Source organism: Cupressus sempervirens, chromosome 10 (assembly GCF_028749045.1).
Source record: "Cupressus sempervirens isolate cs-2001-9-10 chromosome 10, ASM2874904v1, whole genome shotgun sequence".
In the NCBI taxonomy this organism is placed as follows: domain Eukaryota; kingdom Viridiplantae; phylum Streptophyta; class Pinopsida; order Cupressales; family Cupressaceae; genus Cupressus; species Cupressus sempervirens.
Genome location: NC_143127.1, coordinates 173,214,842 through 173,286,930, shown reverse-complemented (window position 1 = coordinate 173,286,930; position 72,089 = coordinate 173,214,842). Strand labels below are relative to the sequence as shown.

The 72,089-nt window shown below is 33.7% G+C and overlaps 1 protein-coding gene across 1 annotated transcript; it reads left to right on the top strand.

The window, feature by feature from the left end:
- Nucleotides 1–56,543: 56,543 nt before the first annotated feature.
- On the top strand, nt 56,544–61,889 carry LOC149533183 (B-box zinc finger protein 18-like). Its single transcript, XM_089807254.1, has 5 exons — nt 56,544–57,179; nt 57,376–57,612; nt 60,735–60,831; nt 61,071–61,186; nt 61,449–61,889. Exons 2-5 carry the CDS (start codon nt 57,520–57,522, stop codon nt 61,650–61,652), a joined length of 510 nt encoding a protein of 169 aa, XP_089663380.1. The 5' UTR covers nt 56,544–57,179; nt 57,376–57,519; the 3' UTR covers nt 61,653–61,889.
- The last annotated feature ends 10,200 nt before the right edge of the window (nt 61,890–72,089 follow it).

Sequence of the window (72,089 nt, the reverse complement as noted above, 5' to 3'; positions counted from 1 at the left end):
ATTTCTACAATATTAGTTTGAATGCAATTATAAAGTTGTCATAAATGTCTTGTAATGTGTTGTGAACAAATGGATCATTGAGATCTTGTGCAAGGTTAAACAATACCAACCAAAACCCTAACAAAAACACAAGCATATTATAACTAAATTCTACATATAGAAAAAATATCCACAATTTAAATTGCCTCTTTGTGTCTTGGACTCTGCAGTGCAATAAATTTTATTTTATTTTTAGCATGTTTGCAATGTAAGAAATCAGAAATCAATTGCTTGTCCTAAAAGAAAGATTTATATGATTAAAAAACTAGAGAAATTGAAAATTACCAAACAAAAATAATTTTCTTACAAATATTTAACATCAAATAATTCTTTATTTAAAAAAAACTACAATCAATTGTCATCTTTATACACTATTAAATATTTAATAAACAACTTGACACCCAAAAATGTTATAAGACATTTTAAAAAAAAAAAAAATCGATAAACGACTGAAGCCTAGATTAATTATTATTATATGTTAAGTGAAGGTAGATTCAAACCCAATACCTCCCACATGAGAGGCTTGCAAGTTACCGTTGCATTGTAGGCTTTTGCCTAAGACATTTTAAATTTTAAATACACAAACAATAAACATAATTGACGTACAATAACTACCATTTTAAAATTATTTGTAATATTATTTAGTTTTTAGTTTTTAAAATTATTTGTTACATTATTTAGTTTTTAGGCAAACAAATTTGTAGGGGATTGAGTTATGCATAAAGATGTATCTCAACTTAGAAACTGATTGCATGTAAACTATTTGACAAAATGCGCAAGCTGAAAGAAATAATCAACATGGAAATATAATTTCTTTAAAGTGTGGTACCATTTAAGATTTAGTTAATTCCTCACCTTTGTTTCTTAAGGCAGGCATTGCATTATACGCTTGGTTGAAGTTCAATGTAAAGAAAAAGGATTGTGCACAATTTGTCATTTGTTTCTCCATTTTTCACCATGATGTTCTATATTAAAGCCTTGCAGAAGAATTTGGAAAATTCTCAACTAATAGAGATCACCCTGCCCAATTTACATGTGGAGTATGTGATGCAGGGAGTTCAGAGAGTTGTAACGTTTGACTCAGATCTGTGTTTTCTTAGATTTTTTTGGGTTTTTTTCAAAATCTATAGTTGAGGTGGATTTTAACTCAATCAGCTCTATTGGGGCCATTTTGATTTTTTTTCAAGAGCCAAAAATTCCATCTTGACCTCTAAATTTCAATTTTAAAATATCCTGGGTGTTTTTTTGTTTTTTCTGCTTTGTAATAACTTCAAAATTTCTTTCTAAATTTCAGAGATTAGTTGGCAGATTTTGACAACTGGAAAAATATGCCATTTTTGGTAACTTCTAAAAAACCTCCGAAAGCAAATTTGAAGTTTCCTATATCTACCCTTTAAACCACAATTCACCTTTATGGTTTAAAGGGTAGATATAGGAAACTTCGAATTTGCTTTTGAAGGTTTTTTAGAAGTTACCAAAAATGGCATTTTTTTGAGCTGTCGAAATCTGCCAACTAATCTCCAAAATTTAGAAATAAATTTCAAAGTTCTTAGATTACGATAAAAGCAGGTTTTGAAGGGGCCCCAAAACCCTTTTAACAAAAACAAGAAAGATAGGCAATTAAGACCACCAGGAACAATCTTGAAACCTACTGAAAAGCAGAATGAAAATCAAGTTTTATAGGGACCTGAAACCGCTAGCAAAGTTCAATAAAAGTATCCAGGTTTTACAAGGACCTAAAACCTGAAATAAAATTTTACTAAAAAATAGAACTAGAACTAAAAACCAGAACCAAAAACATAGACCAGAAAAAGGACCTATACATAAACGGAAACTACACAGAAGACCCAAAGCTTCTATTGCAGATTCGTAATCATCTTGATAGCCTCCTTCCCGATCGTAACAGTGTTCTGAATGGAGTTGGCAGCCGATAGAAATTTCAAAGTTATTACAAAGCAGAAAAACAAAAAACACCTAAGATATTTTAAAACTGAAATTCGAAGGTCAAGATGGAAATTTTGGCTCTCAAACAATAAATCGAAGTGGCCCCAACAAAGTTGGCTTAGTTGGAATCCACCTCAACTATAGATTTTGAAAAAAAAACCCAAAAAAATTTAAGAAAACCCAGATCTGAGTCAAAAGTTATGACTCTCTAAACTCCCTGCGTCAATATGAAAGGTTAGAACTTAGAACCTAACTTTTTATTATGGCAACTACTCTATCTCAAGACAATATCACACCCTGCAAGACAATATCACAGCCTACAAGAATTACCACCAAATCTATCTAATAAGCTTGAGAAGTTTGATAATTAGCTCAACTAATTGAGCTTCATGTTTACTCTTCTATTATATTGTTTCATTCTGTAATGCTTCGATATTGGCTTTGGCATTTGATGTTTAATTTTTAACTTTAAAAATTAAATACTTTCTTTCCTTCCTATGAAAATTTTTGATGGTCATTTTTGGGCTTTGCAATTATTTTCTCTCTCATCAATTTTCCTTTTTCTGGTAGTTTGCATAAAATTAGAACTCTTCTCTTAAATAAAGTGGTCAAACAGTGCCAAGGATGGCACTTATCACATGTGTTTGATTCCATGTTGGGTTTCTCTCTTCTATATAGACAGATTCATCGTTACTTTATAAGATATCTTATATATTAATGTCTTTTTGGACAACCATATTCTATCAATCATATTTGTTTATAGTTTCAAATGTTGAAACGTAAAAATTTTAAGTTCAATGTGATTAAAATTGTTTATTGCACTATTTATTGTGCTATTTAAATATCTCTATCCACTGTGTTGTTTTAATATTTGTAGCCTTTTCAAGAACTACATTTCAAAGAAGATTGTGTAGTTTACAAGCCCATGCCTAAACTTGCTGATAAATGAAAAGAAACATGTCCAACTTTGCAGACTCTGCAATAATATAGACAGATAGAGATATTGTAATCTTTGTTTGCTAGAAAACATATGAAGAATTCATAGATGCATTCATTAGGAAGCATGCTAATACGATCTTTGAAATCTTGCTTAAAGAGTGCTAGAGGATAGGTTTTGTAAGAAAAGAGTCTCAGCTTGCCATCGTCTTGCTTCAAGAGTGTTAGGAATGGTCTTTGTAAGAAAAGAAAGCAAATCTGACATTCACTAGATATAATGCTCTTGTTGTACAAATCCTTTCACATAGTTATGGAATGGCTTTCGATTGCTCCTTTTCCAAATCTCTTAAGAAAACGCTGAACTTTTTAGTTGAGAAAAAATATTAGTTATGGCTCTAAAGAAAGTTCAGAACAAATAATGGTTATGGCTCAAAAGAACTATTGTGTAAGCTCAAATAACGTTGTCATTTATTGAAGATTGTATTTTTCTCTCTATTAATTATCCTATTATTTTCTTAACCTCCCTGACTTCCTCAACAATGTATTTCAAATTTCAAAGTGTAGTTATAATGGTTTTAAATCAAAACTTGTTTCTAAGTTGCATTTCTTTTCCATTCTAGTTGGTATTTGATCAATTTTTCTTAAAAACATTTCCTCCCTAAGACCCATAGGATTCTCATCTTAAGCTCTTTATTGTCATCCTCCTAGTCAATCAAATCCACTAAAGTTTCAAAATTGAAAGCAATGACTTTCTTGCCAAGAGGCTCTCTATGAATTTGGGTACGATGGTATTTTTCAACTAGAGTTAGATCTTAGCCTCGATTTTGTAATCTACCCTTCATTTTAGAACTTTAATTACGAGACAATTTTTCAAAAAGTCTTTTGGCAATTTTCAAGATGTTTAAGCTAGATGCATTAGCAATTCATCTTTTAACTCAATCTCCATGAAAATAAATGAAGAATACTGGAGCTTTAAAACATCAGTAATCTCAACTACATATGGATGGCCCAGTTGTGGATTCCATTATATTCTAAGTCTATCAAAGAGTATAGCTTAGCTGGCAGCCCCTATCAAAATATCATGATGTCTACTATTATAAGGGGTAGGAGCATTTACAGAATAAATCTAGGGGTTTCTGCTTGGTATGCTACATTTGAAATTGTTCTTTATAAAACTGAAGACATGATCATTTGAGCAACGTTTTGTTTCATTTTTGGCTTCTATAATATTATATTTCAAAAAGTTAAAATGTCATATTTGAAAACCATCAAGTTCCAGAGTTTTTGTTTCTCATCTGCAATTTTGAGGCTTTATATTAACCAACATGTTTTGTATGGCGCAGGTGAAAAGGCCATAGACAATACTAATAACAAAGCAAAGGGAATGTTGCACAGTAAAAAAGAATTTGAAGCTTTTGGAGCCACTCAAACTATACGGTTGAACTTGACTTTCAATTGAAGGTATTTCATTTTTCCATGTCTATAATTCATCCATTCGTACAGTATATTTTAGAATGAAGATATCATATTTCATTCCGGAGTTTTGTGCATTCATTGTCTAGAGTCTTTTTGTAGCTGCATGTATATAATGTGGCGATTGATCATAGAAAACATTTTCCATATTTTTGCATCCATATTTTGCAATTATATCATTACATTATTGCTAATTATAATGTTTATATACGACCTTTTAAGTTGACTCTATGAATATTGGTATTATATTATTTTAGAACTATTGACTTGACTTTAATGAGCTCAGATTAGAGGAGGGCTTGAGGCACATGCAGTGCTCCTAAGCACTATTGTTGGCTTTTGGCCAATAAATCAAATAAATAATCTAATAATTAAATCACACTCTGAGTGTCAGTCTTAGCCAACTTAGTTTAAATTTCTTTTATTTTTGCTAGGCCTTATGTTCTTGGGGCAACATGACTATTTTTTTTATTGGATATTGGGGAAAATAAGTAATCTGCTTAGCAACATGATTGAGAACTTCACACTAGGACAATCATCTCAATCCATAAATGAGGTGGGGCGCCAACCTCTTCCTTGACATTCTTTTGCCAAGTTTTGCAAATAGTTATTTGTGCATTCATAGTTTCATGAATTTTGATGCACTTTTTGCATTGATTATAAAATATATTGTTCAGGATAACAGTTCCAAATTCTTCATGACACTTATATTCTTTGGTTGAAGCTTTCATAGGCCTCCATCATTTAAATAATAAATTTTATTTAAAAATTGATCAAAGTGAGAGTTCTAATCAAATTCCACTCAACGCAATTTACTTCATTTACAACTATTGTTCTTGTTGCGAGCAACTATGTACAAGGGTTTACTCAGTTAGTGTCTACATTTGCTTTTCTTTTGAATTCTAAAAAATATTAAATATTGTTCTATCTATTCTATTAATATACCTTTAAGCACAAATAAATAGCTCTCAAAATCTATTCAAGTCATGATTCTTCTTTGATACTTGACATGAAATTTCATAGTTTTGTAGACTGAAAATATACTTGTGCCTTAATATACTAATGAACTTATTCTGCATAGGTTTCTTCCTTTCCAATGCAGCAACTGTTGGTTTTTTGCTCTCCCTGATTAAAATTTCTTTGTCATTTTGTGAACATGTCAAGTTCTTATGGTTTTCTTCATTTTCCATAACATTGCTTGTTTAAACTTGTCAATTTGAAGATCAGTTGTACAAATTAAAAGGAGGGATCTGTATTGGTACATGTCATACATGTAGGCTTCCAAAACAAACAAGTCATTTACAGGTAACAATATTTTTCATTAAAAAAACATTGAATTTGCAGTTTACCTTTGCACTATTTTGTTGTTTTCTTTATTAGTAATAATTGTTTCATTTATACATGCACAGCTTAAGCAACACTGTTGCAGTCTACAATCTTCCTTCAAAAAATACTAAGACCAATATTGTGTAATAGGTATGCAAAATTATTTACCATTTCCTTGCAACACTATTATATGCTACATTTTATAGAAAAGGTCTCAATTGCTCATTTTCACAACAACTCTTCGAAGCATAGCTCCTGCTCAAAGCAATTCATTTTACAGTGTGTGTACAAAATGACAAATTTCAAATGTCTTACAAATTATGACCAAAGAAGCCAATCAATACAAAACATTTCAGAAATTGTCAATGTAGAAAACTATGAAACCAAAATAGAACTTCTAGAATTCAACATTGACACTATTCTAGAGAAAGAAGGATAGTATAGATTAAATTCATTTAGATACACAATTTGAGATTGTTTATTTGACTCCTTACATCAATTCAATTATGCAAAGGAACCATTGAATACTTTATAGGTTGTCTGCAAAAGAGGTGAAAGGGACACTATTGACTCATACAACCTTGAATTGAACTCCCAAACATTATATGAACTGCATAAAGTTACAAATGTTGCATCGTACTTGCATAGAATGCAATTGTCTACGAAGCCAACCATGGGCAATACTGAAATTGGACTACGGGGCGATGTCTTCTGCATTCACTGGTTATCAAAGTGGTTGAACATACAAGTGTGTGTTTGGTCACTAACAAGATGTAAGAAGTACTTGCACTTCAATAGCATATTAGATACAAAATCATACTCACTACTTTTCAACGACACTAATTTGCTCTATAGACACTTCGAGCCTCTTGTGCGTTGCAAATTCAATTATAGCAATGACCAAGCAAAAGAGCAACTAAGAAAAATACCAATGAAAGAATATCACTTTGTACTATCAAAAAAAATTAATTAGAGACAATAATCAAACTCACCAAAACAAATTCTTCAGCTCATTTGAAAATCATACGAAAATTGCCAGAAACTGCCAAAAAAATGCATTTAATCATGTCTACATCTTTTTAATGTTCATCGCCTCATTGAAAGGCAGGAATGATGGCACTTGTGTTATAGATACCAATTTTCATAACTATGGCATATGTGCATGGTTATAGTATTGTAGAGTGTGATAATAAAGGGTTGAGATGGAGGAATAAACTTTTTAAGTTGAAGGAATGCAAAATGTATTAGAAAAACATTCTTTATATCTTTTAATCTTTTAGAGGTTGAACCATCTTTAAACCGTATTAAAATTAATTGTAACTGTACATACAATTTAAGAACTAAAGACAATGAAGAAACATAGACAATTACATATTGCATTAATGTTTGTAGTTGAATGCACGTAGATAAGTTATAGCTCTTACCAAGTGCAAAATTACTTCTTTGTGTCATTAGAATTTTAACATCAATGCCTTTACAAAAAAAAGTTACAACAAGCTCTAAATTGGAGAAAATCAAAAGTGTAAAAGAAATTTTAGAACAAAATGAAATTCTTTAACTTCAAGAGTTTTGAGACTGGAAAGCATCTTCATAAGCCCTCAAGAAATGTTGTTCAATTTCACTAAAAAAATCACGCATACATTACAAGGCAACACCATGAGAAGTCTTGAGATAATAAATAAAATTTCTACTATATTAGTTTGAATGTAATTATAAAGTTGTCATAAATGTCTTGTAATGTGTTGTGAACAAATTGATCATTGAGATCTTGTGCAAGGTTAAACAATACCAACCAAAACCCTAACAAAAACATAAGCATGTTATAACTAAATTCTACATATAGAAAAGATATCCACAATTTAAATTGCTTATTCTTTGTGTCTTGGAGTCTTCAATACAATAAATTTTATTTTATTTTTAGTATGCTTGCAACGTAAGAAATTAGAAACCAATTGTTTATCCTAAAAGAAAGATTTATATGATTAAAAAACTAGAGAAATTTAAAACTACCAAGCGAAAATATTTTTTTTACAAATATTTAACATCAAATAATTCTTTATTTAAAAAAAAAAACTACAATCAATTGTCATCTTTATACACTATTAAATATATATTCAACAACTTGACACCCAAAAATGATATAAGACATTTTAAATTTTAAATACATAAACAACAAGGGACACGATGCGTTATAGTTCCTGCCATATGGTACAAAGGAGGTTGGAGTAGATTGGATAGGGTGAAGCTATTTATAAAACATAAAAAATAATTTTCTTTATAGGTTTCCACAAAGAAGTAAAGATATGTTAATTCTTTGTTCTATGTGTGCTTAGCACTGCTATCACACATAGAACAACAATAACATAAAAATGGGTTTAGAACTGTTGCAACGCATCTTTGAAGAGATTTATATTCGGATCTGATTTTAGGAGTGAGTATGGATGCCTCTCCTCTTCCAACATTCATGAAAAATAGAGTATATATTCATGATGGATTAACACGATAGGCAAAAATCATAATCATAAACTAAGAAAGTCATACCCATAGTATCAATACAATTACTTTGATTATACAATATCCTATAATCATAGCATGAAATATAATCCATAACATGACACTCATTAGAGATCGAAATACTCAAACACAAATATCTAATCATATAATAGTGTGACTAGGGTAGGCATCACATGGTTAGTTTTAGTGTGGTGTCCCTTTTCACTAAGGTTCCTATTCATGATGGCATCAATAATTGTTGCTTCCTGTGCATTTACCATTTCAAGGCGGTTGTATTATCAGAGCACGTTTTAGGATTTCCACACAAAGGCATTGATATGTTTTCTCTTTGCTGATATGCCCATGCAGTATGAAGCCCGAGAGGTTTAAAGATTGAAGCGTAGCCCTTTTACTAAGATTTTATGGTCTGCTCATCATTGTGGGCTGTCATGATCATGATCTACATTGCTTCTTCTTCTAAGACCTAGACAAATCATGTGATCTTGTGTATATGTACTATTGTAGAGAGCTAAAAAAAGAAACTGGTAAATTCTTAAGTACTGATAGAAAAATGTTTTTACAACAAATGGAGCTTATATATCTTTTCAACAGATAGTCCTATTCAGCTCTCAAAATGTTTTGTGAGAAATTTATTTTTTTCACATTTTATAATGTTAACATATGATTCTAAATATTTCAAAAAATAATTAACAGTTAAATTTTAAAAATTTAAACTAATATGATGAATTGTAAAAAAAAATATGTCTTTGATTAGTAAATATTGATCTATATTTTATTAATACTATTTCATTATACTTTTTTAAATCAAATTTAGTAATATATATTATATAAATCTAAATACTTTCTATTTATATTAGTCAGGAATACAATTTGAAGTCAAATTTATTTATTTTTTAAAAATTCTTATGGCACTAAAAAAAAATTATAATTAAAAATTACACAATTTATTCATTGAAATAAATTATAGTTAAGGCTACTTTAAATTATAATTATAATACTGTATAAATAAATTATATTTAAAATTTATTTTTAAAACATTAAAGAAAAGCCTTCTCTTTTCATTCCTACTTAAATCAATGTAGTCACTTTATACAAAGAATTTTATTTATCAAACAATTACTTAACAGGCGAGAGCCCTATTATAGCTCTGAGAAGAGGGAAATTTGATTTGTGTTTCATGCGAAAAATTTGAAGGTGCAGAAGACTAATTTTACGGCACATCAGTTTGATAAAAGCTCACAGGCAAAGATAGGACACATGGACACAACTTAAAGTAAATTTAAACATGGTCCTCGCAAGGAAGGATGGGCAGAGAGTTGGATGTTCATGACAGTTGCATCACAACATTTTGAAAAGCTCATGGGAGACAATCATTATAAGCAAGAACTAGAAAGCCAAACATCAATACCCTTGAGAAGGAAGTTTTATTCTACTTTCTAATGATTAATTAAACCCAAAGCAATTAGGTGTTGGCTTAAAGACTCTGTGACATACAGAATTAGATGCTTATCCCATAGTTACAACACAACAGTTGATGCATAGGACGATTCAGGACCATATTGGTTATTGTAGGAACCTTGTATAAAATCAATTAGAATGTGGTTGCTGCAAATTCCAATAACAAAAAATGTTATGGTCACACAAGATATCAGCTTAAGGAAAATACAAGATTGAACAGCATGTATCTCAGCCCACTCATGCCTTTGATGCCTTAAATGTGCTCGGGGTAGGAAAGAGAAAGAGTTTGGATGGAATGTACAGAGTTCTTAAAAGAGATTTCTGAATTCGGCAGCATGTACTTAACCTTCTTCAGAGGGTAAAATGTCTGAAAGAAATGGCTTAAATATATTTTTTGGATTAAAGTTGCATAGTTAAGATTATATCTCGGATTTAATGGCTAAAATAACTTAGCATGGGAGGATAAGATGAGATTGATGTAAGTTGAAGGATAAGATAAAATTAAGTGATCAATGCATAGATTATCTTAATTTGCATGGAGATATGAGATGCAAGCAACTAGAAGATTGGAGTGAGTGCAAGTGGATGAGGAAGATTGTATCATGTAATGAATGATCAAGCCTACCTTAATTCAAATGAATGGTCAAGATGCAAAAGATTGCATTTTGACTTTTTGTGGTGAGGTAGTCTATCTTTATTAATTTTTAAATGAGATGAGAAAAGGAGAATGTGCATTCGTCTAATTAATTAAATAGACTTGTTTATGAATAGATTATGTGATATTGGGGATCTCAGATACCAAAATCTTACATTAAAATGCAATTATTTACAAAACTATATGAAAGCATGTGTCGATAAAAAATTTGAGGCCTGGAATTCCTCTCTGCCTACACCAATATATGGAATTTCCAATCCTGATTAGGATGAAGAGGAAGAAACAGGGCCTCTAGAAGTGGAAATTCTAAATTATTTGTTTGATTATATGCTTTGATAAATTATGGCATTACTGACAATATCTGCTCTATCTCTGCTACAAAGTTTTTGTCTACTTTTAGATCTATTAACGGTTGATTCACCACACAAGTAGCCCCAAGCTCTTATATTTCCTTGTTTTTAAATGGAAACTTGCTATATTAGATAGTAATATAAGCAATACAATATGTCTAGCCATCCATGATAGAAGTTATTTTTGCAATCTAAATACAGATAGTTGAGTATTTGGTTTGTATTCAGATTGCAAAAGAATACAGATTCTTTTGCAATCAGAATATAGCTGCTACAGATTGACTTTAAAGTTTATAATAGGCTTTTATAGTTAAGATTTCTAATGGGATTTTTATGTGTCAGATCTGTTTCATTACTCAAATTTTGGAAGTCTAGAGAGCTTGACCTAAGGTATTTATGGCAAAACAAATAAGTGACCAAGATAGATTAGTTGAACTTGAATGCTACATCTATACACAAAGTAATACAAACACCTTTCAGTTAAAAATAATTTCAAACAAAATCAAATGCCAGCACTCTTGCCTATTCAAGATGACACACTTTCCTATAATTGGTCATGTCTATGCACATTCAGAACCCCTTCTAAATGGGAAAGGATTACCAAAGCATATGTCTAAAATGCAAAATACAAACTCTAGAACATCACCCTACCCAAATTGTCGGCCTCTATGCAACACACTTACTGAATCCTCATTACACTACAATGTGGAAGTAAAATATTTTTGAATGTTGTGTCCCTGGTCTTCTTGTTTGCATGCTTGTGAAGAATGCTTATATACACATATCATTTAGGACTAACATGACAAATAATCTTATGACCTTCAAGAGATCATTTTGTAGGAAAGCCCAAGTGACACTGAGAATTCTAGGGAAGCTCACCATGCTTTCTGCCCTTTAGATGGGTCATAATCTTGTTAGGTTAGATGATTTTTCATTACAAAATTGCTAATCTAAAATCATCTGCCAATCAATCACAAGTCAAAAGAATTCTGCGAGAATTACTGAAAAAAATGATATAATCCCCAAAAAATAGCATATACGATTATGTTTATTAAATCAGAAAAAATTGGGAGGAATTTTCTCAAATCTAAATTCCTCAATTAGCTACACCATTCCCAGTCCCCTTAAGCAATCTAAGACTGGACAGATCGAACCGAACAAAAAATATCAAATCGAACAGAACAGACGATATTGAATCCAACCAAACACAAAATATTTCTAGATAAACATTCAGTGCACAAAGAAAATATGGAAAAATAAATATTGAACACATAGATTAAAAGTGACCTGAGCTGTCTGAAAGCTGAAAATTGAGGAGAGCAGAAGTATCCGCAAATCTTGCTCATTAAATTTTAGGTGTTCTAGACAAACAGCACTAGAAACGGTTAAAAAATTCTAAAAAATGTTTAGTGGAAGAAGAAGTCATTTTTAGAGGTCATGGCAGGAAATCTCACCACTGCCCACAGAAATAGAAAAACCAACACAGTCATTTATTAGATTTCTGTATACTGCTGCAACAGATGAGTGTAGACAAGCACGTAATCCTAGATCCCAGTTGAATCCTGTGAAGATTTTCAACTACCAAAAGACAAATTTCCTTGCTTTGTCTGAGTGCAGAGAAATAAACGAACAGAAATGCAAAAAATCAACTAACCACAAAAATAGAGATCTTCGAAAATGTAAAAGGTCAAGATAAAGGCTCAGGACGTCGGTGGAAGATAAAGATAAACGTGCACATTTATGAGCATTTAATTAAATCTGAATAGCTAACATTAATGCACAATTCAAAGTGGGACAATTATGCATTGATATGTTCGGTGTAATTTATTGTGCCAATTTTCACCCAATTTTGATTTGTAAAAAAAACAATTTTCTCCTTACCTAAATTAAGTACAACCAATAAAATGTGAGATACACAGTATTAATAAATGTTTGGAAAATGTTTGCTGAAAATGAACATTAAAATAGCTTTAAGAAATGGAAAAATACATTTATGCCATTGGTGAAAATAACAAGACTAATAGCACCTCCATGAATGTGTTAGTATCTTGCCTATGGGCAGGAACTAATAAACATAATTGATGTACAATAACTACCATTTTAAAATTCTAAGTTGTAATATTATTTAGTTTTTAGTTTTTTAAAATTCTTTGTTACATTATTTAATTTTTATTACTTTTAATTCTTTCAAAACATAATGCTTTAAGGACAAAATGAAAGTACATTCTATTATTATTAATTTGACTAATGGTAAGATAAAGTGTGGTGTGACATATCTTTTATAATAATTATATTAATTGCACAATTAATACAAAAAGCTAGCATTTTAAATTTTCATTGATTTTTTGTTTTAAAAATTAAAATTTTCTCTTACTATTTAGTAAGACCCAATAAGATTTCAATTAAATACTATTATTGTTTTTCTAATAATAAAATAAAAATGTTCAAACTTTATAAAGAATTTAAATTCTCAATTTTTTGAAATGATAAAGTAAATGTAGTGTCACATCATCTTTTATGATATTTACAATCATATTAATTGCACAATTAATGTTAAAAGTTAGAGCTTTAAGTTTTTCTTGATTTTTTAGTTTCAAAAAATAATTTTCTCCCTTACTATTATTAGTGAGAGTCAATATGATTTTAGTTAAATAGCTTTTTCCCATTTCAAAAAATAATAAAAAATGTTTAAACTTTATAAAAAACTTAGAACCTCAAATTATTTTGGAATCTTATTGGTTACTAATATATTTTATAGTTTTTAATTGCATCTAATGAATGCAATTTAGTATTCCTGCCTATGGTCGCCTAGAGTATTATTTAAGCCAGCTAGCATATCTAACCATGGCTATGTAGCACAAGGAAGATCCAATTTACTCTTTTTGGTCAATTGAGGAATTAAATCTGAAAGGGATTGAAAGTGTAGACTTCTACCATTGTGCCACGATTCCAATTTAAAAGGCAAAATTGAGTTTTCAGGTTCCAGTCAAATGAGATTCCTTTCCAGAAACATGAGAAACTTCTCACTTTTGCATTTTATATGGTTTAAACTTTTACCCCATTGGTTTGAAACTTTTGACCTCGTATCCAACTTTGGGAGCAAATGAAAAATAGAGTTTACCTTGGCAGGAACTATGGCACTTTTCAAAATTCAAAAGAAAAGAAAATGTAGACACTAACTGGGTAAACCCTTGTACGTAGTTGCTCACAGCAGGAAAAATAGCTATAAATGAAGTTTTTGTTGAGTGGAATTTGAACAAAACTCTCACTATGATCGATTTTTAAATAAAATTTATTATTTAAAAGATGGAGGCCTATGAAAGCTCCAGCCAAAGAATATAAGTGTCATGAACAATTTGGAACTGTTATCTTGAACAATATATTTTAGAATGAATGCACAAAACTCATCAAAAGTCCTAAAACTATGAATCTTTGAATTCTCAATTTGGGTGGGATCCCCCTACAATAATAGGCTACCACCCTATTATTAGATCTCAATCATGCTGCCAGGCAGATTACTTATTTTCTGCAATATCCGATAAAAAAAATAGTCATGATGCCCCAAGAGCACAAGGCCTAGCAAAAATAAAACAAATTTAAACTAAGTTGGCTAAGACTATCACTCAGAGCGTTATTTAATTATTAGATTATTTATTTGAGTTATTGGCCAAAAGCCAATAACAGTGCTTAGGAGCATTGCATGTGCCCCAGACCCTCCTCTAATTTGAGCTCATTAAAGTCAAGTCATCAGTTCTAAAATAATATAATACCAATATTCATATAGTGAACTTAAAAGGTCGTATATATAAAAAAAAATTAGCAACAATGTAATGATATAGCTGCAAAATATAGATGCAAAAATATGGAAAATGTTTTTTGTAATCAATTGCCACATAATATACATGCAGCTACAAAAAGATTCTGGACAATGAATGCACAAAACTTCGGAATGAAATATGATATCTTCAATCTAAAATATATTGTACAAATGGATAAATTATGGACATGGAAAAATGAAATACCTTCAATTGAAAGCCAGGTTTAGCTGTATAGTTTGAGTGGCTCTAAAAGCTTCAAATATTTTTTTTACTGTGCAATGGTCCCTCTGCTTTGTTATTAGTATTGTCTATGGCTTTTCACCTGCACCATACAGAACATGTTGGTTAATATAAAGCCTCAAAATTATAGATGAGAAACAAAAACTCTCGAACTTGATGGTTTTCAAATATGACATTTTAACTTTTTAAAATAAAATATTACAAAAGCCAAAAATGAAATAGAACATTGCTCAAATGAGCATGTCAGGGTTAAGTGAAGTGGAGGACGAAATAGATGGAAGGTAAAAGTTATATTTGCAAGAACTTTGGAACTATGCACAAAACTCATTTAATAATTTCTAAGTGCATAGTGTGCAACAATTTTTCCCCACTCAAATAATATTTTTATTATACGATTTTTTTGTTGTTGCTATTTTCTAATTATATCTCCAACTGTTATAAATATTATGACAAGATATAGATTTGACACAATATCTTCATCTATAAAATGCTACCAATATGTGTTATTTTGTTTTAATTTTCTTTATTAGTCCCTGCCTATAAATAGGCAGGGTACTAATATTTTTTTTTACCCCCCCTCCCTATTAATTTTTGACAACAATTACTCTATTTCTAAAGTTATTCTTAAAGTTCAACAAACTTTCTATTTTAAAATTAATTTATGTTGATTTATTACCTTTTTCTAATTGGTCCATTACATTTTTGGTGGGGTTTATTTTATTTTTCCATTTCAAAAAATACAATATTTTCCAACATGCATTAATGAATTCATTAATTGCACTCTATCTTTTACATATTTGTGACAACTTCATTATTAATTACAACTTTATCTTTTGTATATTTGTCACAAGTTCATTAGAGTCATAAAATAATTAAAACTTTATCTTTTAAATATTTGTCACAAGTTGATTAGATTTATTAATAAAAAATCATGTTTTTATCTTTCACAACAAAAATAATGTCTTATCAATATTAATATCACAATTTTTAGTTTTGAATATAGTATTTAAAAATGTTAATATATTTTATATTATTTTAAAAATTGGTTTTATATAAATCAATAATTACTAAATTTAATTTTTTATTAAAATATATTATTGCTATTAAGAATTGTATTGCTTTATATATATAAACATTACTATATATCAATTAAAAACAATTAATCTCGAAATTTAACTTATGTAATAAAATTTTAAAAATCTTAAATTTCTTAGTTAAAACTCTATTCATTCAAATGTTGCAATTTTACAATACATTACATTATGTTGTATATTTTTAGACAATGGGTAGTCGCCACATTATTCTATAAAATTAAAATTTAAAATATTAACTAAAAATTTAAAGTAAATTTGCTAAAATTTATAACTTCTCTTTTCAAAATCATAATTTTAACAAATATTACGTCCAATTTGTTTCCTTAGAGGCAGGGACTCCAGCTCTCAAAGAGCTCTTGTTAGAACATAAAATAATGCATTCTGAAATGTCATTGATTGCTAGAGTTAATTTATTAATCAGGTGTTCTCTCGACTAAAATTTTAGTCAAATTAATAAATCAACCCACCTGCATATAAATTAATGTACTTCCCAATTCTCAGACACCTAAATCTTACTTGAAAAGAATTAAAAAATTGGCTATTCAAACTTCCCCATTTCCATCAACAAGAAGTAAATTGTCTTCGTTTTTATTAAAAATAGAAATAAAAAATATTATCCAATACATTGTTCCTTCATACCATAAGTAGGAATATAAACTGTTATTAATGGAAAGAGTACACAATGTGTATTTTCAAACAAGTAGAGAAAATAAGGATACTTTACCAATGTCAACGTTGCAAATGTTGAATGCATATCACCCTTATAAAAATGAGCAAAACAGACGATAATGTTTAGATCTAACATATATGTTTTGTGCCACATCAAAAAGTAAGTTAAGTGTGTCACTTGTGTGTAAGACTTGACATTTCTGGAGAATCATTAAATTTAACAACTACCATCGATGTGTTGTCTCTGTATTCCCATTCATAGTTACCAGAAACGTGACGGGAGACCTCTGTTTCCCGTTGTGACGGTCGAAACGGGTTTCCCGTCACGAAACCGCCATTTCAAGAGATAATTTCAATTGTTAATAATCTCAATCCAATTAAAAAAATATTAAATCTTCCTCAGTTTTGACTACTGCAAAACATAAATAATACATCGACCGTAGGAAGTAATAGTTTTAAATTCTTATAGTTTATGATCAGTTAAGTATATAGTTTCATTTATAATTATTTAGCATTTAGTTTTAATTTGTTATAGTTTAGAATCAGTTAACAACAGTTTCATTTATTATTATTTTTTTGGAATGTTATAAGTATGAGTTAATTATATTAATTTATAATATTTAAGTACGAATTAACTATCTATTAATTTAATTTATACATTTTATTAAAAATAGTTAATTATAGAATTAAGATTAAATAATTTATTTTCAATTTCAATATTTAGTAAATTTATTAGACTTCTTACACATCACATTTTATATAGATAATAATAATTTATAATATATATATATACACACACGTTTCTTATGCGCAACTTTTCATATATTGCGTTTCTCGTCACGTTGCCGTTGTCGTTGCATTTCGCGTTTCTCGTTTCTGGTAACATAGTTCCCATTCGAGGCATTTTTTCTCAGTAAATGATGTTTTCGAGGCGACTACATGAAGAGTGCGCCATTGAAAGGGATATTAGAGCAAAAATTTTGAATGGTGTTTGACAGATAATTATTTCTTTCCACATTGACACTTGAACATTTCACCGATGTTATGAATAGTTATTTTTAGTTACAACTTTAAACATGAACAATATGGATTGCTCAATTTTCTTAATACTTAAGTTTCATACTTATGATAGCCTAGAGTATTATTTAAGCTAGCCAACATATCTAACCATGGGTATGTAGCACAAGGAAGATCCAATTTACTATGTTTGTTCAATTGAGGAATTAAATCTAAAAGGGATTGTAAGTGTAGACTTCTACCATTGTGCCACGATTCCAATTTAGAAGGCAAAATTGAGTTTTCAGGTTCAGTCAAGTGAGATTCCTCTCTAGAAACATGAGAAACTTCTCACTTTTATATTTTATATGGTTTAAATTTTTACCCCATTGGTTTGGAACTTTTGACCTTGTGACCAACTTTGGGAGCAAACGAAAACTCTATTGGCTTTCCACAAAAAAGGTAATGAAAAAATTATTTTGTGTTAAAAAATTAGTGATTTACAAGATGTGTTTGCCACGTACCAATATCATTAAATGAACAATACAATCGAATAGTACTATTGACAGTTGTTCAATTAAATCTCCATTACTTCAGCGTCCAATAGACTAAGCTTGATTTAATTATTCATCAAGTCCACTTCGTTGTTACTGAGTTTGGACTTTGTAACCTTTCGTAATGGCAAATACTTTCATTTAGCTTTCTTCATCTATTACTCGACATGGACTATTTACGGAACATCTGTGGAAGTAGGGTTTGACTTTTTTGCTATTGTCAAGTATTCCTGGTGACGAGTGTTGATCTACAGTGACCTCTGTAGAAGGTATTACAATTTATTTTTTAAAGTTTACCAAATCAACTAGAAAATTTGCTCACATTGTTTTAGTGTAGTAAGGTTTCTTGGTTTTCCATGTTTTTGGGACGAATATCTTCGAATCTTACCCCTCTATTTCCAGAAATCATTTGTTTCCCCTTCAATATTTCCTTTGATTGCTCTAATTTATGTTGAAGGTGAACCATATTGCCTTTCATTGTGTGCTTGACGCCTATTTTGACAGACTTTTCTTTGGTTTTTGCCAATCCTTGAATGCTTATCCATTCAAAATCTACAATGTTGAGAAATTTGGAATATATGTTAAGCTATTTGTTTTTTGGTTGCATTTTCGCTGGAAACTTTTCTCAAGTCCGAACAAATTGGGGGGTGCCCAATTGTCGGAACCCTCTAAGACATTTTATAGCTTTGTGACCATCTGCTTCAGACACTCACTTTTGTTTTATGCTTGCATAGCATTTTCTTTGTTTTCTACAAAGGAATTCTACATCAGTAAGCTTGGGATAGCTGTGTCCGAGATATGAATTATAAAAAAATCCACTACCCAACCTCACTGTTGTTATGAAAAACTCCAATTTTTTGGCACTCTTATTTTCAGCTGAAACCCCTAGGTGAAATGCTAGAAAACTTGTTTGAGTGATGCATATCATTGTGTGTGCACTGGGTCAACTTTGTTCTCCGCCCAACCGACCCAAAAAGAAATGGTGGATCAGCTCTAGTGGAAGTAGGGCTAAAATAAGAAGTTGGCCTTAGGCTAAGTCTGGTCAAATAGCCTTCTTTTGTTAAAATCTTTCGATGCAAGTGAATTCTAGTAATGATATTTTAAATTTCCAAGAATCGCAAGTATATATGATATCACATCTGCCAGGTGAAGGTTTTTCTTTTATCCTATGCCTCAACAACAAGGTTAATTGCATTTTAGTATTATTAGGTAATGATTACATTTTGTGTATTGCTCTCTAGCTATAATAATGTATACAGAACCCATTGTTCCTCCACAGAAATAAACAAAATAGTATAGACAGAAATCTAAGCTTGCCAAGAGAAACGTTTTTAGTCTTACTAGTATGACCAAAGGCTAACTTTAGAGAAATGTAAGGAGGAACAAGTAGAACCATAGTCAAGACCAACGTGTAAATACCTTGGCTCTCTGCATTTCTCAGGGGTATGAATTCATATAACTTTCAGCCATTTTGATAATTGTTATAGATTCATTATTATGCATGTGTTGTGAAGTATTATTCTTGCTTCATATTGAACTGTCCAGCAAGTCTATTGTCTTCATCATGTATTTCACTTAACCCTGACATGATCATTTGAGCAATGTTCTGTTTCATTTTTGGCTTCTTTAATATTATATTTCAAAAAGTTAAAATGTCATATTTGAAAACCATCAAGTTCCAAAGTTTTTGTTTCTCATTTGTAATTTTGAGGCTTTATATTAACCAACATGTTATGAATGGTGTAGGTGACAATACTAATAACAAAGTAGAGGGAACGTTGCACAGTAAAAAAAACATATGAAGTGTTTGGAGCCACTCAAACTATACAGCTGAACTTGGCTTTTAGTTGAAGGTATTTCATTTTTCCATGTCTATAATTCATCCATTTGTACAATATATTTTAGAATGAAGATATCATACTTCATTCTAGAGTTTTGTGCATTCATTGTCCAGAGTCTTTTTGCAGCTACATGTATATTATGTGACGATTGATCATAGAAAACATTTTCCATATTTTTGCATCCATATTTTGTAGCTATATCATTACATTGCTGCTAATTATTTTGTTTATATATGAAATTTTAAGTTCACTATATGAATATTGGTATTATATTATTTTAGAACTGATGACTTGACTTTAATGAGCTCAAATTAGAGGAGGGCCTAGGCTCCTAAGCACTGTTATTGGCTTCAAATGGCCAATAACTCAAATAAATAATCTAATAATTAAATAATGCTCTAAGTGTCAGTCTTAGCCAACTTAATTTAAATTTGTTTTATGTAATGACCCTTATTATAAAAGCCACTGAAACCCTCAAACTGGACTTAGGAATTTTGTCAAACAGTTGGCATACCGAATAAGGCTGCAATATTACTAATTGTTGTACAACGAAACCTCAATATATGATGCCAATAATGTATGAACAACAATTCCAGATTATAACGCTACCAATCTAAGAGATAGATGACAATGTGAAACTCAAATATGAAGTCTAATGCAATTCTGATTTTATGACAGCAAATAGAATTGATTACAATGAGAGACTGTCACAACTATGCACTTCTAATACATCAAGCTCTTGACAATGCAATGTTATGACATGAACAATAACCCAGTTCAGATTTGGAATGCAAATGACGAAACTTTTACAACAGTTATTAATGACTGAAAATAACTATTTATGCAATGACAGTGCTGACTGTTCTAATCCATAACATGCAATATTTTGGCAATCAAAACTTCAGTTTGTGCACTTGAAATAGCTCCAATTTTGCCGGATATGAATGCTAAATTAATGCCACACGAAGACCTCACAATCTGCCCCAAACTGACTCACAAAATTGCTGCTGCTGCCCAACTGACAGGGCCGTACAGGTATGGCCTGGTACAGCTGCTAGATAAAAATACTGCAACATTTTTTGTCACTCCAAAAGCAATAAATCTGGGCTCTTAGGGTTGCTGAATAACCCCCTAAAATATGAAATTCATCCGTCAAGCCAATTAGGAGTTATGAGCAAAAACGTGGGTCCAAACCCTGGACTAGTAGTCTGAAAATAATGCACAACTGTGTCTTCAAACCCTGTTAATCAATCCACAAATGCTAGGGCACAACTGAAACCCTTATTCCAACCAAAGTAAACCCTTATAACTGAATCTCAATGAAGTCCAAATGAGATGGCTGAATTACCAACTCCTCAAATGCAACAATTTAGGTGATATTTCACACCCTCAAAGTCGCCAATCCAAGGGAGTGATTCGTTCCCAAAGATCAAATAATAATTTGCAGACCCAAGAGACTACAAATTTGCTCCACAATGGAAGAAGTAGAAGAAATCTCAAATCCAAGCATGTCCAAAATGAGAGGCCCAACCCTCTATTTATTCACTTTTCTAAGAAGTTGCTAGAACTTCTAGAAACATCCTTTATAAAATCTCATTATAATGCACTTTTTCTAGAACTTCTAGAAACATCCTTTATAAAATCTCATTATAATGCACTTTTTATAATAAAGTAATTTTATAAAATAAAAAGTGCAACTCAACTTAAAATTATAACATGTAGGCCCCAATAACACATAATAATAAAATATAACCTCTTAACACTTCTTCAAGAGCAAGATATGACCATCTGATCCGCAGAATTGACTCTCTCTCCACACCATTTGCCTACGAGAGTCTGGAATAGGCAAAATCCATGATCAATGTCATGTCAAACTGAAGAGGGGACATTACAGTCCGCCCCTCGTGAAATTGCTTGGCCTCAAGCAATCTCAATGCCGGGTGCTACAAAATAGCTTCCCCCTCCTAAGTAGCATCCTCAACAGGTAGATCTTTCCACTTAACCAAGTATTCTCTGATCACTCTTCTGCGAAGCTGCTTTTCTCTGCTCTCCAGGATGGATTCTAGCACTAAAATCAATTTTCCCTCATCGTCTAAAGGAGGTAATACTGCGGAAGGCACCACATTCTGACCCAACGCCTTCTTGAGGCGGGACACATGAAACACATTGTGCACCCTGCTGTCTGCCGGAAGCTCCAACTCATAAGCCACCTCACCAATTCGCTTGATAACCCTGAATGGTCCATAATAGCGTGGCTTGAGTTTCTCTGCACCACTCTTCTGAAGAGTAGATTGCCTGTATGGCTGCAACATGAGGTAAACCATATCATCCACCTCAAAACTACGCTCAGTCCTCTTCCGGTCTGCATACTGCTTCTGCTGGTTCTGAGCTCTCGCAATATTATCTTTGAGAGTAGCAACTATATCCTTACTCTCCTGTAATAATTCTCCTGCACTGGGTACCCGGCTGTCGCCCAACAACAAATCCAAGAAACTAAGTGCTTCATAACCGTAAAGTGCCATGAAGGGCGTCATATGTATAGTGATGTGATATGTAGTATTGTAACAATACTCGCAGAGATATATCCATCTGACCCAAGCTCGCTGCTGAGCTGCCACATAATTCCTTAAATACCCTTCCACCCATTTGTTCACAATCTCCGTCTGACCATCGGTTTGTGGGTGATAGCTAGTGCTGGGTGTAAGCTCCGTGCCACATAACCGGAATACCTCCTGCCAAAAATGACTCATGAAACGGCTATCCTTGTCACTCACAATGTTCCAAGGCAATCCGTGCAATCTGAAAACCTCCCGAAAGAAAACCTCTGCCACCTGAGCTGCTGAGTGGGTAGTGGTGATAGGAAAGAAATGAGCATATTTTGTTAATCTATCTACCACCACATAAATACAATCCCGTCCTTGTACCTTGGGCAAACCTATGATAAAGTCCATAGAGATGCACTCCCACTTCCTGTCAGGGATCGGAAGTGGCTGTAGGAACCCTGCCGGATAGGTGTGTTCTTGTTTGTTTTGCTGGCAAACAAGACACTCTTGAACATACTGCAAAACATCAGCTTTCAGCCCCTTCCAAGTGAATCGCTCTCGAACTGACCTGTAAGTCTTGAAGTACCCGGGATGGCCTGCTGTCGGTGAGTCGTGAAATGCTCTCAAAATCAGTTGCTTAACCTTCGATCCTAGGACTAGGTAAATCCTATTCTTGTAAATGATTAAATCATCTACAAGTGTGTATCTGGTATCAATCACTGTTCCCTCCACTAAATCGAAGGCCCATGTATCCCTGGCATACTCTGCTATAATCAAGTGTCGCCAATCCTCTGATATCTGAACCATAAGAGTGAGGTGTGGCCTTCGAGAAAGAGCATCTGCAACAACATTTTGAGTTCCCTTGACATATGAGATGTCAAAATCATATGCCTGCAACTTACTTACCCACCTTTGCTGGTGATCATTCAGGTCCCGCTGTCCCAAGAAATGCCTCAAACTGTTATGATCAGTTTTAATACAAAACTTGCTACCCACAAGATATTGTCTGAATTTGGCTAAAGCATGCATGATGGCCAACATCTCCTTATCATATATACTGAATGAATGCTCGAGGCCTCTGAGCTTCCTGCTCTCATAAGCTATGGGGTGCTTATTCTGCATAATTACAACACCTACTCCCTCTCCAGATGCATCACATTGAAGCTCAAATGGCTTCGTGAAATCAGGTAATGCTAGAACTGGGCATGTAGTCATTATCTCCTTAATTCTCATAAAACAGTCCTATGCCTTCTGAGTCCACACAAATTCCCCTTTTTTCAGTAGATCTGTCATGGGAGCTGCATGTCGTGATTAGCCACTGACAAACTTGCGATAGAAACCACATAAACCAAGGAACCCCCTCAACTGTGTAAGGTTCTCTGGTGGAGGCCAATCAACAATAGCGCGAATCTTTTCAGGATCCATCCGCACTCCATCTGCACTAATAATGTGTCCCAAATATAACAGCTCGGTCATCCCTAAGTCACATTTGGACTCTTTTGCATACAAGGACTCCTTCTGTAAAATGCTCAACATTGTCTCCAAATGCTCTAGATGCTCCTGCCATGATCGGCTATAGATCAAAATGTCATCAAAAAACACCAACACGAATTTCCTCAACTGATGGTGGAAAACTCTGTTCATAGTGGACTGGAAAGTGGCAGGTGCATTGGTCAGGCCGAAAGGCATGACTACAAACTCAAAGTGCCCACAATGACATCTGAAAGCAGTTTTCTCAATATCCTGTTCACGGACTCTGATCTGGTGATATCCTGATCTCAAATCAATTTTCGTGAAATAACAAGCCCCATGCAATTCATCTATCAACTCATCAATGCGAGGAATGGGATACCTGTTCTTAATGGTTCTCTTATTTAATTCCCTGTAATCAACACACATCCGAAGAGTTCCATCCTTCTTTTTTACCAAAACAACAGAAGATGCAAAAGGTGACTTACTTGGTCGGATGTGCCCCATAGCTAGCAACTCCTCGATGGTCCTTTCGATCTCATCCTTGAGTCGCTTTGGGTGTCGATATGGTGTGATCATGATAGGCTTAGCACCTTCCTCCAGCTTAATAATATGCTCAATGCCTCTGTCCGGTGGCCTACCTGGTGGAATCTCACTGAATACCTTTTCGTACTTAATCCTCAATTTTTGAATATCAGGATGATATTTCGTCTTATGTTGCTCCTCCTGTGTAGGTGTCAAAGTACAAACTGCTGCCCACTCTATATCATTATGCCTAGTTAATCTCTCCAGCCGCCTAAATGAGATAGTCCTGATGTCTCCATTACGGATAGCCTTAAGCACATGAGTCCTACCATTCACTTCGAATTGTATCTCCATATCCTCTAGTCTTAGGTTAACCACCTTCAATGAATGTAGCCACTGCATTCCAAGTACTATATCCATGTCACCCATGTTGACCACATGATAGTCCGCCTTAAACTCATAGTTGTTCAGGCGCAAAGGTAGGTCTCGTACCATCCTGTCACAACGAAGAGTGTATCCATCAGCTACCTTGACTCTTAGTCCCACGAACTCCTCAGTAATGAGTCCACGCTTCTCCACAAATCGTGCATCAATGAAATTATGAGTGGCACCTGTGTCCAATAATGTAATAACCTTCTGCCCAGCCAAAACTCCCCGAAGTCTGAAAGATCCCTCTCTCTGGATACTAGACAGTCATGCTTCCTGTAAATGTAGCTCTGTTCCCTGCTGTTGCCCTGCACTGTCTATCTCCTGCTCTCCCTCTGCTTCATCAGGATCCTCATCATGATGTTCTGAACTATCTGAATCTGAGCCTTCGTAATAAGCCCACATTGCTCGGTTGGTCTTCCCTTTTGGCCTCATAGGACAGTCATGGCCATACTCATACGAGCCTTTGCAATAGAAGCATAGCTTCTTCCTACGCAAGTCATTAAGTGTCTCCTTGTCCAACCTCTTACTTTCCTCCTTAGGTAGCTGTGCCTCTCTATGAAAGGGTTCCCTGTCCCTATCTTTTCCTGAAAGGAAACTCTTTGCCTGGAATTTATTTTTAGAAGCTGAAGAGGAATCCATGTCACGAGCTTTCTTAATGGCTTCCTGCAAAGTGGGAGGGTTGAGAGCTTTAATCCACCCTCTCAACGGATCAACTAGCCCATCCATAAATAAAACCAATAGCCTCCGTTCAGATACATCTGTTACTAACACTGCAAGTTTCTGAAATTCTGAAATGTATGTTTCCAATGATCCCCATTGTTTAAGCTGAGCTAACTCCTTGAAATGGAGTTCTGGATCCTTCTTATCAAAATGTTCAATCAGTCTCTCTGTAAACTCCACATATGAGGTAATGTGTGCATGACCCATAGTGATCATACCATGATGCCACCACTCGTGTGCTAACCCATCCAGGTGAATTGCTGCATACTTAATAGCTTCTTCCTCAGACATAGGGTTCAATTGAAAGTATGTGTCAAGTTTTTGAACCCAAGCTCTTGCTGTAGACTTCCCCGAGCCATCATAATATGGTAACTGAAGTTTCCCTACTTTCTTTCGTAGCTCATAGCTCTGAGTCCTGTCATGTCCACGGGGCATATGCTTCATCCGCACATCCATATACTCTCTAAAGGTGATTGCAGCGGTAAAATTTGGACCTCCTGCTTTCCAATCTCTCCTCAGCTGATCCTGTATGTCAGTGATCTGGGGTTTTGGTACTGGCTGCTCTAGAGCTCTAGGAAGGAACGTGGGAATCATAGGTCTCGAACTCACTGTCCTAGCTTGCTGGGGTGCATGACCGAAATTGTTCCCAATTTGTTCGCCTCCATTACGTATCCCATCCTGATTATTCCCATTCTGATTGTTACCATTCTGATTATTTCCTCCACCTATGTTAGCGTTCAACCCCATTTGACGAGCCATCATCTGCATCATAAGCTCCATTCTTTGATTCTGTTCTTGTGCTCTTTGTTTGGCTAATCGCTGTCCTTGTGCCAAGGTGTCTAATAATTGTAAAAATCTTTCTCTTGCTGATCTGGACCGGCATTCCCGCCTCTATCCATATTGTAGTCGTAGTCTTGATCAAAGAATACCTCCCCTGTGTCTGTATGACTGGATTCTATGTCCACCTGTACAGATGAGCTAGACTGTTCGCTCTGCAGGTCTGAAATCCTATCTTGTCTTGCTTTGGTATTGCGAAAATTATAAAGCCGCTGTCGCATGCTCATAAATGTTCTGATTTTAGTGTTTTGACATTTCGTCAAACACTTTCCCTTCTATCCAGCTGTTCCAAATTCCCTATAAGACCTCCACAGGATGGCAGGACTTATAGCTCTGATACCATTGTAATGACCCTTACTATAAAGGCCACTGAAACCCTCAAACTGGACTTAGGAATTTTGTCAAACAGTTGGCATACCGAATAAGGCTGCAATATTACTAATTGTTGTACAAAGAAACCTCAATATATGATGCCAATAATGTATGAACAACAATTCCAGATTATAACACTACCAATCTAAGAGATAGATGACAATATGAAACTCAAATATGAAGTCTAATGCAATTCTGACTTTATGACAGCAAATAGAACTGATTACAATGAGAGACTGTCACAACTATGCACTTCTAATACATCAAGCTCTTGACAATGCAATGTTATGACATGAACAATAACCCAGTTCAGATTTGGAATGCAAATGACGAAACTTTTACAATAGTTATTAATGACTGGAAATAACTATTTATGCAATGACAGTGCTGACTGTTCTAATCCATAACATGCAATATTTTGGCAATCAAAACTTCAGTTTGTGCACTTGAAATAGCTCCAATTTTGCTGGATATGAACGCTGAATTAATGCCACACGAAGACCTCACAATCTGCCCCAAACCGACTCACAAAATTGTTGCTGCTGCCCAACTGACAGGGCCGTACAGGTACGGCTTGGTACGGCTGCTAGATAAAAATACTGCAGCATTTTTTGTCACTCCAAAAGCAATAAATCTAGGCGCCTAGGGTTGCTGAATAACCCCCTAAAATATGAAATTCATCCGTCAAGCCAATTAGGAGTTATGAGCAAAAACGTGGGTCCAAACCCTGGACTGGCAGTCTGAAAATAATGCACAACTGTGTCTTCAAACCCTATTAATCAATCCACAAATGCTAGGGCACAACTGAAACCCTTATTCCAACCAAAGTAAACCCTTATAACTGAATCTCAATGAAGTCCAAATGAGATGGCTGAATTACCAACTCCTCAAATGCAACAATTCAGGTGATATTTCACACCCTCAAAGTCGCCAATCCAAGGGAGTGATTCGTTCCCAAAGATCAAATAATAATTTGCAGACCCAAGAGACTACAAATTTGCTCCACAATGGAAGAAGTAGAAGAAACCTCAAATCCAAGCATGTCCAAAATGAGAGGCCCAACCCTCTATTTATTCACTTTTCTAAGAAGTTGCTAGAACTTCTAGAAACATCCTTTATAAAATCTCATTATAATGCACTTTTTCTAGAACTTCTAGAAACATCCTTTATAAAATCTCATTATAATGCACTTTTTATAATAAAGTAATTTTATAAAATAAAAAGTGCAACTCAACTTAAAATTATAACATGTAGGCCCCAATAACACATAATAATAAAATATAACCTCTTAACACTTCTTCAAGAGCAAGATATGACCATCTGATCCGCAGAATTGACTCTCTCTCCACACCATTTGCCTACGAGAGTCTGGAATAGGAAAAATCCATGATCAATGTCATGTCGAACTAAAGAGGGGACATTACATTTTATTTTTGCCAGGCCTTGTGTTTTTGGGGCAGCATGACTATTTTTTTTTATTGGGTATTGGGGAAAATAAGTAATCTGCCTAGCAGCATGATTGAGAACTAATAATAGGGCGGTAGCCTATTATTGTAGGGGGATCCCACCCAAATTGAGAATTTAAAGATTCATAGTTTTGGGACTTTTGATGAGTTTTGTGCATTCATTCTAAAATATATTGTTCAAGATAATAATTCCAAATTGTTCAGGACACTTATATCCTTTGGCTAGAGCTTTCATAGGCCTTCGTCTTTTAAATAATGAATTTCATTTAAAAATCGATCATAGTGAGAGTTTTGTTCAAATTCCACTCAATGAAAACTTCATTTATAGCTATTTTTCCTGCTGCGAGCAACTATGTGCAAGGGTTTACCCAGTTAGTGTCTACATTTTCTTTTCTTTTGAATTCTGAAAAAAAATAAAACATTGTTCTGTTTATTCTATTAATATACCTTTAAACAAAGGGAAGGACAAGGATAAAGGAAAAACTTGAAATTTCAAATGATAAACTTTAATTTTGTTTCCTTCTTTTTTGATATTTTTGATGAAGCCAATTATGAATGGCTATGATGTATGTGGGATGGGCTTTCTTGATAGTGGGGCTTAAGGATATAGGAGTGTTGGTTTGTACAAATTAAGGGTTTCTAGTAAAAGAAATGTGTATTTGAAAAGGGTGGCCACCTTGGGAAGATGATTGTAATTCTGTAATATTGATATTTCAATAATATAAAAATACTTATTACCAACCAACAAATATATATACTTTAAACACAAATAAATAGCTCTCAAAATATATTCAAGTCATGATTCTTCTTTAATACTTGACATGAAATTTCATAGTTTTGTAGATTGAAAATATACTTGTGTCTTAGGATACTAATGAACTTATTCCGCATAGACTTCTTCTTTTCCAATGCAACAACTGCTAGTTGTTTGCTCCCCTGATTAAAAATTCTCTGTCATTTTGTGAATGTCAAATTCTTATGGTTTTCTTTATTTTCCATAACATTGCTTGTTTAAACCTGTCAATTTGAATATCGGTTGTACAACTTAAAAGGAGGGATCTGTATTGGTACATTTCATACATGCAGGCTTCCCAAACAAACAAGGCATTTACAGGTAACAATGCATTATATGTTTCATTACTAATTTTCATATTGCAAGTTAATAATAAAATATCATGAATATGTTAAGATTGGAGAATGTGTTATCCTGTACAAATTTATTTTTAAAATGCTTTTGCTACTTTACATTATTCTTTTATTTTATGCCATTTTTGTAGTTCCTAAATTACAATTCTGGCAATTTATTTCTGGAAGGATTTTGGTGCTTTATTTCTTATTCTTTTTTTCCTGATTCATCTATATTTTGGTTCTTTGAATCATAGACAATAGACTCTAATATTTTTGTTAGTTGACAACTGAAAAAAAGGCTCCTTTCTCCAGTGTTGAAAAGGCCATTTGTAGGTCAGCAACAATCCTCTTTCCCTTGGTACTAAATTTAGACGCTCTCTTATTTCTTTTCCCTATCATGGTTCACTCAAGTCATCTTCAAAATCACATGTATATACCATAATGTAGTTTCATCTTTCTCTATCAGTTATGATTTTTATTTATTTATTCATACTTTAATATCAATTCCAGTATGCCTGTCAAGGAAATGGATTGATTTCAAATAGAAAATGCATTTAATGATGTCTACATCTTTTTAATGTTCATCGCCTCATTGAAAGGTAGGAATAATGGTACTTGTGCCACTTGTTAAAATAGTCAAATATTTATACATATTAAAGTTAGTGTTATGGAACTATTAAATATTTACACTCTTATATTTCTCCACTCTTAAAACTTTATAGTGTTGTATCTTAATGTTGAGAAATTTGGAATATTTATACATATTTATAAATATGAATATGTGTCGAAGTTCCTACCAAATAGTTAGAAGAAAAAATAGATAGAAACTAAAATAAAATTTACGGTAGGGTGGAGGAAGAAATAGATGGAAGGTAAAATAAAATTGAGGGTGGAGTGGAGAAATAACTATAAAGCTAAATAGGTAGAAGAAGAAATATATGGATACTAAAATAAAATTGAGAGTAGAGTGCAGAAATAACTATGAAGCCAAATAAATTTATCTTACATTTTATAGAGAATTTTTTTTTAAAAATGGCGAATTACAATGTTCAAGCGAAAAAAGTAGAGCAAACTTTTGGCAAATGAAATCATAATCCTAGATCATGGCAAGGTGTAGGCAGAAACTCTTGGATGAAACCAAAAAATTACATTAAATCTAAGCCTTTGACCAAGCAACGGAGGTATAATGACTTCAAAGTTCAAATGAAGAACAACTTCTTAATTTTGGAGAAGTTAGAGGATCCTGAAGAACAATCCTACCATACAACTTCGGATAATGCTCAAGCCAAATCCTATCTCATTAATTCAATTTCCTTAGGTAGTCTGCAAGCTCAACCTATCTTCACAATTGAGAAGTTGGACAATCAATTTAAGGCTTTTAACCTAACTAAGTATGCTCAACCTTTCAAATGCAAAACCTCACCCACAACAGTAGGATCAGATTTGGTAGTGACTCTTGCGCCTCTACATTCTAGTAGGGTTAAACCTAATGAATCTCCTACTAAAACATATGGGCACTCTTATGTTCCCCTCCACCGTCGGTCTGTGGCCAAGGTTTCCAGAGTTTCACAAAACCTTAGTGGTGCCCTAGATTCTCAAGAGAGTCCCAAAATTGTTGATATACCCATCCGCATCTCCAATGCAAAAATTGAAGAATTATGGAATGAATGTCAAAAAGTTGGATTTTATGCAATATGGAATGGCCTGAAGAAAGATCTTGCTCTATTTTCTTACTGGTTAGAAGATAACTACGAAGAATAGGTAAGTATCTCTCACTTTTTGAAAAGAATCCTTTATTTGAGATGTATGGATGAATCCATCAAAGAAGAGTTCATTTCTGTTTCTGAATGTTTTTTCAATGGGTACTCAGTTAATTTTGTAGAATGGAGTCCGAATTTTAGAATAGAGGGGATAGATATTATGTGTCCTAGGTGGTACAACATTCCGTCTTTACCACCAGAGCTAATCCAAATTGAGATTCTTAGGTCATTAGGGTTTGCATTGGGAGATCTGATAGGCATTGATTCCTCATTTTAGTATTGGAATAATGTGAAGCTACTCATTAGAACCAAGCTTAATCAACTAGTTCAAACTCATAGGAAGATTATAACCAATAAAGCATCCTATGACATAAATCTTCAAAGTTTTGAAGGGGAAATATTAGAAATCATTAAGTTTGATGATATTGGGAAAATCAAATTTAGAACCTTGCCACTTATGTCAGACTTTCTTAGCAAGTTCCCGTGGATCATAATTCAAAAAAAGAAATTGAGGTTAAGTTCGACAGTTCAAGAGTCATCTTCACAGTATAATCAGGAAGAGGAAAGAGTAACCGAGCATTTGCATGATGAAAGGAATATCATGGAGAATAATAAGATTAATCCAAAAGCCAAAACAAGACTCAAATCTATCATAGTGGTGGAATTTGAGAAGAATCCAGACACAACTCAAAAGAATAAATTGAAAACAAAACAAAGGTCAAAAAGAAGGAAAGAAGACAAAAAGAGTAATACATAGCAGATTAGGTCTCAAAAGAGATTAAAGGTTTAGGAGATTGTGAGATAAATTTGCAAAGTGTTCAAAATAAGTCTGAATCCAGTGAGAGGGAGGGAATTTGTTAAGATTTAAGCAACAAGACTCAAAAATTCCCCTTTGTAGGGCATTAATGGACAATGATCTTAATGGTACAGGCAAGGCAACTCTAGAATCAAAGGAAATATCTCATCAGCAATCCAAAGAAGAAGGGATGACTGGTCAAAAGAACATAGTAGATATTGAGAACTCCTTATTATCTGAATTAAGTCCAAGTAATGGAGAAAATTATAATGATCCGGCAAAAGATCTCAAAAGGGAGCAATGTCAATCATAAGTTTTAAAAGATAGAAACATAACTCCAATCAGAGAGGTATGCAATAGATCTAAGTTTTGGCAAACCCCAATAGAATATGGTGGGTCACCATTTACTTCAGCTAACAACCAGAATATTGAGGACCACAATACAAAGACAACATAAAGGTCCCTGGCAAACGAGCTCCAGAATTTTCTTATCAAGGATAGTGTTTTGGACCTAGAAGTGACAATTCAAAGATCAGAACATGAGTTTCTTGAGCAACTAACTGAGGAACTAGTTCAAGTTTTTTGTCCTAAGAACATTGATAATAGCATAGAAGCTCAGAAGGAGAAATTGATGCAGAGAATTCTTAAACTTGCTGGCAACAATTACACTTATGAAGATCTAAGGCATGATTTACAGAAGATTGAGGATGAGGGTAACAAGCAAGGTTAGATTTAGCCAAAAGAATATGCAAGGAATGTAGAGAAAGAAGGCAAAGGGATTGCTAAGATTAACAAAAAAGACTTGTATTCAAAAGAAAGAGATCAACCAAGCATAATAGACCAAATCATTAGAGAATTGGAAGTTGATGAAATGGAAAGAAAGGTCTATGAGAAAATTATTAGTGCTTAGAATAACATGGAATATCTAGGGATTCAGATTAATCAGGAAGGACTAAGCTCACCCAAATATGGGAGAGTGAAAGGTAAAAGAGGTAGAAGGTCTTTGAAGGAACTCAGGGAAGCAGATGGATTCAGTAGGGAACAAGAGAAGATAGATCATTTACTTATTAATGGGAAGGGGACAAGCCTTCCCAAGGAGCCATGAGGATTACTACCTAGAATGCTAGGGGCTTGAATGCCCCTAGCAAAAAAAGGTTACTAAAACAAAACCTTAAATTATTTGATTCAGATATAATTTTAGTACAAGAAACAAAGTTAAGTAAGGCAGAAGGATTGAACTTAAAAAAGATGCTTGGTTTCTAGAGCTCCACATTTCAAGAATCAGTAGATGCTTCTGGGGGTCTAGGAATCTTGTGGAACCCTAGGAAAGTTTATATAGATCTCCTCAATTACAGTAATAATTGGATCAACATAAGGGTTCAGACTCTGAAATCTAATCTTCATTTCTTGTTAATTAATGTATATGGTCCACTAAGTAATTTAGGAAAGAAAATGGTTTGGGATGAAATCAATTTTGTTATGAATAATCATAAGGATAATCCATGCCTAGTAGGTGGTGACTTTAATATAGTCTTAAATCTATCTAAAAAAGTAGGTGGTATCCGCCATCTCTCACAAGCCTCCTTGGTCTTCAAAGAATGGTATGCTGGACATAATCTGATTGATATTCCAATAAATAAATGGAAGTACACATGGAATAATAGGAGGAAATATTTTGCATCTATAGCAGAAAAACTAGATAGGTTTTTCTTTAAAGGCAATCTGGATGGGAATAATTTTAACATTCATTCTACCATTTTGCCAATTGCTGGATCAGATCATTACCCAATTAGACTAGAATTCATAGAGCCATCAAAACCAACAAGGAATCCATTTAAATGTGAAAAAATGTGGTTTTTAGATCCTAATTTTATTACAAATATAAAAGAGTGGTGGGATCAAGATACTTTCAAAGGCTCCAAGATGTTCATTTTTGTTTCAAAAATGAAGATGATGAAAGAATGAATCCTTAAATGGAACAAAGAACATTTCAATAATATCTTTAAAGAAAAATTAGATATAGAAGAGAAGCTAAAGGATTTAAATCTCGAAGTAATTAAGAAAGGCATGAATAATGAACGGTATATGTTAGAAAAAGAACTACTTGCCAAACAGGAGGATATATTATCCAAAGAGGAAATATTCTAGAGACAGAAATCTAGGGAGAATCATTTAGATGAAGGGAATCAGAATACAAAATTATTTCACAACTCTACCCTATACAAAATATCGAAGAGTAAAATAACTAGTATTAGAAATAAGATGGGATTCCTCACTGAGAATCCAAGTGAAATAATTTTGAAGGGTCTAACGGGAAGGCTCAAGTTGAAGTACTCAAATTTATTCCAAAAGTAATTACTCCCGAGGATAACGAACTCCTGAATAAAGCTATTACTTTGGAGGAAGTTAGAGAGGTTGTTTTCAATATGAACCCCGATAAATCCCCAGACCTAGACTACTTTTAGACTTTCTTTAATAAAAAATGTTGGGACATTATTGGAGAAGACCTATGGAAAGCCATTGAAGCCTCAAGGAATGGTGGAGCTCTGTTATCATAAATTAATTACTCCTTCCTAACTTAGATCCCCAAAAAATCTCATCCTGAAACTATTGGGGACTATATACCTATTTCTCTTTGCAACAATATTTATAAGATCTTTTCCAAGATCTTAGCAAATAGACTCAAGGTTTTGCTCCCGAAAATAATCTCAAAGGAACAAACAGGTTTTGTTCTAGGTAGATCTATCCTCGATGGCATCCTCACTATTCAAGAAACCATTCATTCTGCCTCTAAAATTAAAGAGCCCAATATGTTCATAAAACTTGATATTCAAAAAGCTTATAACATGGTTGATTGGAGATTCCTTTGTAAGGTGCTTGAGACATTTGGTTTCTCACATCAATGGATCAATCTTATTTTCAAATTCATCTCCACTCCCAAAATTTCAGTCCTAATTAATGGAATGTCTGAGGGCTTTTTTGAAATATCAAGGGGCATTAGACAAGGTGATCCATTATCCCCCTCCCTCTTCATCATTATGGCGGAAGCGTTTGGGAGAGCAATGACATATGCCTACAATAATCAGGAAATCTTTGGTATTACTGTGGCTAGCAATATGCCCAACATCACACATCAACAATATGGTGATGATACTATCTTGCTCAGAAAAAGTATAGTCAAAGAATACTTGAATTTAAAATCTATTATTAATTCCTATATGGAAGCATATGGTTAGAAAGTAAATAAGGAAAAATTAGAGATCTACTTTCTAAACACCAATAAAGAAGTAAAAGACTAGATCTACAAGGTGATGGGTTTCAAGAGAGGTCAATTTCCTTGTAAATATTTGGGCATTGCTTTGGAAAAGGGTTCTAAATCTAGCAAGATCTGGCATAACACCATTGAAAAAGTCGATCCATTGGGAGTTAGAAAGATAAATGGCTCTCTAAGGCCGAAAAAAGTACAAAAATTAAATTTGTCTTATCAGCCATTCCTACTTTTCCTCCCTCCCGTCTCCCCCTTTCTAAGAGTTCATTGAGAAAATTGGAATTGAAGCTTAGAATCCTCCTTTGGAAGGATTGCGAAGAAGATAAGAAACTAGCTCTTATTAAATGGGATAATATATGCAAACCTATGGAGTTGGGTGGTCTTGGGATTAAGAACCTACAATGGCAAAATGAAGCCTTAGGTGCCAAACTTATCTGGTGTTTGTTTAAAGAAAGAGACCAGAAATGGGCTAAGATATTATACAATAAATATCTTAATGCAAATGATCCTTTGTCAATTTTTAGAATGAGGACCTTCCTAGGGGATTTGAAAGCTAGAATTTCATGACATAGTGTCATCACATTATTAGAAAATTTCTAACATGGGATGTAGGATTGGGTGATGAGGCCTTATTTTGGGATGGTTTCCCCTCGATAGTCTCTAGACCCTTCCCTACGGACCTTAAAGATAAATTAGTTTCTATTTGGGGAGACAAAGTAAGTGACTATAAGATGAAAATCACTTCAGAAGGATCAACCAAATGGGTGTGGAAATATTTGGATGGAATTGGGATAGACTTCAAGGTAAGAGAGGCTTATGAAAAGATTTTGTTGGACAGGAGAGTTAAGCAAACCGAGAGAAAAGATGAACTTCTCTGGGAAGCTTCAAAGGATGGCGAATATAGTGTTAGAAATGGATACAATACCCTGATTCATTCACAAAGATGAGATCATATAGAAATTCCTCTCAATCTATGTTGGGATGCCACTTGTCTGCCCAAGTCAGGCTTCTTTCTATGGCTGGCCTCCCAAAATAGGATTTTGACGAAAGATAGGTTACATAAATTTGGCTTTCAAGGCCCATCCAGGTGTGTTTTATGTAAACATAATATCGAGGATGTAGACCACTTATTATATAGATGCCCATTTTTCCAATCCTGTTGGGAGTGGCTTAGACTAAAGTTAGGATGGACATCCCCTTTGCCGAGATCCTTTTTTGATCTCTTGAAAGGATGGCCCACTAATATGGTAAAGGGTATCTATAACAAGCTTTGGAACATTTGCCCGACTATTATGTCCTGGGAAATATGGAAGGAGAGAAATAAACATATTTTTTGAGATGTTGAAATGGAACTGGAAGGATTACTTCTTAAAATAGAAGCTAGCATTGTGGAAGTAACTAATTCACATCTGAGGAAGGTTAGGAAAGAGAAAGGTTCCCTTTCCTCTTGGGATGGACTCATGAAGAAGAATTGGAGTAATCTGATCAACTCGCCTCTAGTATATACCAAGAGCAGCAAGAAGGCTAGGGAAGATTGTAAATGGTCCCCCCCCCCCATCGCATGGATAGTATAAGCTCAATTTTGATGGAGCAGCTAGAGGCAATCCGAGTATGGCAGGTATTGGTTGTATCATAAATGATGATTCAGGTAATTGGATTGCTAAAAAATCCTTGGCGATTCAGCCTACAACCAAAAATTTGGCAGAATTAGAAGCTCTGGAAAAAGGTCTCCTTCTATGCCTCAAGTTAGGATTGACAAAAGTCATTATAGAAGGTGATTCTTAGATCACCCTCAATGCAATTAGGAAACGGGCTACCCCAAATTGGGTACTAAATTCCAAACTTAGCAATGTTCTTACGCTTATTGATCAGCTCGCTGATTTTAGGATATGCCATATTTTTCAAGAAGGAAACCAAAAGGTAGATGCTTTAGCAAACAAAGGAGTAGATGATGTAAATCTCCAAGTTATTAAAGGATCATAGCGAATACTCATTTTGAGTTTTCATGGCCCTAGGCTTTATGTTAAACCTTCTCCTTAATTTGTTACCCTATGTTATTAATAGGTTAGTTTTGCTTAGGTTATAGTATTGAGGATCTTTTTTACTTTGGGGAACAACCCTTTATATGACATAAGTTGTTGGTAGTATCTATAGATTTTTACATAGTGTTTTTTAATAGTCTGCCACCTCTGAAAATCATTGTGAAAGGTGGGAACCTACTTTTTCGAATGTCTATGTGGCTTGATCATCATTTTTGGATCTAGCTTACTTATCTCTTCCATATGCATTTAGCTTGTGCCTCAGTCTGCTGGCATCACCTTAACATGAGTCATGCTATGAGGCTTCTAGATCCTTTGGTTCGGGTTATTTATTTCCATGTCGTTGTCGAGGCCCACGGTTAACTCTGTCCTCTTTGTAATGGATTCCAACATTTATATTTTCCACACAACGGAGGCCCGCACCATGGCATTTTGTGGTAATGTTAAGCCAGAGCGGTGGAGTAGAATTTTAAACCCTCTAGATAACATGGCTAGGATAGCCATGAGCAGAGCTATTGAAGAAGGTGCCTTTGACTATATAGCTTTACTTGGAGGACAAACAATGATATAATTGGTTCCTTCATTGGATGCATGGCTAGAGCGAGGGTCGAACCGGTAGCAATCATCCAACTCTGTTGCAACATCTTCAATCCTACATGGAGGAAGGGGCTAGAATAGGCGATTAGAAGCATTGATGAAAAATTATGAATCCCACTGCCAGAGAGATACATGGAGCTTCCACCAGGTTCTCCAAAGCTGGAGGTCACTTTTCATCGTCCCTCCTTGGTTGTTCACAAAAATTATGCATTTTATAGGGAATGTCCTAGGATGGATGCTAGCATCCATTTCCTGCTCGGATGGATGGGCATTGTGGAAGATGAGAACAAATCTTGGCTTACCAATTATCTCAATGCTTTCAATGCATACATCGAACTTGGGGTTACCTTTGAGAATTTGGATGCCCTTAACTTCTGTATGCCTGACATGGAGAAGACAAGTAGGGCAAGGTTCAATTTTGAATTCCCCCAAAATTTTCAAGCGGAAAACCCCAATGAAGTCTTTGAGGTCATAATGGTATATCGAAAATAAGAGATCTTGGGTGCTAAGGCAGATAATATGTAATATGAAGGGGAAGGGGTAGGCTATATGTAATAGTGTTAGTCTCCAGTTTAGTGATTATAGTATCTACTTTAGTTGATTCAGGATTGAAATCTGTTTATTTTGTTATGTATAGCAGCATATCATACTATGTTATATGAAATACTTTTATAGCAATAGTAAGGAGATTTTTTGCAACTCCTTCAAATATATACCTGGCATTAGCAAATTATAATGATAATATATCGATTATATTTTTTATGTAGTTGCTTCTACAATTTCTTATGGTTTATGTCTTTCAAATCTTGGTGTTGGTTTTCAAATTTTGCATGAAGTTTTCAGCTTGTGGTTTGCCCTTATGATGCAACATTTGGTATTAAAGGAATACTGGTTAAGGATCAGATATTTGGTAATTTGTTAGTCTCAAATTAATCAGATAATGAGATTGATGCCTGGTTATTTTCATAGTGCTCTATTTCAGTATGATAATTGATATTATGAGGTAGGTTTTAGATTAGATTGTAGTTTGGTTTAGTGAAGTATCCTGTTTGTTTTATTAGATATAGTCAGTAGGATTAGATAAATAATTAAAGGACCAGGTGTTTCTCTTCCATTCAGGTTATGAGTTTTAGTAAGGGGATATTGATTGCAGGGAATTCTGATGGCTCTGGCCCCTCTCTTTTTTGGTTATCTCTAGATAGTACATATTCAGTGACAAGTTTCGCAGTATTATTTGTCTTCTTTCATTAAGTCTAATCATTAATGGATATGAATATTGTTAGGTATGTTAACTGGTGTAGGGTCATCATTCCATGCGTAGGTTAGTATTTGGAGCTGGAATGATTTCTGATGAGTATATATGTTCACTATGGTTACTCCCTCGATTTGGGAGGTCTATCTTTTAATGATGGTCTGATGTTGGCCTCTATGATAATAAGGTTTATGACTAAATTAAAATTTTGGGCAATGCTTTTAATTCTCTTATGAGAATAATTAGGTAGATGCCTATTTCTCCTTCTATGGTTAGATCCTTTCTTTATGTATGGAAGCTAGGTTAACTATGTTTTGGACTCTTCATTAAACTTCTCTTAAAGGATTCTTCCTATTTTAATTAGAGATAAAGAGATTTTGGCTTATTATGATGTTATGATATTAACTGGATTGTCTGGAGTGATCAAACAGGGATAAATATATTTGGATCTTGTTTATGTAAGAAGTTTTATATCCCTGTCAAGATTGGGAACTCTAAGGAATGCAATTTTTTCATATTGCTCATCATCATTTGATTTTGAAATAATTGCACTATGGATATTTGGATTGGGGTATGCCCCTTTTATTCTATAATAATAAAGGACTATGGTCCTAGGCCAAATTGGAGGTTTTCTTTCCCTGTTCTTTCCTACCAGTGCTTGTTTGAATGGAGGAACGCTATTGTATCTAATTTATTCTAATCAATTATTATGGCCTTGGTCATTTATTGATTTTAAAAAAAAAAACATGAAGCCAAATAGTGACAAGAAGAAATAGATAGAAACTAAAATAAAATTGAGGGTTGAGTCCAGAATAACTATTCGTAAAAAAATTGACCAAGAATTCTAAAATAAAAATGAAAACATATTTAATGTTTTCCATTTGCCATGCAAAATGAGTTTTACATATTTTGTTAAAATTGATTTTGTATTATTATTGATACAAAATAAGTATTTGATGTAATTTATTTATTTTAAATATTATAATGAGATATTTATAAAAAAAAGTCATTTCATTTATTTGGGAAGTAACATTTTATAATTCTAAATTAGAGTGTATTGATTGTCAACAAGTAATTTACAAACTATAAATTTACTAATTTTTAACTCTTCAATCTTAATCACATTTTCTTTACACATTCCTTGACTGATTGTACCATAAAACCTTTAAAAAAAAGGAATTGTAAGGTTCACATATCATGCATTACTTATGTGCCTTTACATGGCACATACATAGATTCATGAGTGTTATACATTAATATGATTTTGAATATTTTTATCATGTTTGGAAAGTAGTGAAATGAGATTAAGCCATTTTCTAGTGAATGCAAATCTTACACAGAACACCAATAACTAGATATAAAACTAAAATAATTGATTATATTTATAATGTGAATCAAATATAAAAATATTGTATATGTCTGAATACAAAATAATCATATATCATCATAAAGCATCATGTCACATCAATAAGCATCACCATGCAGATGTGATCAAGTTGAACAACATAGTATCTAACATCTATGATACTGGCAATCAAAATATTGTTTTTGACCATCAAGTCGTCTCAAATGTCATCCAATATGAGTATCAAAATATTTCTTAAATCCAAAATATAACAAGATACAAAGCTAAAATAAAAAAATTATAACATTTTGATGAAAGGACAAAATGTTGTGAAGATAATATTTGTTGACATGCTTGTGAAAAGGACAGAAGAGATCTTTAAAATACTAATTTAAAATAGTTCTAGAACCATAAACTTGTATTAGCATGAAAAAACCAACCCCAAATTTTCAACTTTGGTTAAAAACATAATATTTCAAAACAATATTGATAATCTCTAGGTAACTTTTCCTCTAAGTGAACATTGCCACTCTTCTTGAATCATTTTACTAGTAGAATATGAAAGTTTATTCTTGTTAAAACTAGAGTAACAAATTGGAATTTTCTCATCTCTCCTCTTTTGATATTTTGGTTTTTCAACATTACACCTATTAAGACTATCTAAATAGATGTATAATTGTGTTTATCTTAATTTTTCAATCCTTATGAGTCATATACTATTTACTGAGGTTGTGTTCATTGGAAAAACAAAATAAACTAAAATCTCTATACTAGAAACTTGTGCAAAATGTGAAAGATAAGAGAGGTGTAATATAGTGAATACCTAACACCCAGTTGTTCTATTGAGAAGTATACATATAACCAAGAACTTCCATGGGTCATGATAGTAGTTGATGTTGGAGGAGTCCAGTAATTATGCTCGCTTTTTCGTCGGTAGGCTTCTAGAAATGGGTATAATCTATTGTTTTGACCACACCCTTCACCTTGCCTTCTAATGGAGAAAAGAGATGATGAGGAAGAAAATGGATTTGCAATAGACTTTTCTATTGCCACTATCGTAAACTTTTCCTTAGGGTAATGGCTATTATCAAAGTAGCGAAAAACTACCAATTCTTTCTTCTCTTGTTGCACCTTCTCGGGGTTAAATCTATTGTCTTAACCACATCCTTCACCTTCTCTCCCAATAGAGAAAAGAGATGATGAGGAAGATGGATTTCCAGTGCCATAATGAGGAGTATGTCCTTTTGTCTTTTCTTTTACCACTATCTTACACTTTTCCTTGGTGCAATCACTATTAGCAAAGTAGAGAGAAAATTCTAGTAATTGCTTCTCCCACTTCTTCTCCTTCTGCACCTTCTCCTGCTTCTTATTACCCTGATTGTGATTGTTATCAGAGGCCGACACAACTTTTGCAATGGCATTATTATCAAAGGCTGACACAACTTTTGCATTGGCAGTCTTCTTTAATGCAATCTCAATCTTTGTCCCTGGAGGATACCTATGTTTAAAATAAGGGGAAATGACAATCTCCTTACCCTGTCTGTAACTCTTAGAAGACGTCGACACAGCTTTTGCCTTGTCAGTCTTCTTTGATGCAATCTCAATTGTTGTGCCCAGAGGATACTCATGATTAAAAAAGGGGTGCACAAGCTTAGACTTTTCTTTTCAATCTACTTGACTGTAATAGAATGTGCCCTCAATGCAAGACGAGCGCACGTCTTTTTCCATTGTCCTTCTCTTTCTCAGATTTCTCTTTCTCTTTCTCTTTCTACATGCAGAAAAGGGCTGTTTGTCCATTTATATTAAGCCAAAACCAAACCCCTTTCTAGTAATGTTGCAATAAGCTCAATGAATTTTGTACCCTCGTATGTGCACCAAATTGATACCCTCACTTTTGATGCAGCCAGGATGCTCAAATTCCCATCCCTGTTTCTCGATTAATTGATAAATAATGACAAGTATGGTTTATTTGTTTCTAAGCTTCACTTGTTATTAGTCCCTGTCGTAAGGAGAGTAAAGTTTTCGCCTCTACTTTTCACATTAATTTTTTTTCTTGAAATCTGATATGTTTGACAAACTCTATAGTTTAAAGTAATTTCTCTATTAAAATAAAATATAAATTTTTGATTTCTTTTTTACTGTTTTTATTTCTAATTTTTCTAGTAGCCTTTTTAATTTCTTGTATGAAATATTGTGGAAAATTTTATGACTAGCATTTGGCATGTTGCATGCTTGTCTGGGTGTCTTTACTTGACACAAAGTGTAAAACATGTAGTCCATGTTGATATTAAAAAGGCAAGTCCATGTTGATATTAAGAGGGCAATTGACATGAATCAAGAAACATGTAGCAAATGATGACATTAAGAGTGTAAGAGATATTAATATTACAAATGCAATTATATTTGCCTATTGGTTATCCTCCCTTGCACCTGTAAACTTGGTTACACAATTGCTTTTCCTTTATGAATGCTTTGAGGAGGCCCTCTATATTTTTCCAGATGCTCAAATGCCAATACATTTGGTATCTTCCATACTCAAAAAAAATAGAAGAGTATTTATTTGTATTTGACAATACATTGTGAAAGGTATGTAGTGATTTTAAGTTTTCCATTGGATTTCAAAACAATGAATTTTTAATATGACAATGAATTTGATTTTCAAATTCTTCCTAGTTTTCTCTCATATTCATTATTTATTTTACTCTCATATTCATTATTGTTTATTTTATTTTATTGTCTAAAATTTTGGTTAGGTTAGTTAGGTGTTGTAAATGAAACTTGGACAATACCTTCAACTTTCTATTCTACATATCACTCATGTTTTGGATTGAAAAGTATTTTTATCTAATATTATTGTTAAAGGCTTTTATTAGAAGACGGGATGGTTAAGTAGAGTTTGATGTTATCTTGACTCAAAACTTAATTGTTTCTAACTGAGTATGTGCAGGATCATGGTGTGCCAAAAAGTGGCTATCTAAAAAATATGAAGTTTTGAAATGCCTCAAAGCATTTCAAAATCTATTCTAACCTTTTTCCCACCCATCCTGATACCAAACCAAAATATTAATACCTTGATAAGGCCTAGTATTTCTTTGAATACCAACCCTACATGGTCAACTTTAAAAATATGTTTTTGGCCTGTTCTTGTGTGTTTTTTACTTCAAACATGTGTCTAATGAAATTTTTTTCACCTAAATTTAATGAAATGAAAATGGTTTCTTAAGAATATTTGTATCTTTCCATAAATGTAATGTCTGCCAAATTACGAGTTAAATAAGTAATTATTATTCATTTTCTAATGGAGTTACGCATAAAGTGCTGATTGAAAACCAAACATAAATTTCAAATGATATAACATATTTGAAATCCAAAAGATGTGTCACATTATATACTTCTTCTACTATAAGGAAAGTAAAAGAAAAATTAAATTTTGTAAAGTTTTGAATTAGTTAAGGTGGTCAGACGCGAGAGTTTTATTATTCCAAAAATAATATAGGAGAAAAATCATAATTAATTATTTATTTGGAATAAAAATACCCATAAATATGTGTCACATCCAGACATGATTCTATTTCTTATATCTAGAATCTTAGCAAAAAATATTATCATTTGATTTTGATTAAGGTGGTCAGACATACACCTACTTATTTTTGTCCTAAAATTTGAATACTATTGCATTAAAATTCAATATTTTGACCAATCAATCTTTTCTTTCTTTAGATAAGGCCTAGTAGTTTAGAAGATAAATTAAATTTCTTTTAGATTTTTTTCTATCAACCTTTTGATTGAAAGTCCATAGCAAGTTTAAAATTGCACATCAAGATGACATAACCCTAATTTGTTGATTTTTCATTGCCACTTAAGGGCATAGTTTGGTTGACCATGATCTTGCACATACCTAACTACTCCAGAGAGTGTGCCATAAAGTGCCCTTTCAATTGGATTATTGTCTTCATGGTTACCATATGTTGTAGTTTTTCCAATTATGAAATTCTAATGTGTAAACAATGATGCTCATTACCTTTTCGTATATATGATTTCTAAATTTTAGATTTTTGTACCCTTAGTTTGGATTTGTGCATAATGTAATAGTAAATTCATAAAAGATCTATCTTGGTAATTGTCTTACTCTCAAGAGTAATATGGAGCAAGTTCTTTGAATGTCCTAATTTTGGTATTATTACAATTCTATAATTTTCCTTTATTGAATTAAACAATAATATACTTTTATCTATCGTAATCTTTTGTTCTTTTATGTCCATTCAATCATAATTTTTTCTCCTTGCATATTGAATACATTTTTAACCAAAGCATTTCATTGAGGAATTTTCTCAAACAATATATATGAAGGTTTCATAGGCATTTACCAAATGATTTCACTCTTCTTATATACGTGTACATGATTGATTCCAACTACAATTTTACATTCCCATTTGTTTCTTAGAGATTCTGACGACCACTGGGAGGTTTTTGCCGATGTTTTAGACTTTATCCTCTACATTGTATTTTCTATTTGCAACAAATCCATTTTTAGGTTTATCAGGTACAAACATTAACTCATCAATATGCTTGTACAATTTTTCGTTACTTTAAGAAAACTACAAAAATGGTTTACATTCTAAAGTGGTGTTCCTTTAAACTATTTTGCTAGATAATCCAAGTCCCTTGGCTATGATTCTACATGCCTATAAGAGCTCTACCATCTAACAATACACCTTCAATGCATTTACACAGCTAGTAGTTAGGGTATGATAGATGTTGTAAACTCCATTTACACTACTACTAGTTAGGGTATGATAGATGTTGACAAGGTCTCTATTCCTATTGATTGTATCTATTTGAATCAGAAGTTTCTAAGCTTCTTCAAAATGCACACTCAGGTAAAAACCTTTCCTGTGCCACAATTCATGGCTTGATTTCAAGTGTACTCTTACGATGCACATCCACCTCCAAATCTCCTCACAAACACTACAAAAAAATACATGGTATTAGAATAAAAGTCCAAGTGTTGTCACCGAACTTGTAATTCCAACACTAATAGTCCACGTGCTTGACTATGGCAAAACATGGTGAATCCTTTTTTGACTTAAAACACATAGACTCTTCATCGGGTAGCTCAAGATTGACAAGGCTTCTATAATTTCTCCTTTTCAATTTATTATATTTTAATTTAAAGAATTTTTTTTAGAGGGACCTATATTATTCCTTCCCTTACCTAATTTTTTAAAATAGTAGCTCTCAATGTACAATTATGCACTTTAGTTCTAAATTTTTATTTTAAGATTAATTTTAGATAGGGTCTATCATGTTTCTTCACTTCAATTCATCTTTTTTCATTTGTAGTTTATAGTTTTGAGATAAGATTTAAATATTTAAAAAGTATTTATTCAAAGAGTAGTTTTTTGGCACTGTTATTGAATCCCCTACATGGGTCTTTTTATCTCTACTCTTGATTTTTTTTATAGTTTTTATTCAAATAGAAATTTTTTCCACAATGTTCTCAAAAGTTGTATTGGTTATTTAGGTTTTCTTCATATGGGTATACTTGGCAAGTTGGGTGCTCATTGACCCTATAATAAGTGAGGCTAAAAACCACTTTCTTGTCTTGGCCTTGTTTTGCATTCTTCAACTCCATTCCAACTTCTTCCGCTCCAAACATTCCACTCCAAACCATTTTCTTGTCTTAGGTCTAGTGTGTTATTCTTCACCTCCATTCTTAACTTCTTCCACTCAATATCTTGCAACTAATCCTTCTAAAATTTCCAACATACATTTTCTTTCTCATGTTGTTCCTCCTTGTTTTATGTAGCACTCAAAATCATTAATGGTCAACATGGTTGTTGTTCGTGGCATCTTCATTCATAATCAAGAAGAAATAAGACAAAGGGAGATGAATAGAATGTAATATCACTCTTTCAAGAGTAGATTATAATTTAAGATCAATGTCATGTTAGTCTTTCCACTCATGGTCTAATGTTGAACTTTGGTAGTGGGAAGGAAATGCACATCTTGGCAATGATGGACATGATTTAAGTTGAGTGTTGCTATAACGGTTTGATATGTCGTATGCATAACTCCCTTAAACAAATCAAAATAAAAGCAAACAGATTTCCACAATCCATGAATATTGAATTAATTTCTGGGGAAGATTGTGTGAGAGTTTTTTCATCAACGTTTCGGATCATACTGTATGATCCATCATCAGGATGCCACTGAGTCACTGAGAGCAAAAAAAAATGAATGATGATGGATCATACAGTATGATCCGAAATGTTGATGAAAAAACTCTCACACAATCTTCCCGAGAAATTAATTCAAATCAAAATAAGCCCATTGATTTTTGAGGGTTTATCTTCTATAGGGTCAAACATGTAATCTTCTTGTGGTATAATTGATAGTTCTTTGCCTTCATACTTGAACAAGTGATGTACATAAAAATTACCTATTGACAATGACAACACATGAGGGAAAAAGAACAAAAATAAAGTCAAGACTACAGTCACATTAGTGCTTGCATCTACTATATGTTCTCTTATGGTTCTAATTCATTTGCTACTTCTTCTATGTCAACCGCTTTTAATTTCCTTCTAAAAAAAGTTCTTTGCAGGTCAGATTAAAGGAGATGCAAAACTCTACAGATGCTTACCACTTCATTACTCTCTTCATTAGAAATGTAGATATGGAAGGATTGAATATAATTATTTTTAACTATAGGATAGGTTTTTTACTATGTTCACGCTAGATTGTTGTTGCTTAACTTTGCACTAAGGGTTATATATGTTTAACATGCAGGATAATCCCTTTTGACTATATTCACAATGGAACTTTAGAAAATGAATAGAATGGTTGGATTTTCATATTTAGAGTGAAGTAATTCACTACTCTTGTCCAAAATCAATGATACTGCTAATAAGTAGAATGGAAAAGTTTCTAATGTCCAAGAAATAGCCTCATTACAAATGTCAAGGTATTTCTTTAGAAAGAAAATGTTGTGATTCGAATTGGCTACATTTGTTGAGATTATGTAGTGAACATCGTTGCCAATAACATTGTGGTTGCATTTTCCATCTTTTTTTAATTCTTTATTAGTGTTTCCTAAGGAAGGAATTTTTATAAATATATTTCCACATTTAAGTCATTAAAATTACTTGATGACTGGTCCAAACAACTTCAGTGGTCATTTATTGTACAACATTTATTTTTCATTCTAATCCATCCTCCTAACAGGTCGTATTTCTAATAAGAACATTGGATTTTTACAGTGGTAAAGGAAATCTATTCAATTTTTTCGTGACTATATCATTTGACATTGGCATGAATGATCTAACAAGTAAATAGTTATCCATCTCGTTTTAAAAATAAGTTTGGGATTCTAGTTGATTCAAAAACATAAATTTTTGCGTGATGAGCCATTTAGGAAGTTGTTAAATGTTAGCCTTAGTGGAGGAAGTTGTGGCTAGGATTACAATACTTCTTGCTTTTATTGTATGAGATCCTTAGATATCCTTGGTCCTATAAAGTCCTATGTTGTTTCTAGTATCGCCATTGCACAACTATAATAAGTATCCACATAAAAAGAGTATAGGTAATGCTATAGAAAGTCGTGATAGAAATTTCTTTGTTCTCCACATCTTTTTTCCTTGTCTTGGTGTGCCCTTTGCAGGGTATAGGCTATGCCATGATAGTTTAAGATGTATCTTACAATCAGTTCATGTCTTCCAATCCCAATCAATATGCTCTGGTACAGTCCCATCAAAGTCAGGGACTATAGCTGCACACAATACTTGTTTATTTATATTAATATTTGAGACGTGCAATTTCAAACTCTATGTAAACCATGTTAATCTTGTTTGTAGTTTTATTTTAATTTATTTGTACCTTTATTTTTATTTTTTTTATTTTTATTTATTTGTAGTTTTATTTTATTTCCTTTTCAATTTAAATTTGAAATAGAGAATTTATACCGATCAATAAAAAAAGAATTACTTTTTATTTATTTATTTTATTTTTAATACGGTACAATTTTAAGTGGCAATGAAGGTGTGATGTCTTTGGGAGACAACCATAAGATAAATAGCAAATCAAATAAAGAAAAAAGGAAAGGATTTAAAGTAGAATCCTAGTAATTATTAGGATAACTATAGAACACAAGAAAAGACACATGGCAAACTTGTTTCAAACATATGAACTTGTTCTTTAATAACACAAAGATTAAGTATGTAGATTCTAAGTGATGGTATTGATAAAGAAATTATTTTCTCTAGTTTAACCAAAAAATAAAAAATAAAATTTGTAAACTAATCTCTTTGACATTCACCATGATTAAGGTAAGTACATTTATTTTATATTGGTATTTGTCATATTTAAATGTGTGCAAATTCAAACAAGAGACACAAGCTCTTGCCTACTATGTAATGGTTGGAGTAGTAGGATATAATGAAATGAGAACTCAGAATGTCTTCAAAGTAGAATGATCCATAATATTTGCAATGCATTGTAACTTAATAAAAATGGAAATGTCAAATATTAAAACAAATAATTATCAAAATGAGAATGAAGTTGTTCATTATTTACTAAGTATCTAAATTATTTAGTATAAATTTCAAATATTATATTATATAAATTATTTAATATAAAATAAATACTTGTATTTAATTTTAATAATATTATGTGTAAATTTTTGAATAATAATATGTTTGAAAAATATAACCACAATATTTTCGAACGGCTTAAACATCACACACTAAGGCTTGATTCCTAGTGCAAAAGTGTTAAATAGTCAAAGTTTGACTTACTTTTCCAAGCTTAATTTCTTCCTTAGTGTGTGATGTTTAAGGCTGGCCCAATATTTTGATCCCATTGTATTCATATTTGTATGCTGCCACATTCTAGCATTCGTGTCTCCAGGAACATTTATCACCACATACCAAAGAACTTCGTCTCCCTTCTGTGGCATCCCTTTTCAAATTGTTAAGACCAGGCCCAAGAGCTTGCAGAAGGCTCAACTTCCTCGTTTCCATGGATATCACTCTTCTCAACCTGTTATATTGTGCTAGAAGAATCTGGAGCAATTGCCTATGGATTTTGAAATTAACCCCAGAAGGCTATTGTGCTGTAGACTCTAGTATTCCAATTGGCTGTAGTCCACGAGAGAAGATTGAATTGATCTGCCAAGGCTATTTTCATCCAACTTTATCAACTGCAATAGTGTCGTAAGTGAACCAAATTCTACCAGAATGGAGCCATAAAAATAATTGGAATAATTTAGAAAAGTTTTCCAGCGAATTGGGAATTCCATCAACGAAGGTATTGCTCCCCAATACCATCGTAATTGGCCATATTGTGGGTTGCCTTAATATATGTATGGATTCGAACTTTCCTTTCACTCTATCATTGCATCTTTATAATATTGTCTCACAACTGCTCACAGATAACTGCAATTTCAAAGCATTGAGTTGAAACATTGTTCGAATTCCACACGCGTCTGATTCTTTTGTACCATGTCCCTGGGGAATGACATTATGGTTTTCTTTAGACTCCTTTTCCAGATTCTCCCAGCTTGTTTCTGCTGGTTATATCTGCTATGCCTGAATAGTTTGAGTTTTCAGTCTCGACTTCTCTGATTTGTTAGTTGTATTGTTTCAAAATGTCTATTTGCTGTGCATTTTGGCCCCTCCATAGCCAAAACTAACTAATTCACCCACGCTCTTAGCCAAATATATATCAATTTATACTTGCTCTAAAATAAGATTCTAAACAGAACCATAGATTTGACACCAAAAAGTCTACGAGAATAAATAAATAAAAATTACTAAAATAAGGAGAAACAATATGTTAAACCCATACCTACTTCATAAATAAGGAACCGCAATTTCCAAATTTGTGAGAATGGAGCTACCTATGAAATATTATTATAACTAGCAATCGCACCTTAGTGTGCAATAGGTACGCTGATAGGTGTGAGGTGTCAATTAGGAAAAGCTGTGGCCTATTTTATTGTATACACATGCAAGATATGTGGTCAATTGGAAACTTTATTTTGTACTCCACCTAATTGGGAGGACAATAGGGAAAATTGTGACTTATTTTTTGTATATACATATGTAAAATATGTAATCAATTGAAAACTTTATTTTGTATCCTACCTGATTAACACCCCATCTCACTAACGCATATAAAATATAATAGAAAAAATAATTATTTATTCATTCTCGTAATAATTAGAATAAATTTCAAAATCATTTTTCTAAAAGTCTCTCGAAAAGGGAGGAGAGGAAGAGATAATAATAGATAAGGAGAGGAAAATTTTTAAATTTATATTTATAACATTTCTTAGAAGAGAGAGGAAGGGGAGAGACAATGATAGATAGTGAGAGGAAATTGCATTGTGTGTGTGTGGGCGCATGCACATGTCGGACTTAGATGAGATAAGAAAGGGGGAACATAGAGTATGTGTGGATATTGAGATATAGAGTGAAAGTCAATTATAGCTATTGATGATAGGCTTTATTTGTATTATTAAATTTCCTAATTACTTCGCAGGCTAATGATTTAGATGCTCCGAATTTGATCGCTTCATTCACTAGGTTGGGAATGTCACTTCTTGTTGTATTGCAGTGCAAGGGGCTCTTCTTCCACCAGAGCAGACAACTTCCTCCACTGAGAAAGGAGTCACATTGTGGCATCCCCTATAGCAATAAAGTCATCGCAAACTTTTACAACCCTAAAAGAACCATTTTATGCAACAAGGGAGCACAGATTTGGAAAATTCAAAGTCTAGAGATAGATAAGAAAGTGTGGTATGGGAACAATCAAGAAGAGGAAGGGGTTTAATTAGGTTTCTTAGAACATATATCACTAGCAATCACTAATGTGGATAATAACTAAGAAGTTCGGGAGGGAGCTCCTAGGCACATTCTTAATTTGTTGACATAATTCAGGCATCTTCTGCTTGGATACAAATTTCATTGTGCGTGAATGAGATATTACCATTTATTAGATCTTCTGCTTGGTTCCCATCATGTTTGCGTGCTTCGTGTGGCAAATTCATTTGTGATGGTTTTGATTGTGGATGACGTTGGACAATTTCGTAAAATAATGAAGTGATCAGTCTCCTCTTAATTTAGTGATTTCTTCCATTTCTTTTTGCTCAGTTTATCTATCGTTTATGTATTAAATCTTCTATCATTTATAACATTTGGCAAGTATATGATTTTTTGCATATTACCCTTTGATATAGTATATGATGCTATGTACATTCAATGTGTATAAGATATATTATGAATAATTAAAACTTGCTATTGCATTTGTGACCAATGGGTGTGGTCATGAGATTTGAACAATAGGTACATCGTAGAGTTATGAAAGGTCATCTCTCTCTCTCTCTCTCTCTCTCTCTCTCTCTCTCTCTCTCTCCATCCGTCCGTCCGTCCCTCTCTCTCCTCCCATCCTCTAGATATTTATCTCTATCTTTGCCTTTCCTCTTCCCCCTCCATTTCTAGACATGTCTCCCCCTCTCTATCCATCCATCTCACTCAATCACCTTCTTTCAATTTCTTTAAATCTCTACATATTTATATTTTCTCTTGATATCTCCCTCTATCTCTATATTGTTATCTCATTGTCCTTCTCTATTCCAATATATATCCCCCTTCCCACCTCTCAGTCTATCTCATTTTCTACCTCTACACACACACACACACACATGCATACACTTATTGTTTGTCCATCTAGACACATCTCATGTTCTCTAACAACTATTCTGCCCTAATGAATCCCTTCTTGTACCTTTATATCTCTACATCTTCATATTTCTTTCCCTATCTCTCTCTTTCATCTCCATATCAAGAAATTTTGATTCAACTCCATCACTCTCACTTTAATTTATATACTAACATGAATAATTTTTTTAGGAAAAGTAAATTTTTAAGCACGGGTGTGCATGAGTTCATTGCATGCAATTTGTTGACAACTTATTTTGTGTTGGCATGTATCATAGTAACCAACTGCACGTTATGTTTTTGTTTTGAATATGATCATGTGGTTTTGTTTCCTTATATACATGTAGTTTATCTTCATATTTTAAAGTATGCCCTTTTTCATATAGAGTATTGCATTATTTTTTATATTTATAATCAAATCTATGGGATATGATACCATAATGTCTTGTTGCATGTACGCCATGAGATACATGTATTGACAAGATAGGATTTGTCAAGGTTACTTCTATTGTAGTCCAATGTATTATATAATTAGCGATAGGATAGGATTTATCAACGACTCTAAATAGTTCCATGTTGTGTGTCATTACCTATTCACATTTCACACTCTCTTAATCATCCCCCTATATATTTTCCCCTTTCTACTCCCCTCTCTCTTCGTCTCTCCATATCACTTCTCTATTTGGACTAGTTTTACGCAAACAAAATTTCCTATATGGGCTACATATTTAACTCATGTAATGCACAAATATATACAAAAAATTTTCCAAGATTTTTTTTAAATCTTTGACCTTCCACATCTCTTCCATATACCCATTGCACAATAATGTACAATTACTAGTAATATTGAATTTTTGAAGTTTTTGGATTGACCATATAACCATTTTTCATCATACATGATACATCATACATCATAATGTTTCAAAATCTATCATAAATCATGCAAATGAAATGATCATGAATCAAAAAAAATAAAATAAAATAAAATCTATACAATTAAATCCAATAACCTTTAAGATAACCTCTCATTATTTTTCCATTCAAATTTGATCCCTCCAACCTTGTCTTGGGGCCTTTTAATCTTATTAAAATCCTCAACAACTATCCAAAGAATGTCCTTTAACAAGCACCAATCCATTTCCATAGATCAATTATCTCATTGACATCATTAGGAGCATAAACAAAGAAAAGACCCAAGTCCTGAATTATTAAAAGATAGGGAGATCTATATTACTTTGTTGCATAGTGAAAACCCCCAACCAATCACAAATTTACTCCAACTAGGGATAATTAGGATGTAGGTTCTAGTAGAAAAGGTGGTTGCATCATTTCAAATACATTTGAGTGCAATATCTAGATTGAACCCAATTGCTTTGACTTCTTGAAACATAGGAATGCCAATACCCTTCAGCATTCTTAGAAACCTCTTGACTACATATTTTTTTGTTTGAATTTTCCAATCCCTTAAAGTTCCATGGTGTACATTTGATATCCTTTAGTAACATTATACTTTAGTTTCAATTATCCTTCAATAGCATTAAAAGGTAAATTCGTTGGCTAGTTAGCCACGGGCATCAAATTACAAACAATTTAGGAATATAATTGAAATCTTATACAATTGATATGCGCAAATAAAAAATTAAGTATGAGTCTAATATCTTTTAAGCATGAATATTTTAGAAAAGGGTCATGACGAGTATTTTAAGGCACTTAGAACATCATTCACAAGTAGTGCTGCTCATCGATTCCCCAAGTTGCCATTGGCTTCCATCTTGAAGAATAATCAGACATATGCATACAATTTTTGGAAATTTATGTCTGGTTAGCGTCAGAATTGTGACTGTAATTAAAGGGCAATGAGATCGATCATCTGCTGGACATTTGTGATTTTTTATTAGGTCTGATGATCCAGTATTTTTGTAGAAAAGAGGTTAAATTAATTAATAAATAAATAAGATAATGTAAGATAACAATTGTTTGAGAAAAGCTCTCTCAGAATAGCTCTCTCAACTCATGAAGTGTGAGAAAAACAATTCGAACTGAACTTAATCTATTTCCCCCAACTTTTGCATCAAACAATGCTTTTGTGAATTTCATATCTTGTATCCACTGAATGGAGTATGGCATTGTACATTGATCCACTGGAGTGTCGAACACACAATTAGAACCTGAACTCTAAGCCCTAACAATCCTAAAATTCTATTTCATTATAATTGTTTTGAACCAGCCTTCTGTACGTCTACCTTAATGCACGCTATTTCTCAAGGAATTTGGAGTAATTGGGTTTGGTTTATTAATTCCTCTTTTCATAATTGTTGTTGATTACATCCTTGCATGTCATATTTTAGATTCCATAGTTGCAACTCAAATTCTTTATCCATCTACCTGATGATGGCTCAAGCAGATACACAAAAACCTCACAGAACCCTGCCTACAGCATAAATCTATCATAAATCAACTAAATCGACTTCCATTTTTGGGACTATGTGTATGGTGTTCCACATAACAAAGGCAAGGGTTGCTTCTCTTAAGCAATATCTCTTTACGAAACCAATCTCAGAAATAATAAATGATCGACAAATTATATAGATTTAAAATCATTGTATCAATGTCAATCTGAGGCGTTCTGAGCTACCTCATATTCTGAGAAGCGAATTTCTCTTTCAATTTTTGGGGCTCCCTGATGTGCTTCTTGGCTTGTCCAAAGAAAGTTGTGTTGTGACGCTTTTCAATACTTTTGATGTGCTTAAATCCCTCTTCACAAACCCCAATAAGAATACCTTTTTAAATGTATGTAAATATGATCACGAGTCTATCTGATGAAGCAACCATTTTATTTGCAAGCCACCCTGCTCCCTTCTTTGTGATGAAAAATGCTGAAGTAGCGAAGCAAAGGAGAAGGATTGTGAGCAGGAATGGTATGAACGAGTAGATCCACAACAACCACGAGACACTAAACATAAAATTGTCCTATTCTACTAATCAATGACAGGACACTACCTTCATCTGACGGTTAGCAGATAATTAGAAATATCCAACAACATGATGTGAAAAGTGGCCGAAAAATAGACGCATCAGATTGATTCAATGGTAGTCATTGTCTCTTTAAGATTGTCACCCATTGGATTAAATACAAAGCTCCTCATCTTCATATAGGGCCCGTTTGGTAGCTGGAATTATAATGGAATTGGCATTCAAAATTCTAAAAAAATTCTAATCCATTGTTTGGGTCTGCACAATCGGAATTGGAATTGGGAAAAAGTGAAATCCGGTATCCTCATTTGACCCCCAAAACAAGGATTCCAAATTCTTTCAAAATACTTGTTATTTGGAATTTCCGTTTTAATTCCCATTTTTTGAAAATGAGGATTTCAACTAAAGTAAAATTTAATTGGGTTTGACTTCCGGATGCCCATTTGGGGGCACTTTTTTTTGCACTAATTTTTGAAATTTAATTTTTTTTAAATGGGAGGAAAAATTTCCGCTATTACTTGCTCATATATTTGCCACTGTTGAGTAATTTATCAGGCTTTTTACGCCTGATCCGCCTCAGTAGTTACTGCAAAAAAGTTTGGTGAAATAACTTTTTCACATACATTGTTTCTCAATTAAATGAATCGTATGCAAGACAAAAACAATCTACTCTGTTGATTTTTTTCTGGCGTAAAAGTGTTTCCAGGTAAGATTTTGTAAATTTTTAATATAAACATTTAGACTTTGCACTTGTGAGTTTGAATGTTGTGATGATCAAATTTTTTATTGGATCTCTACAAATATATATATTTTAATGAGATGTTTCTGGCTCTTATTTCATCAATTCTTGTGATTCGGATTTATTCAACGAGACTTGAACAATATACATATTTCATATCAGTAATTATGTGAATTATAATTAATGGTATTTTTTTATAGAGCAAGAGTCATAAAAGTTTTAGTATCCATTAGTACAATCTCGTCCTCATCCGTTATGATAATGCTTACTTTCAACATGACTTAATCTTTTTATACCTGTTAAAAATGTTTGGACTTCAACAAATCAAATAAGTATTGAATTTTTTTGCATGATGATAATGCTATAGCTAGATGATAATATTTTGCATGTTATTTTGGCTAGTATTCCAATTCCACAATGTACAACCAAACGGAAGAAATTTGTATTCTCACAATGAATTCTTGGTCAACCAAACAGTCTCAAATTGGATTCCCGAATTATAATTTGGATTCCAAGTTCCAGAATCCCAAAGCCAGCATTCCGAATGCCCGTGCTTAATTTATATTCCAGCAACCAAACGGGCCCTTAGAGAACGCCTTCAGCGTAATTACTCTAAAGGGGAATATCCCAAACAAATGGTTCTGCTTGGATGGCCGGTTGCTTTCAGAAGTCGTACCTCTTACGCCTTACACATGTGCTGTTGTAAAACACATGGAGGGGAATTGGAATTTGTCGGCAACCAATTAGGAAAGAAACCTTACTGTGAATTCCAGCCATTCCTTACCCGCGCTCTCTCCGTCATTAAGATCTGATTACGTCGTACTCAGGGCCTACACCACTCACTTCCAGACAGGTTCATGCATCATCCCACCATTCATTCTAGATAACAATGTTCCTTGAGATATCCGCCTTCGGATAATCGGTAGATCCTTACATAGATCTTAACATCTATGGGGTCCCATGTAGTCAAATTAAATACCCGGGTCCGGATTCTGTAGGCCATGGGGCTGTGAACCCTAGAATTGATCTGCACCGTACTTTCCCTTAATGAATGGCCGGGATCTGCCGGCCAGATCTAGAAGAGAATCAACATCTCAATCCTCGGCATGTCGGACTGTGTAATCCTTGTCATACCATGAAATTGTTCTCAGCCACAAGTTGATCTAATGCGAAAATCACCACAGAAATTTCTGATCCCTGAGCCAGACAGATGCTGTTCCAATTTAATTTTTCTGTCCGGTAACAGAAAAGGAGGGATATTATTCTCTCAATTTTCAGGCCTTAAAAAGCTCAGTTAGGTGGTTTTTTGACTTTTCTTATTGCTGACAAACTAGGGAGAAGTTCTGATCTCGTTTCGGAATGCTTCTGGGAGTGTAAAATATGCTAATGCTGGATTTACAGATCAATAGCATTGGTTTTTGTCTCTTGGTTTTTATGTTAAAGTGGAGTTTGACCTGATTTTTGTGGTTTGTTGGCCTTGTATTGAAAGGAGGGAGAATACGGGCCATCAAATGAGAAAGAAAATGATGGACTTATAGCTAGAGCAATATTTAGGGTTGGGTTCGGAGAAAAGCTGGAAATTTGTTTGGCGGTGATATAAAGAACGACGATTACAACAAACGGGACATTGATAATGCGGACTCTCTGTGATAGCTGTGAGGCTGCAGCTGCCCAGTTCTTTTGTGCTGCTGACGAGGCCGCTCTGTGTGGCAAGTGCGATGAAAAGGTGCTCTTTGGCAAACCCATAAAAAAACTTGAATTCATTTACTGTTTTATGAAAATTCTTTGATTTGTTGGTTCTGATTCTATTGGGATTTTTATAGTTGGATAGGGAGCTCATTTGGATGTGTCTTGCTTATGTGATTGAGTATTTTCTAATTTTACTATACGTGGCTAAGGTGATTTTGTTTATGATTTGGGAAAGTTTCGTGGCCAATTTCGCTAACGGATCGTGCCTGTCCAAGAATAAGTGCAGCGCTTGGATTGGGATTAAATTGGTGTAATTGTGGGTCAGTTGTTGTAACAATTATTTCCTATCAAATGGGGTGATATCTAGTGGTTAGTACCCATATCTCGTTTTCTATCGAGGAAGTTAAAAGTAGGTCGGAGTGTTTTTTCTTAATCCCTTTAATGAAGAGCTATCCAGAACTCCAGTAGTCCGAGCTTCTGTTTGTATGCACATACCCTCCAAGGTGCGTGGTCTGTTGCTTTACCAATTGATGGGACGACTTTAGTCCATGAATCAATAATAATGAGAGTAGTCATTTAGATTTGAGTGACTTGTCCATTGTCTCTGTCAAACCACTCACCCTCAACCCTTTCAGGCCTGGTACTCGATGTGTTTGTATGAGGTAGGAGTTCGATCTAACATGGTTTCAATTCCCTAGGTTATGAAAAGCTGTCTGTACAAGTTTGTTGAGCTTTTGTTTTTTCTGTTGAAGTAGCTTGATTTACAAAGAGCCCACCAAGGCAAAATTATTGTTTAGTGACCCAATACTATATGAGATTATGCCAGCATCCTTTGCTTTCAGTCAAAGATGCCCGATTATCCATGGATCTGGTTGCAAGATAAATTTATGGGATGCTTAAAGTCTGGAAGCTTTTTGATTTTATGCATATCAGTTGCAGGCTTTAGCAGGTTGTTATATCATTGTTCTTAGATTGGCTATTGTATTTGTTTGGCATTCAATCCCAGCTTCTGTTGTAACATCTTGTGATAGCGAACTTTGTTGTCTTTTAATCCCAGCTCCTTTTTGTATCCTTTTATGATAAAGTGCGTCAAACCCAATTTGTAAAGTACCCAGGCCTAATCAAGTGAAGTTTTTCCCAAATCATTTTCTATGCATACTGTTCTGATGATTTGCTGTTTCTAGGCATTTGCTTCTGGATACTATTTTGTATGATTTTTTATATCAACGTTTCACACTAGGTTTTGGATTTTATTCTGATGATGGAGGTTTTGGATCTTATTCTGATGATGGATCAAGTTGGGCGATCTGAGATGGATCACATCGTGTGATCCGAGACATTGATGAAAAATTCTTATACAATCGTATCCAAAAGTAATGCCTAGAAATTCATGGATCGTGGAAATCTAACTAGAAATTCATGGATTGTAGAAGTAGTGGAAGTCTATTAGCATTAATTTGCAATTTGTTATAACATTTTACCAAAAATTACTTTTCTTCGTTATTCAATCCATAAGTTCTAACTCCTCTCGTAACTTATTGGGACAAAGCTATTCAACAAATATATTGAAGTCCCTGGGTTTAAATGATGTTTCCTAACCAGCTCAAAAATCAAAATTTGTGATTGTTTCTCTGAAACCTACCTATTACGCACATCTTAACAAGGATTTACTAGAGTGTTTTAGTGTTGATCTGAAGTTTGCATATTTGTTTGAGATTCAGTCTCAGCTCCTTCAGTAACTTGTCTGGATAAAGTCATCTGCTAAGTTGCCAAAACCAGCCAATTTACTCAAATGATGTTTATCGGCAAGCTCAGAATTGTTATTTTTATACAAACCTTTCTGTTTCATACATATCATTCTGCAAATTATCAGATTTATGGCATTGATACTATATTCTAACTTTAAGTTGTTTTAAAATCTGATCCCAGCTACTTCCATTACTTGTGATATAGCTATCTCAACCAAGCCATTTTAAAATCCCTGTGTCTGATGAAGCAAATCTTTAGGGGCCAGCACAAAATAAATCATGTGATTGTTTTTCACAAATTCTTCACCCAGATTTAGCAGGTTTTTATGATGCCATTCTTGAGTAGGTTTATTTTTGTTGGAACTCAATCCCAGCTCCTTCTGTAAGTTGTGATAAAACTTGTCTAGGTTTCCTGACTGTGTAGGTATTTTATAAACTCCTGAAGCACCGACTGTCTTAACTCTCTTTTGGCTTTGAATGCATTTGGGTCTGGGGAATTAGTTCTGGATATGCCTTTTTTAGTTTGGTATGGTATAATGATTATTGCAGGTTTATTCACAATATATTAGATATATTATGTGAGAGCATAATGTGTTAGGCAACTTTAGCATAAAGAGTAAAAGTATCCATCTGGTGGGGAGAGCAAACTGGTGTTCACAGGTTCTGAAGTAGCTTGAGAGAATATGGGCTCCACTACATGGCCATTAATAGGGTGTATAATTTCTTCCATGCCAGAGTAGGAGGTGGTGCAAAATCACTGTTTGTCTGTGTTTGAATTGTCAGATGTTTGATAGAATATAATTTTTAGTAGAATTTATGCAATTTATAATTTTTGTCCTTAAAAAATAATAATATTAAATTTACTGACTGAAATTATAACAATATAAAGTAAAATGCATATCATTGCAATTACAACTGGCTCAAGGCAGTAAGATATATGGTGGAGTCCTCACAAAACAAGACAAGAAAACCTGGGTCTTGCAGATAGTGAAACTATGCACCACAAATAACTGCATGGCATTAACATTGAATTGATCTTCAAGGTTGACATTCCCCTCAGAATTTCTTCATGGGTGTTAGGTGTGCTTGAATCCAAAGGAGAAAAGAACAGAACAAACAATGTCTCCCACAAAGACCCCAAAACAAGTCCCTTACGTTCTCCATAAAACTTGGGTTCATGAAAGTGGTAAACATAACCTTTTTTTATGTGCCCTGATATCTTCGATCTGAAATGGTGTCCTTGTCCTCCATCTCCCCTGGTCAGTATCTATGACGTGCTGAATCATAGAATTAGATCACATTTATTTTTGACTAATTATTGCACACTTCATGCCATGTTTGGATATGCATAATTACTTTTAATATTTTTATAAATCCAAGGGTGAATTAATTTTGGTGTGTAGCTGTGAAGGTCCACAGTTGCAACAAGCTGGCAAGCAGGCATATAAGGCTGCAACTCCGAGAGTCCTGGTCAGTACCACGCTGTGACATTTGTGAAACTGCACCAGGTATTTGCATCTATGCCTTGTGGAATTAGTTTTTGTTGATACTTGTACATGCCTTGTATGTTACATGTGACTCTGGGTCTCTCTGCTTCACTGGTGTGTTTACTTGCTATAAATTAAATGGTCAGATGTGTATGTAGCTTATTTGTGAACCATGAGGTGCATCTTCTCAGTTTGCCAGTCATGTATATAGTTCATAAAGATTCCAGTTATTTACTGTGCATGTTGGACTTCTACCGCAGCTTTTCTGCATTGTAGCATTGATGGATCATCCTTGTGCCTCCAATGTGATATGGATGTCCATATTGGTGGGAAAAGAACCCACCAAAGATACCTGTTATTGGGGCAAAGAGTGGAGGTAAACATATGTGTTCTACTTCCAAACTAGATGATCATGTGCTTAGTTGTGGTGATTGTGAAATTTCTTTTCCTTTTGCCCTTTCCCTGTGTCTTCTGCTTCTTGCTCTTGAGATTTCATTGACTCTAAATGTAGTCCAGTGTTCACAGGTGACTGGCCTTTGGTTTGTCCTTGGGATCTTGGAATTAGAGAAAATAGAGTCTTTAAGTTTATTTGCTTATGCTATATTTTTTGTTGGTATTTCTTATATGCTTGAATTCAGCTTCCAAATGGACTTAACTTGCTTGAGGAAAATGGGAATGGAAAAACCGTGGATACAGGGAGAGCCTGGCAGAAGAAATATTGTCAAGAGCACCTCCACAGTGTAGCTCCATGTCATAAAACTAATGTTGAAACAAATGGACACCTCAATGACGGTACACCCTGTAATAAAAAAAATGTTGAGCCCAATGGGGCAAAAGACTGAATTTTCCTTTATTCTTTCTCCTTTACCACACCTCTTTCTCTCGTATGCTGCAAAGAGGCTCTGAAATTGGATGAAAATTTATTATTGCACAATGCTATGACTGTGGATAGTTTTCTATCATGTTAATTATAGAACTCATTTTGTCATCCCACAGGTTTGATGATGGGGTCTTAGCTTATTCTGGGAACTTTGTGAATGAAAACTGTGCAATAAATAAACTGATTTTGCCGCATTGTATTTATGATTTTAATTTTAACCATTAATCATAACGCAAATTTGTTATGACCTAGATTTCTACTTGTGTAGACAAATTCTTCATATAGAGTCAATGACTTTTTGCCTAGTCCATAAATGTCTGTAAATTTTTTTTGTCATGGTTCTTGATTGAAGACAACTTCATATTTATCTGGTTTGGGGGCTGATTCCTATTGTTGTTGAACTTCTATGATGTAAAACTTTGATATTCTGATATTTAATGAGGAATTTGTTTCCTGGATGGTGGCAATTTGGGGAGGATCATTTGTTTGATATAAATAAATGATATATGAGGCGAATGGAGAAACAATTCTCGCACAGGAAAGAATTCTTTACAGCAATATGGATGACAAGGCATCATCAATTTGTTTCGTGTATAAATAACGTGTAAACCTGATGATGATTTGAAGTTAAAGGGAAAGAACAACGCTTAGTGGGTATCTTTCAGAATTAATTTTCTGATTGCACCTGTAATCTAGTATTAATGCTAAATATTATGGTTTAATTTGTAAACCCCCTCTATAACAGGGGGGAGTGGACTTTCAGGATCAAGAAACGTTAAAATTTTCTGGATTGTTCTGTTGCTTTGGCAACGTTTTTACATGAAAAACAACCAATTTTGTTCATAGTAGAAAACTTGGGATTATCATAACTTCCTTGATGTGTGGAATGACCTTGCCTTCGTTTTAAACCTTGTAGGCATTATAACCGGATATTGGTCCTAGTAAAGCATACAACTCTTTGAAGTTGATCGAGTTCTTCCTGTTTTCCATTTTCACTCTTCAGTTTTAAAAATTTGGTGGGGTTTAATTAATGTGACACCATAAAAGTATCTACAACTGCATGTTCTTTCGTAAGCTCTAACCTTGAGTGAAAAACTGATTTTATTTTAAAACATTGTCTGGAATTCTACTCATAAATGGTTGAGAAGTAACAAGTCTACTTGCAAGGGAAATGTTTCGTTGATTAAAAAACAATCTTGGACTACGTTTCCTATTTAATGATTCAATTTTTGTATTAGAATGGTAGTGGATAAAATATTGATGAACATTTGTTTGAATTACAATTGTAAGAATTAGAGTCACTAACATATGTTTGCAATTTCTTCCAAAATGCTTATAAGGAGCAACTTGGTGTTGCCAATATGGAGGACATGAAGTGGCTGATCAACTCCATACCTAATGTGATCTTGGCAAAGGAGAATGCAGTGTTGCCAATATGGAGGACATGAAGTGGCTGATCAACTCCATACCTAATGTGATCTTAGCAGAGGAGAATGCTGACCTTATTCAACTGGTCACGGAGGAGGAAGTGCATAGGGTTGTTTTCTCCATGAAGGCCTATAAAATACTGGGCCTTGATGGGTTCCCCCCAGCCTTCTTCCAACATTTCTGGGATGTAATAAAAGGTATGTGGTTACAGCTGCTAACGATTTCTTCAGCACTGGGAAGATTTTTAGAAGACTTAATAGAATGTTTATTGTTCTAGCCCTGAAAATTAAGGAATTGGTGGCACTCATTGACTTTAAACCTATTAGCTTATGCAATAAAAAATGGGGAGGAAAACAACCGATTGAACATGGTGAGTTGGGATACTATGTGTAAACCTAAATGTAAAGGAGGATTAGGAATCAGAATGATTGCTGACTTGAATAAAACTCTCCTTACTAAGGTTGGATGGAAGTTGGCGAAGGACAAAGCTAGTTGGTGTAGGATCCTCAAAGAAAAGTACTTGAGGAATATGAAATATGTATATTGTATTTGGGAGAATGATCTTCTCGTGGGGTTTAGGATGTGGGTTAATATCATCAAGAACATAAGTCTAATTAGGGAAGGTGTGCGATGGTTGGTGGGAGAGGGTAGTAAAGTTAGATTTTAGGAAGATTTGTGGTTGGATGGGGAATTGTTGGTTCATTCGAAATTTGGAGAAGTTAGGTATTACCTTCAATCGATGATGGGAAATAAGGTGATGGATTATATTGGGACTGGTAGGTGGTGTAGGAAATCACAGTTGCCTCAAAGGAATTATAATGGGGAGAGCTTGGTGGGGGATAACTTCATACGGAGGGCAACTTCGTCAAGTGATTTCAATTGGCTTAGCTTATAGGATGATATTTGAGAAGGATATGGCTCCTAATTGTTGGCAGAAGGTTTGGCTTAGAGAACTAATTTCGAAAGTCAACATCTTATGGTGGGTCACCATACATGGGAAGATTCTAACCATTAAAAACCTTAGAAAAAGAGGCTTCCAAATACCTAATAGATGTTATCTTTGTAAAGAGGAGGAAGAAAGTATTCCCCACCTCTTCTTGGTATGTAGCTTTACAAAAAAATATTTGGGGAAGGATTCTTCAGAAGTTGGAGGTGGAGTGGGTCTTTCATATGAGGATAGAACAATTTCTTGTAAATTGGCAAAGCTTGTTCCACCACCCTCTCTTCATCCAAATATGGAATGTGATCCCCCCCACCCATGTCTATTACGGTATTTGGAAGGAACGAAATAATAGGGTCTTCAGAAATGAAGAAATGAATGAGGAAGTTGTAATGGAATTGATTGTTAAGCTGATCGTGGAAAACATGTAGAATAAGAAGTGCAAGAAACCATCGTCCCTCCCCATGATTGGTGAACAAAGGATTGGCAGGAACTAAAAACTTGAGGGATTTACGAAGGTGGAAAATTCAAAACAGCTAGCCAAAGCCAGGATGAAATGGTGCCTTCTAAAGGAAAACTGGGTCAAGCTAAACTTTGATGGAGTTGTGAGAGAGGATGGGTTGACAGGAGGGTATGGTAAGAGATATCAATGGTAGAATGTTGTTGGCTTAGGCTGGTAATTTAGGTAAGGCTTCGAATAATGTTCTTGAGGCTATGTCTCTCCTTTGGGGCCTGAAATTGATGATTGGTGTTGGGTGTGAGGATGTGGTTATTAAAGGAGACTCAAAGGTTATCATAGACACGATGAAAGGTATTATGAAAGTGGGTTGGGCGATAAGAAAGGTGATTGAAAAAGTGTGACATTTATTAATGACCCTGAAGTGATATGACTTGCAACATATTTATCGAGAGGGGAATGCAGTGGCAGACATGATGGCAACGATGGGTTTGAAGATGCATGGCTTATGTTGTTGTAGGGATATTGGGGCGTTGCCAAATTTGGTAATATCTTTGATGAATAAAGACAACCACCCATGATTAGGTCTATGTGGAATAAAGACAACCAACCATGATTGGGTCTATGTAGAACAGATTTATTGATTATGGGGACAACTCAATGTTGAGTTAACTGATGGGGTTGGGCCACTGTAGACAGGTGGTGAGAAGTTATGGAAAGAAGAAAATCAAAGTACGATTTGAGTGTTTATTTTATGTTTTTTCTTATAATGAATTTGTACTGGATGATGAGTAATGATTCAAATTTCAAATGACATCAATTTTTATTGATGACGAGACATAGTGGAATAGGGGAAGTGGTAGATGACACATGGTAACAAGATCAAGTAAAGACACGAGATTTCATGACATTAAAGGCATTTATGGGTATAAACTTTATTTTGTGTAGCTTCTTTTTTTGTCTAAGTGTTACTGTGATTTCAAATTACGTCCTTGGCCTAGGACTCAGAAGGGTGCAAGTAGTGTTGTGAAGGATACTGTAATGGCGGGAGACTTGCTTCGGATTGAACCATCGATGATTTAGGACAATGCTAGAAAACCCCTCACCTAGTATATGTTAAAAGGAGGGGGGATTGGTCCCATTCATGGAGGCGATGAATAATTATGATGAAAGTTGTTTGCTTTAGTTTGTGAATTCTTGGGATGACAAAAGGGTGATGGTGAATGGTATCACTTTCTAGGTGTCTGAGGAAGTTATAGCTATGGCGACAGGCCTTGATCTGAAGGGTAGGAAATGGTAGAAAGTGACAAGGGTTGCGGATGAGGCTAGCCTGAACTATTTCTTTTAGGAGGGATAAGAACCTATTTGCCATCGTTGTGGGTTTCTAAGGAAGCTCTTGGAGCCTTGGAACGAGGTTTGTCTAGTGTTGATGAAGTATCTCACTCTCGAAGGAAGGTACAGGGTGTGTTATTGTTACCATTTTCCCTTAACCATTTTAGACATCGTGATAGCCTTTCCATCCCTTTCTTTTTGTTGCATGAGTTAGTTGACACTATTACGGGTGTGAAAGAAAAAATGAAAAAGGGTGCTAATTACACTATCCTTCACCAAGGGTTGATGTTTTGCCTCTACCATTTTCATTTGGCCCTGTTACCACCTATAATTGTAGAGGTTGACATCCCTTCTTATTATGACACTTGCCCTTCTCATGTTCCTTTGAGAATTACTAGCCCTAGGGCCTCCACTCCCCAACCCTCTCCTAGCAGGTCCCCTATGGAGATTAAGAAGACCTCACTAACGACCACTAGGAAGAGGGTGAAAGTGGAGAAAGGAAAGGAGGACCTGGTGGATTTGGAGGAGAATGCCAGAGGGAGTAGAAGGTCTGGGAGATTCACAAAAACCAACTCCAAAAGGAGACTAAAAACTACTGCCTCGTAGGAGGAGGATGAGTCAGATTTTGATGACATGAACCACCCCCTTGCCCCAAGCAAAGGATGAAACAAAAGACGATGAATTACAAAGTGGAAAAGGAGGATAAAGAGATGGATATTTTAGATTCCTCGGTGTCAGGTTTGGGAGGGGAGGACAAGGAGAATAAGGAGGTGACTCACGTCTTTGCATCCCACATGATGGATATAGTGGATCTCACGCGGGATCAATTCTTGGAGACTGTGGATAAGGCTCCCTCTCCCATGACGGTATCCTCCTTGGCTTGGGTGAATTCTAAAGGGAAAATTATTTTTGACTCCCTAGTTTTGTAGGTTTAACAAAATGGAGATGGAGAAGGGCAAGTCGACAACTATCTGGAGGAAACAATGGCGGCTCTAAAAATTGAGGTTAAGGAGTTGAGGGAGAAAACACTGGTCTCAGAGGAAAGGTGTGGCCTCTTGTCAAAATTCACTGTCAAGGTGACCCATACAGTGGCTACTACCATACATTTGCTGAAAGACAACCAGAATGACAATTTGAATTAGGAGGACTCTAAAATACTATTCAAGTTTCTAGCGGAACACTGGGCAAATGTCCTCCTCAAAGGAAAAGCCTCATTAGTGCCTTGCCCTCCTTTGGTTTATGTGTTGTCGATTTTTTTGGTGGTTCTCGAACTTGGTTAGTTTTAAGGCAATGTTGCCTTTGTTTAAATTTTTTTAATGTTTAAACAATGCTAGTTATGGTTATCTTAATAGGATGCTTGGTAGTTTTTATGTTCTCTCGTATTATGTTTTTGGTTTGTTAAGCTGAAGTAGGGGGTGATTTTTGTGTGATTGGTATTCTGTTGGTAGTTGACCAACTTGCAACTTGACTTTTTGTAAGGGCAAGCCCCCTTGTTTTGGCTTCTTAATATTTAAAAAACATACGTTTGCATATTACAACAATATTACAAAGTTCATAATTAGATTGTTGTGGAAGTATTATATTGGAATATAACTTAGTTGTAAAGAAGAGAAATAAATTAAATAGAATAATAAAGTAACACACTACACTAAAATTTATGGTAAAGTCTCAAATATATTCAAGATAACAACTATAATTGAATATAAAAAGTTGTTTTGTTTCTTTTAAGAGATTCAACTCTCTTTTAAAGAATAAAACTTGATTTTTTGCTTTAAAAGATGTAATTTGTTTCATTGTTTTATTGTTGTCACAATCCAACAAACTCTAGCTTGACAACAATTTACTCAATGCTAGCTCATATCGAACTAAGATGTCAGCTCTTTAAACTTACTATTTAATGTTATGAAGAGTAATTATCTCAATATATCTCTTAACTTGAAAGAGCTTTGAGCCTTGCTTATGTCTCAAGTATCCAAAAGCCGCTAAGTGAGAAAACAATGTTTTGCTCTTTAAACTTCCTATTTAAATTTTTTTCTTTTCTTCAAACCCTAGCTGTGAAAATTGTTTCCTACAATCATACTTTTCCATTGGGCTTCAATCTTGAGTTTTCATAGATGTTTTTAAACCAAGAGCAATCAATTTTACAACTAGGTTTCAAAATTCCTTACCAGATTTAGAAAAAATGAAAACAACATAAAAAATTTCACAGATTCGACACAAAAATTTCTTATTCTTGCAGGCATGAAGAAGATAAAAGTTTGAGAAATTTTGTATTATGGATTTTTACAAAACCCTACCTCAATTTGATGCTAACTGTAATGCTCCGCCAAGGGATCCAAAAGAATTAACCTAAAGTTTTACTAAAAATGCCAAACATTTTTGTTTTTAAAGAAAGAATAACATACACATCAATCAAAAAGTAGCGGAAGCAATAGCGTACAATCATATATAAGCAAACATAATAGATTACATTCATTAAGGATCCCAAGACGTTGAGTCACATTTAATTTAACTAATACTAAGTCTAACAAATACCGCATTCACATGAAAGAATAATTAAAAGTCCAAAGTTCATTTAAATAATATACATTTGTTTCGAATGCCACTTGGCAATAAAATTCGGAATGCTCAATCATCCATTGTACATGTCACAGGGTATGAAAGGCTAAAAGAATATACATTTATAGAATTACATCATCCCTTGCAGAGCCATGAAACAAAGTACAATACAATAAGAGAAACCATCTATCATAAAGATATACTTATCCATTATAAAGATACAACCATCCATCATAATACATAGAGATAGAATGAAAGGAAATGTAGACAAGGAACTCTAGCCACGGTATCAACAAACGAATCTCAATGGTAAGAGTAAAAAACACTACCACTCGATCATGTGGAACCTAAATGGCCCACTCCCACTGCGCTGAGGAGATAGTCTCAAGTCTCAAACATGATATCAATCCAAAAATCAAAGATAATATCTAAGTCCAAGAAACCCTAAAAGTAATCTAACTCAAAGGTTCCAAAAATAACTCGACATCTAGACCTCGAGGCAAACACAGACACGTAGGAAATCTATACTGCTAGTGGGCAAGTGTCATCGCATGAACCAACTCTAGGGTTACTCGACTAGTCTTTTAATTCTCTGGCCCCCTAGTGACTCTATGCGGCACTAGTGTCCTTTCGTATTGACAAGGCATACTAATGAGTCAACTTTAATGTTACCCGACTAGTCTTCGAATCCACCGACCCCTTAGTGACTTTTTGTGTTACCAATATCTTATTAATCCATTTTAAACCTATTTAATGAAATGTTATCACTTATTAAACTACTTACAATGGGTTACCCTAGCAGCCACTTTGGGCCCTGGCCTCCATTGCAAGCCACTTCCCAACTTAACATACAGATTACCTACCCTAGGCTCATAAAAGTACAAATCAAAGAATCATAATATATCACCTTAGTCCTATACCAGTGATTGGAAAGTGCCAAATGATAATTCACAATAACACATTAGTTCTCTACGAGCAATTGGAAAGCATCCCAAAAATATTGACTGAAGACTCAAAATGGTTAAGTCAAATATGTCATAACATGACATCACCAAGAACAAATCATACAAACACCTGAGTCATATACAAGGAATTGAAAAGTAATCCAAATACAAATGATCGAAGACTCAAAGGTTATATCGGATAGATCACACCATTCACCTCAATTTCACACAAGGACACTGGAAAGCAATAACAATCAATGCATCGAAACATTCCATAGAGCATACCAAACACATTATCATGGTTGTGTATAAAAGATCGTATACAAACATCATCATGACATCACATAACAAACTCCCAAGTCTTTGGTAAACATCCTGACTGGCCAAAGCTAAGACAAACCCAAAAATCCCAACTCTAGTAAATCACATGTCACATAAAGCACATACAAAAGTGAATTTCATAATTCATTAAGTTTTGAAAACCCTAAAGTTCAATATTTACTAAATTTTTTAAGATTAAATCATAGACAATTCTATGATGGAAATTAATTTTCTCAAACAAGAGTTTCAACCTAAAGAAGTTCTGAAAACAGAAACACAATAGACACGAAGAAGACATGAATTCGAAAAAAGAGCAACTATTGCACAAACCCACAAGATCCTACTTGAATCTAACGTTGAAATAATGAATGCACAAACACACAAGAATCTTCTTTTTCCTTTGAAAACCCTCTTTTCGGAAATTGGCTCCTCCAAATTTGTGTATCTAGAAATGAGCTCTAATTTTCTTAATAAAGAGTTTTCCCCCAAATCAAGGCTTTGATCATGCAATCATGCGAAAATTCTGTCTTTAATTATTATATTTTAATTTTCATGCACACTTTATGCAATTTAATTAAAATAAATTGATTAAATTAGAGTTTTCTCTCCCTCATTAAATCATGCGACGTTTTTAATATAATATTTATTAATTTAACTAATAATGTTATTTAGAGTTTATTAAAAATAAAACTCTTAAATAAATTATTATTAAATAAAATAAATATAAATATGCCTAAATTAGAACTTTAATCAAATCTTTTAAATTTAATTCTTTCATGCACTTTTAAAGAACTTTTAAATTAAAATATTCTTTTATTTATTTTTCTTTACTTATTAATTAGTGCAAGCACTAATTAAAGCATAGTTTATTATTTAAATTAATAATAATAATCAAAGCTCGTTGTTTAAATGCAACTCTAATTTAATTATTATTAAATAAATAATTATAATAAAGCAATATTAAATTTTTAATATTTTAATATTTTAATAATCTATTTGTCCAACTTCTCAAATTAGAGTTTTAAATTAAATCTTTTAAACTAAAGTACATATATATTTAATTAATTAATAATGAATTAAATAGTTAACTAAATACCATCATATTATAATTTCTCTATAACCAACTTTCTAAATTAAAACACATTTAATTAGTTAAATATTCTCATGTTTTAATATTTTCTTTTTAATCAAATGATATTTAATAATTCTCAATATTATATGATTAACTTAAATATTATAATTAAATCATTTACCAAATAAGTCACATAGCGAAATCCACATAAAATTAACATTACCAAAATAGACTCAAATTCAAAATCAAATAACATAGACAAATTAACTCACAGGTTTTTAAAAAAGTGGAAAGTCTGTTACAAGTTCTTTTTGCAAGACAAGTATTTAGGCTATGGTTGGGATTGTGCTTGAACATTATCTCTCTATTCTTACCATTGAGTTATTGTAATAGGGCACTCTCATTTTGGCAATTTAGGGAAGTTGATGCCCGGTACCTACATCCTGCATAAAAGACGAGCATGCATATGTATTTAAATATATCTAAACTAAACAAACAATAATAGGGAGTGGCACATCATGTAGATCTCAACTAGTAGGTGATTACGATTCCCTCCTTTAACCACATGAAACACGACAAACAAAAAAGTAAAACAAACACACACATCATACACATGGAAGTATGAGGTAAGTACTACAATAAATCTTTGGTATAAATAATCACATATTCAAACATGAAAACTCATCATTTGACATCACATTATCCTAAAAGCAACTGCATTTATTAAATAAGAACTATTAAAGCATTATTAATGCGCTAGTAGTCATAGTCAACAATCAACATGTGAAATATAATCAACTAAGTAATTCATCGTTGAGATATCTCTAGTCCAAGTTATGAAATAATATCCTTGAAACTAACACATCTATGAAATAGGCATAAAAGAGTTTGGTAAATATAATAGAAAAATAAACTATGGGTGGGCACTACACTAACCTGACAAATCCTTGTGCGCATGAATTCTTGTCTCCAAAAGCCCATAGAGAAATTTTTTGCTTGCCAATTAGTTTCTCCTCCAACCCTATGTGTGGAGAAATGAGCTCTAACTACCAATTAAAAGGCCTCTAACCTTAGTTAGGGTTTCTCTTTTCTCATGGGCCTCTCATTTTTTGTTATTTTTATTTTTATTTTTATTTTAATTAGAAATTTCATGTACGCGTAGTTTTATTTTAATTTCCACTTGTCTTAATTTAGCAAGCTACTTTTAAAGAAAAATATTGTTATTGAAATTTTAAATAATATTTACTCTCGTTAAAGTAACTTCTAAATTTACATAGGGTATAAATAAAATGATTATTTTTTGCCAACATTAGTTTTTGACATATTTAATTATTTCTAATTCTAAA

Bases quoted from the DNA above. Each gene is read 5' to 3' on its own strand.
- LOC149533183 (XM_089807254.1), top strand. From the start codon at position 57,520: ATGCGGACTCTCTGTGATAGCTGTGAGGCTGCAGCTGCCCAGTTCTTT. The intron at 60,832-61,070 runs GTATTTGCATCT...CTTCTACCGCAG, and splicing joins CATTTGTGAAACTGCACCAG to CTTTTCTGCATTGTAGCATT. The intron at 61,187-61,448 runs GTAAACATATGT...GCTTGAATTCAG, and splicing joins TATTGGGGCAAAGAGTGGAG to CTTCCAAATGGACTTAACTT.